The sequence below is a fragment of the Narcine bancroftii genome, unplaced genomic scaffold (genome assembly GCF_036971445.1).
Source record: "Narcine bancroftii isolate sNarBan1 unplaced genomic scaffold, sNarBan1.hap1 Scaffold_176, whole genome shotgun sequence".
Taxonomy (NCBI): Eukaryota; Metazoa; Chordata; class Chondrichthyes; order Torpediniformes; family Narcinidae; genus Narcine; species Narcine bancroftii.
Genome location: NW_027211911.1, coordinates 76,897 through 148,985, shown reverse-complemented (window position 1 = coordinate 148,985; position 72,089 = coordinate 76,897). Strand labels below are relative to the sequence as shown.

The 72,089-nt window shown below is 44.9% G+C and overlaps 1 non-coding gene across 1 annotated transcript; it reads left to right on the top strand.

Annotated features, from left to right (window-relative positions):
• Positions 1 to 34,241: 34,241 nt before the first annotated feature.
• LOC138750585 (U6 spliceosomal RNA) lies at positions 34,242 to 34,344 on the top strand. Its single transcript, XR_011349396.1, has one exon. It is a non-coding gene; the product is annotated as a U6 spliceosomal RNA (small nuclear RNA).
• Positions 34,345 to 72,089: the final 37,745 nt, after the last annotated feature.

Sequence of the window (72,089 nt, the reverse complement as noted above, 5' to 3'; positions counted from 1 at the left end):
GGAGAAGGAGAGAGGGCAGGGGAGAGGAGGAAGGGGAGAAGGGTGAGGGGAGATGAAGGGGAGAAGGAGAGGGGGAGGAAGGGGTGAGGGGAGAGGAAGGGGAGAGATTGAGAGGAGAGGAAGAGGGGAGGGTAGAGAGGGAGAGGAAGGTGGGACGGTGAGGGGAAGGGTGAGGGGAGAGGGAGAGGAAGGGGAGAGTATGAGAGGAAAAGAAGGGGAGAGGAGAGGGTGAGAGGAGAGGAAGGAGAGAAAGGTGAGAGGGAGGGGAGGAAGGGGAGTGGGGGAGGGGAGGGGTGAGGGAGAGGAAGGGGGAGACGATGAGAGGAGAGGAAGGGGAGAGGTTGAGAGGAGAAGGAGGGGAGGGAGTGAGGGGAAAGGGAGTGGGGAGGGGAGAAAGGTGAGGGAGAGGGGTGGAAGTGGAGAGGGGAGGGAAGAGGGTGAGGGGAGAGGAAGGGGAAAGGGGATGAGGGGGAGGAGAGGGAGGGGAGTGAGGGGAGAAGGAGAGGGGAGAGGAGAGGAAGGGGAGAAGATGAGAGGGAGAGGAAGGGGAGGAGAGAGGAAGAGGAGAGGGAGGGGAGAGGAAGTATCTGGGGGTGGGAGAGGAGGGGAACGAACAGGGGAAGGTATCAAGGTTTCAGACTGGATGCTATTGAGAGGGGAAAGGCAGGATTGATGGGCTGAATAGGCTCCTGATCCGATCACCCATGTTTCCCCGAGGCATCCTCAGTATATTCATTGGGATTTCAGGAAGTAAAGGGAGTGAGTGGCCTTCTAAAGCTTGTGTACAGTAACTGATTTTTTTTTTAGGAGATCCAGAGCAAAAAAATATTACGAAAGTTTTCATTTAATATCAAAAATAAAATTGTAAAATATTAACTCCTGTCAAATAAATCCAAGATTAGGGTGTAAATTCAGTCTGTTTGTTCCGGGTTGGGACACCGAGTGAAGCCCCCTCTCCCCCCCATTCCATCACATGCTCCAGGGGTGGGATACAGAGTGAAGCCCCCCCTCTCCTCGTCCCGTGACATACTCCCTGGGTGGGTCATAGAGTGACGATCCCTCTGCCCCTGACCCGTCACCCACTTCTGGGGTGGGACGCAGAGGAAGCTTTTGCTTCACCACCCCCCCCCTCCCATCCCATCACATGCTCCCGGTGTGGGATATAGAATGAAGCTCCCTCTCCCACCGTCCAGTCACACACTCCCTGGGTAGGACACAGAATGAAGCCCCCCCCATCCCCTCGTCCCTTGTTGGAACACGGAGTGAAACTCCTTCTCCCCCCCCCCCCCCCATCCCGTCACACACTCCCGGGGTGGGACAGAGAGTAAAGCCCCCTCTACCCCCGTCGAGTCACATGACACTCCCTGGGTGGGACACATAATGAAGCCCCCTCTCCACCCGTCTTGTCTACAGTCTCAGGGTGGGTCACAGAGTGAATATCCCTCTCCCTCCGTCCCATCATCCACTTCCGGGGTGGGACACAGAGTGAAGCTCCCATTCCCCACGTCCCGTCACACATTCCCAGGGTGGGAGACCGAGTGAATCCCCTCTCCCTCTGTACCGTCACAAACTCCTAGGGTGGAACACAGAGTGAAGATCATCTCTCCCCATCCTGTCACACACTTCAGGGCTGGGACACAGAGGGAAGCCCACTCTCCCCCATTCTCGTCACACACTCCCGGTGTAGGACACAGAGTGAAGCCCCCTCGCCAATGTCCCGTCAAGAACTCCCAGACAGGGACACATAGTAAAGCCACCTCTCCCCTTGTCCTGTTATACACTCCCGGGGTGGGACACAGAGTGAAGCTCCCTCTCACCACGTCCCGTTACAGACTTCCGAGGTGGGACACAGAGTGAATATCCCTCCCCACCCCCACCCCCACGACCCGTCACACACTCCCGGGGTGGGACACACAGGGAAGCTTCCTCTCTCACCGTCCAGTCACACAATCCCTGTGTGGGACACAGAGGGAAGCCCCGTATCCTCCAGTTCTGTCACACACTCCCGGTGTGGGACACAGGGTGAAGCTCCCTTTCCCCTGTCTCATCAAGCACTCCCGGGTTGGATGACAGAGTGAAGCTCCCTCTCCCCCGTCCTGTCACACACTCCTGGGGAGGGACATAGGGTGAAGCTCCCTCTACCCTGTCCCATCAAGCACTCCTGGGTTGGGTGACAGTGAAGTTCCCTCTCCCACTCTCCCGTCACACACTCCCGGGTAGGTCACAGAGAGAAGCTCCCTCTCCCCCCGTCCTGTCACACACTCCTGGGATGGAAAACAGAGTGAAGCTCCCTCTCCAGCTGTCCCATCATGCTCTTCTGGGGTGGGACACAGAATGAAACTCCTTCTCCCCCGGTCTCGTCACATTCTCCCAGTGTGGGACACACAATGAAGGTCCCTCATTCCCGTACCGTCACAAACTGCCGAGGTGGGACACAGGGTGAAGACCTTTCTCCCTCCATCCCGTCACCCACTTCCGGGGTGGGACACAGAGTGAAGCTCCCACTCCCCTCGTCCCTTCACACATTTCCAGGGTGGGAGACCGAGTGAACCCCCTCTCCCCCTGTCCCGTCACAAACTCCTAGGGTGGGACAGAGTGAAACTCCTTCTCCCACCATTTCGTCACACACTCCCACGGTGGGACACAGAATGAAGGTCCCTCATCTCCGTCCCGTCACACACTGCCGTGGTGGGACACAGAGGGAAGCCCCGTCTCCCCCAGTCATGTCACACTTTCCCGGGGTGGGACACAGGGCGAAGCTCCCTCTTCTCTGTCCCATCAAGCACTCTCAGTTAGGGTCACAGAGTGAAGCTCTCTCTCCACTGTCCCGTCACACATTTCCGTGGTGGGACACAGAGAGAAGCATCCTTCCCCCCACCCCCCGTCCTATCACATAGTCCCGGGGTGGGACACAGGGCGAAGCTCCCTCTTCTCTGTCCCATCAAGCACTCTCAGTTAGGGTCACAGAGTGAAGCTCCCTCTCCACTGTCCCGTCACACATTCCCGTGGTGGGACACAGAGAGAAGCATCCTTCCCCCCCCCCCCCCCCCCGTCCTATCACACACTCCCGGGGTGGGACACAGAGCGAAGCTCCCTCTCCCTTGACCCATCAAGCACAGCCGGGTTGGGTGACAGAGTGAAGCTCCCTCTCCCACTGTCCTGAAACCCACTCTTGGGTGGGACACAGAGTGAAGCTCCCTCTCCCCGCGTCCCGTTAGACGCTCCTGGGGTTTAACACAGAGTGAAGCTCCCTCTCCCACCATTCCGTCACACACTCCCGGGGTTGGGACACAGAGTGGAGCTCCCTCTCATTCCGTCCCATCACACACTCGTGGGTTGGGAAACACAGTGAAGCTCCCTCTCCCCATGTCCTGTTACATACTCCCGGAGTGCGACACCGTGTGAAACACCTTCTTTCCCCCCTCCCCCCCCCACCCCCGTCCCGTCCCGTTACACACTCCCGGGGTGGGACACAGAGTGATGCTCGCTCTACACTCGTCCCATCACACCCTCCCAGCGTGGGACACAGAGTGAAGCCCTCTCTCCCCCCGTCCCGTTACACATTCCCAGGGTGGGTCACAGAGTGATGCTCGCTCTACACTCGTCCCATCACACCCTCCCGGCGTGGGACACAGAGTGAAGCCCTCTCTCCCCTCGTACCGTCACACACTCTCTGGGTGGGAGACAGAGCGAAGCTCCCTCTCCCCCCGGCCTGTCACAAGCTCCGGGGTGGGACACAGAGTGAAGCCCCCTCTCTCCCCATCCCGTCACACACTCCCAGGGTGGGTCACAGAGTGGTGTTCTCTCTACACTCGTCCCATCACCCACTCCCGGGGCGGTACAGAGAGTGAAGCACCCTCTCCCCCCTTCCTATCATACACTACCGGGGTCGAACACAGAGTGAAGCCCCCATTACCTCTTTCTGTCACACGCTCCAGGGGTGGGAAACAGAGTGAAACATCCTCTCTACCCGTCCTGTCACTCATTCCGAGGGTGGGACACAGAGTGAATCCCCTCTCCCCTTTATCGTCACACACTCCCTGGGTGGGACAGAGAGTGAAGCCACCTCCCTCCCCGCGCTGTCACACGCTCCCGTGTTGTGACACAGAGTGAAGCCCCCACTATCTCTTTCTGTCACACGCTCCCGGGGTGGGAAACAGAGTGAAACATCCTCTCTACCCGTCCTGTCACTCATTCCGAGGGTGGGACACAGAGTGAATCCCCTCTCCCCTTTATCGTCACACACTCCCTGGGTGGGACAGAGAGTGAAGCCACCTCCCTCCCCGCGCTGTCACACGCTCCCGTGTTGTGACACAGAGTGAAGCCCCCTCTCTCCCAGTCCCGTCACACACTCCCTGGGTGGGACACAGAGTGAAGCTCCCTCTCCCCCCGTCCCGTCACACACTCCCGGGAGAGACACACAGTGAAGCTCCCTCTCCCCACGTCATTTAGCTCAATCTGGATTTGTTAATAACCGGTATTCTGCAGACAATATTGCTGTTAATTAGTTTAATTCATATTTCCCAGATGAAAAATGATTTAGCAATGGTTTTATCACTGGACACTGAACTTTTAGCACAATTAATAAGACAAGATTTTAATATTAAGGGAATTAAAGTTAATTCAAATGAATTTAATATCAATTTATTTGCCGATGATTTTTTGATTTATATAACCGTTCCTGAAAATTCTTGTCGTTAATTGTATATGAGATTAAAGGAATATGGTGAAGTATCAGGTTATAAATTTAACTGGGATAAAAGTGAAATTATGCCTTTGGTTGAAGGAGACTATATTGAATGTAAAAAAAATTAGGTGGTTCAAATTAGGTGGTCAGATAATGGAATTAAATATTTGGGTATTAAAATTGATAAAAGTTTGAACAATTTATAAAAGTTGAATTATTTACCATTACAATAAAATTAAAGTGGATTTGAATAGATGCAACGATTTACCTATAACTTTAATGGATTGAGAGTATTGTATTAAAATGAATATTTTGCCAAGGATTCAATATCTTTTCCAATCCATTCCTTGTAATGACCTCAAAAATCTTTTACAGATTTAAATTCAATCACTAGGACATTTTTGTGGAAAGGGAAACTGGTCAGAGTACGTTTGGAGAAATTAACTTGGAAATTTGAACCCGGAGGTTCACAACGTTCACATTTTCAAAGCTGCTGAGTTGAAATTTATGAATGGAATATTTGATTTAGACAAATCTTAACGTGGGCTAAGATAGAATTAACTAAATTAAAGGAACAATCTACACAAGAATTTATTTAGAAATGGAATACTAAATTATTGATTGGTAATAAGGACCCACCTATACTGAAAGATTTAAGTAAATTATGGAATAAAATTGATTCTGAAAGAGAAGGGTAAGGTAAGATTTCACATAAAACACCTTTATATAAAAATAAACTCTTTCCATTTACTGTTAATAATCAATTTTTAAGGGTATGGAGTCAAATGGGCATTAGAATGATAGAAGACTGTTTTGAAGCAGGTTATTCTATTTCTTTTTCAACAATGAAAGAAAAATACAATGTTCCAAATAAGACCTTTGTCAAGTTAAAGTTTTTTTAATTGATAAATTAGGTCAAAGTTTAAGACAATCTGAGGTCGAAATTTTGCTTGCTAAAGAAGGTATTAATAAATTTATTTCAGAAATGTATAAATTACTTCAAAAGAAAATGCTCAAACCAGATATTGATAAATCAAGATGAAGTCTGATTTAGGTAAAACAATAGATCAAAATGATTGGAGAGCATAATGTAAAGATCATCCGGCTAAAATTATTAATGTAAGATACAGATTAGTCCAATATAATTTTTTGCAAACATTATATTAACACTTCAAAAATTAAAAATGTAACATCTTCAGAATTATGTTTTAGATGTGGTAACGAAATAGGATCTTTTTCCCATTCGACTTGACAATGTACTAAGATTAAGCCGTTCTGGATACAAATTAAAGTTTTTTTTTAGAAAATAGGTTAAACTTCCATTTGATCCAATGTTATTTTTGGTGGGAAATATTAGGATGTTTAGTTTAAAATTAAGGTTAACTATGTACCAAATGGAATTTTTATGATTGGCTTTAACTATTTCAATGAAATGTGTAGCTATGTCATGGAAGTCGGATATGGGTTTGGGTTTGCAGAGATGCATGTCGAAATGGGATCCGGTATTCCTCTCGAAAAAGTAACTTCTACTTTACACAATAAATACCACTTCTTTTTGAAAATATGGAGCCCATATATACAACATGTTGGTTTGAAAATTTAACCTCTTAATAGCTCGTCCTGGTGTTTATATATCCAGTTAATCATCACCTTTTTGTCTTTCTTTCTTAGGGGTACTTGGGAGGGAGGGGGTGATAGGGATGGAGGGGGAGTGCAGGGGGTTGAGAGGGGGGCTGGTGTGGGAAATGTTGGGGAGGGAGGGGGTGGTAAGGAGATACCACATTTATTTTCTTATACATAATTAATTTAATATTAATTGAAATGTAATTGAGGTTTTTAAAATTTTCAATACAATATTCATAAAGAAAAGGCTTTTGATGGAATAGAATGGAATTATTTATTTATGGTATTAGAAAAATTTGGGTTTAGATCAACATTTGTTTATTGGGTTAAAATTTTATATAAAAGCCCTTGTGCTAAAATTGTGACTAATGGACAAATTTCTTCAGCTTTTCCATTGACTTGATCGACTAGATGAGGATGTCTGATATCTCCAGCCTTATTTGTTTTAGCAATTGAACCTATAGCACAATTAATAAGACAAGATTTTAATATTAAAGGAATTAAAGTTAGTAGTGGGAAATATAGGATTAATTTATTTGCTGATGATGCTTTGATTTGTAGAACAGATCCTATGAATTTTTTGTGTTTTTTTTAGGTAACAGATTGAGAGAAGTGGCAAAATATCAGATTAGAAAATTAATAGGGATATAAATGAAATTCTGCCTTTGGATGATGGGGATTATAATCAATGCAAACAACTTGTTTAATTTAGGTGGTGAGATAATAGAATTTAATATATAGGGATTAAAACTGATAAAAATGTGGATGATTTATAAAATTTGAATTATTTACCATTATTCCATAAAATTAAAGAGGATTTAAATAGATGGAATGATTTACCTATAACTTTAATGGGTAGAGTAAATTGTATTAAGATGAATATTTTTTACAAGGATTCAATACTTTTTTCAATCCATCACTTGTGAGAAACCTTGGAATTTTTTTTTAGAATTTAAATTCAATTATTAGGAATTTTTTATGTTTAGAAAAAATAACTTGGAAGTTTCAATTAGGAGGTTTACCACATCCATGTTTTGAGAATTTCTCTAAAGCAGCTCAATTGAAATGTATTAATGTTTGATTTAGTGACATCTTTAACTTGGGTTAAAGTAGAATTAAGTAAAATAGATGAAAAATATATGCTGGAATTTATTTATAAATGGAATTTTAAAATTATTAATAGGAAATAAGGATGCATTTAATTGAATTATGGAGTAAAATAGATTATGAGGGAGATGGGAAAGGTTTGATTTCATGTAAAATGCCTTTATATCAAAATAAACTTTTTCCATTTTGAAGATTCGGAATCAAATGGAGATTAAAACAATAGAAAATTGTTTCAAAGCTGGTAAGTGTATTTCTTTTTTTTAATTTTTTTTATTTTTCACACTATAAACCACATTGATCAAGATACATACATTTTTCTTTGCAAATATATACAGTGTCATTTTCTCCCACCCCCTCCCTCTTCCCATCCCACCCTCCCTACCTCCCCTCCCATTCATTTAAAGTACAGAATCTAAGATACATTAAACCTGTCAAACAATATTTTCACTCAATAAAAATAAACAAGAAATTTCACTGAGTCAATTCTTTTCATTTCCTTCTCCTTCTGTCATTTTAGGTGGTAGATGTCCTCGGTAGGTTTTCTCTATTGTGTTTCATGTATGGCTCCCATATTTGTTCAAATATTGTAATATTATTTCTTAAATTATATGTTATTTTTTCTAGTGGAATACATTTATTCATTTCTATATACCATTGTTGTATTCTCAAGTTATCTTCTAATTTCCAGGCTGACATAATACATTTTTTTGCTACAGCTAGGGCTATCCTAACAAATCTTTTTTGTGCACCATTCAAATCAAGTCCAAATTCTTTGTTTTTTATGTTACTTAGGAGGAAGATCTCTGGGTTTTTTGGTATATTGCTTTCTGTGATTTTATTTAATATCTGGTTTAGATCTTCCCAAATTTTTTTCACTTTCTCACATGTCCAGATTGCATGAATTATTGTTCCCATTTCCTTTTTACAGCGAAAACATCTGTCAGATACTGTTGCGTCCCATTTATTTAACCTTTGAGGTGTAATGTATAGCCTGTGTGTCCAGTTATATTGTATCATACGTAACCTCATATTTATTGTATTTCTCATAGTTCCAGAGCATAAATTCTCCCATGTTTCCTTCTTTATCTTTATGTTTAAATCTTGTTCCCATTTTTGTTTAGTTTTACCATTTGTTTCCTCATTCTCCTTTTCTTGTAGTTTAATATACATGCTTGTTATAAATTTTTTGATTATCATTGTGTCTGTAATCACATATTCAAAACTACTTCCCTCTGGTAACCTCAGACTGCTTCCCAATTTGTCCTTCAAGTAGGATTTCAGTTGGTAGTATGCCAACACTGTATCATGAGTTATATTATATTTATCCTTCATTTGTTCAAAGGATAATAATTTATTTCCTGAAAAGCAATTTTCTATTCTTTTGACCCCTTTTTTCCCCCATTTTCTAAAGTAAAGGTTATCTATTGTAAAAGGGATTAGCTGATTTTGCGTCAGTATTAGTTTTGGTAATTGGTAATTTGTTTTATTCCTTTCTACATGAATCTTCTTCCAAATATTGAACAGATGATGTAATACTGGAGAATTCCTACGTTGTACCAATTTTTCATCCCATTTATATAATATGTGTTCAGGTATCTTCTCCTCTATTTTATAAAAATTACCTTATTATTTTCTTTAACTCCTTGAAAAATTTCTCTGTCAAGTGTATTGGCAATGCCTGAAATAGATATTGTATCCTTGGGAAAATGTTCATTTTAATACAGTTTATCCTTCCTATTAGTGTTAGTGGTAAGTCTTTCCAATGCTCTAAGTCATCCTGTAATTTTTTCATCAGTGGATAATAATTGAGTTTATATAGATGGCCGAGATTTTTATTTATTTGTATACCTAGGTATCGTATTGCTTGCATTTGACATTTGAATGGTGATTCTTTGTTAAATTTTGAGAAATCCGCATTATTCATTGGCATTGCTTCACTTTTATTTGCATTAATCTTGTAACCCGACACTTCTCCATATTCCTTCAATTTCTTATGTAATTCTTTTATTGATATTTTTGGTTCTGTTAAGTATACTATAACGTCATCTACAAATAAACTGATTTTATATTCCTTGTCTTTTATTTTTATCCCTTTTATTTTATTTTCTGTTCTTATCAATTCTGCTAGTGGTTCTATAGCTAACGCGAACAATAAGGGCGATAGTGGGCATCACTGCCGTGTTGACCTGCTTAAGTTAAATTGCTTTGATACATATCCATTTACTGTCACTTTCGCCAATGGCCCCTTATATAATGCTTTAATCCAATTAATATATTTCTCTGGTAAACTGAATTTTTGTAGTACTTTGAATAAATAATTCCATTCTACTCTGTCAAAAGCCTTCTCTGCGTCTAAAGCAACCGCTACTGTTGGAGCTTTATTTCCTTCTACTGCATGAATTAAGTTAATAAATTTACAAATATTGTCTGTTGTTCGTCTTTTTTTAATAAATCCAGTTTGGTCTAGATTTACTATTTTTGGTACATAGTCGGCTAATCTGTTTGCTAATAGTTTAGCTATTATATTATAATCTGTGTTAAGTAAAGATATTGGTCTATATGACACTGGTGCGAGTGGATCTTTCCCTGTCTTTGGTATTACTGTAATTATTGCTGTTTTGCATGTATCTGGTAAGCTTTGTGTATTATCAATCTGGTTGATTACTTCCAGGAGGGGAGGAATTAATAAATCTTTAAATGTTTTATAGAATTCTATTGGGAATCCATCCTCTCCTGATGTTTTATTATTTGGTAGTTTTTTTATTATCTCTTGTATTTCTACTATTTCAAATGGTTCTGTTAATTTATTTTGTTCCTCTATTTCTAATTTTGGTAGTTCAATTTTGTTAAAAATACATCTATCTTGTCTTCTTTCCCTTCGTTTTCAGTTTGGTTTAATTGTTCGTCAAATTCTCTGAAGTTTTCATTAATCTCCGTTGGATTACATGTGATTTGTTTGTCTTTTTTCCTTGATGCCAATACCATTCTCTTAGTTTTTCTGTCTTAAGCTGCCATGCTCGAATTTTGTGCGTTTTTTCCCCTAGTTCATAATATTTCTGTTTTGTCTTCATTATGTTCTTCTCCACCTTATATGTTTGTAGTGTTTCATATTTTATTTTTTTATCTGCCAATTCTCTTTTAGTTGTGTCTTCCTTCATTGCTAATTCTTTTTCTATATTAGCTATTTCCCTTTCCAACTGCTCTGTTTCCTGATTGTAGTCCTTCTTCATCTTGGTTACATAACTTATTATTTGACCTCTAATGAATGCTTTCATTGCGTCCCATAGTTTCAACTTATCTTTCACTGATTCCGTATTTATTTCAAAGTACATTTTAATTTGTCTTTCAATGAATTCTCTAAAATCCTGCCTTTTAAGTAGCATGGAGTTTAATCTCCAACTATACATTCTTGGAGGGATGTCCTCTAACTCTATTGTCAATATCAGGGGTGAGTGGTCCGATAATATTCTAGCTTTATATTCTGTTTTTCTAACTCTGTCTTGCATGCAAGCTGATAACAGGAATAGGTCTATTCTTGAGTATGTTTTATGTCTACCCGAATAATATAAAAAATCCTTTTCCTTTGGGTGTTGTTTCCTCCATATATCCAAAAGTTGCATTTCTTGCATCGATTTAATTGTAAATTTGGTTACTTTGTTCTTTCTGTTAATTTTTTTCCCAGTTTTATCCATGTTTAAATCCAAATTAAGGTTGAAATCCCCTCCTATTAGTATGTGTCTGCTATCTTCAAAAAAATATCTTGCATAAATTTTTGATCTTCTTCGTTAGGTGAATATACATTGAGTAAATTCCAAAACTCCGAATATATCTGACATTTTATCATTACATATCTCCCTGCTGGATCTATTATTTCCTCTTCTATTTTAATTGGTACATTTTTACTGATTAATATAGCTACTCCTCTAGCTTTTGAATTATATGATGCTGCTGTTACATGTTCTACCCAATCTCTCTTTAATTTCTTGTGCTCCATTTCAGTTAAATGTGATTCTTGCCCGAATGCTATATCAATTTTTTCTATTTTTAGTAAATTTAGCAGTTTCTTCCTTTTGATTTGGTTATGTTTTCTGTTAATATTTAAAGTCATATAGTTCAAAGTAGCCATTTCATACTTTGTTTATCTTTCCTTTCCGTTTCCTCATCATCACCTTTCCTTCTTATCCATTTCTGCTTTCTTTTTTTGAACACTTTATAACACAACATTTCTAAAACATCAAACTTTTCCCTTATTCTCCTATCTAAAATTTATTTAACCTCACTAACCCCTCCCTTTCTTGAGTTGCCCTTTATCCCTTGTCAGGAAACCACATCTCCCCTCTCCATTTGGATTTGCGAATTCACTCGCAAGCGTCAACTGATTTTGCAGTGACCGAAACTCCTCCCCGCCCACCCCCCCCAAGAAAAGATTTTAATTTTCATATATAACAAAGGTCATTCTCTTAATTCCCTCCTTACTTCCTCTCTTCCCTTTCTTTCCCTTATTAATTCTTATCTATACTCTATATATTTTCCTTTAAACACGGATACACTCATGTACACACATATATACATACACACATACATATAGTTCGTGGTCATTTTTGCTCTCGTTACATGTCTTCATCTCTCTGTCTGTTTTGTAGTTGTTCTGCAAATTTTCGTGCTTCCTCCTGATCCGAGAATAGTCTGTTTTGCTGCCATAGAATGATTATTTTAAGTACCGCTGGGTACTTTAGCATAAATTTATATCCTTTTTTCCATAGGATCACTTTTGCTGTATTAAACTCCTTTCTCTTCTTCAGGAGTTCAAAACTTATGTCTGGATAGAAAAAAATTTTTTGACCTTTGTATTCCAGTGGCTTTTTGTCTTCTCTTATTTTCTTCATTGCTTTCTCCAATATATTTTCTCTTGTTGTATATCTTAAGAATTTTACTGAAATGGATCTTGATTTTTGTTGTGGCTGTGGTTTCAGGGCTAATGTTCTATGTGCCCTTTCTATTTCCATTTCTTCCTGTAGTTCTGGGCTTCCTAGGACCCTGGGGATCCAATCTTTTATAAATTCTCTCATATTCTTGCCTTCTTCATCTTCCTTAAGGCCCACTATCTTTATATTATTTCTTCTATTATAATTTTCCATTATATCTATCTTCTGAGCTAACAGCTCTTGTGTCTCTTTAACTTTTTTATTAGATTCTTCTAATTTCTCTTTTAAGTCCTCTACTTCCATTTCTACGGCAGTTTCTCGTTCTTCCTCCTTGTCCACTCTTTTTCCTATATCTAACATGACCATCTCTAATCTATTCATTTTTGTAGTCCCGAGCTTGGGACTTCGACTGACCTGAGGGAGCAGGCTTCTCTCTCCACAGCGGGCCTCCTCGGACAGGTAAGACCTTCACCTTCTTCTTCCGACGTTCTTTCTTCTTCTCTTCTTCCCGTTGCTTTCGACTTTTCTTTCTTCGCTGCCATTTTCTTCTCACCTTTACTTTCACTTTATTTTAATTTTTATGTTTGTTCCTTTGTGTTTTCTGTGTTTTTTTTAAACTTTTCCGGAGAGGGCTGGAGTTCCCCGACCAGCCACTACTCCATCACGTGACTCCTTCTGCTGGTAAATGTATTTCAATGAATTTAGAAAAATTTTAATGTTCTGAGTGATACCTTTTTTTGTTACTACCAGGTTAAGGTTTTTTTAATTGATAAATTGTGTCAAATTTTAAGATAATCCATAAAGAGTGAATGAGAATTACTGATTACTAAGGGGGGATAGAAATCAATTAATTTCTGAAATGTATAAATCACTTCAAAGAAAAGCTCCCAAGTTAGGTATTCATACATCAAGATGAAGAGGGAAACTGGTTTAGATAGACTGATAGATGAGAATGATTGGAAGAAGCTCACTATGATGAAAATGATCAAAGTAAGATAGAGATGGGTAAAATATAATTCTCTACATCAATTATACTTAACCCCTCCAAAATTAAAATGATTTAATTCAACATTATGCTGTGGATGTGGCTAAGAAATAGGTTAATTTTTCCATTCCACTTGGCAATGCTCTGAGGTTAAAACTTTTTGCGTAGAGGTGAAAATATTTTTGGAAAAAAATATTCAAGGTAAAACTCCCGCTTGACCTGATTTTATTTTTGTTGGATAATGTTAAAATGATTATTCTTAAATTAAGATTAACTGCATATCAAATTGAATTTCTACAATTAGTTTTAGGCATTTCTAGGAAGTGTGTAGCCATTGGAAAGTGGATATAGGTTTAGGAATTCAGAGATTTCATGCTGAGTTATGATCTTGGATTCTACTTGAAGAAAATAACATCATTTACTCAATAAATAACATTGTGAAAATATGCAGTATGTATTTACAATACATTGGTTTGAAGGTTTCGAACTCTCAGGAACTCGTCCCAGTCATGATTTCTCAGCTCCACGGTAGTTGATTTGACAATTTCCTTTACGGGTTAGGGGTAGTTGGAGGGGGGAGGGAGGAGGAATTTGGGATATATGCATAAGCGGCCACAAGTACAGCTGGCCAAAGGGTGTGCCTGACCAGACAAATTCACATAACAGTGGTTTACCGCACTGTAGTCGTCCTTTCTTGGTTTGTCCTTCCAAAATGCAATCCTCACACTTGTCTGCATTAAATCCCATCAGCTATTGTTCAGACCAGTTTGCCAGCTGGTCCAGATCCCTCTGCAAACTTTGAAAACCTTCCTCCCTGTCCATAATCTTAGTGTCATCTTCAAACTTGCTGATCCAATTCACCACATGATCATCCAGATCATTGATATCGATGACTAACAATGATGACCCACTGGTCACTGGCCTCCAATCTGAGAAGCATTGTCCACCACTGCACTCTGGCATCTCCCGTCCAGCTGTTGTCAAAACCAGTTAACTACTTCACCATGAATACCCAGCAACTGAACCTTCCTGATTAATTTCCCATTCAGGACCTTGTCAAAGGCCTTACTAACATCCATGTAGACAATATCCACAGCCTTTCCTTTGACAACTTTCCTGGTAACCTCATCGAAGAGTTCTATCAGACTGGTTCAACATGACGGATCATGCACAAAGCCACATTGACTATCCCCAATCTGTCCCTGGTATCAAAGTAATTGTATATTCAATTTCTTAGCAGACCTTCCAATAATTTACCTACAACTGACATCAGGCTCACCAGCCTATCCTTTCTAGGGTTACTTTTGGAGCCTTTTTTAAACAACATGAGCACCTCACCCGGGGCTCAGGACATTTTAAATATTTCTGACAGAGCCTCTGCAATTTCTACACCAGCCTCCCTCAAGGTCGGAGGGAATATTTCATCAGGCAAACTTGCTGATCCAATTTACCACATTATCACCCAGCTCAATGTACTTCTGACAGGAGCACAATCGAGAGCATCCCATCTGGCTGCATCATTGCATGGGACAGTAGCAGCAAGGCATCGCACCAGAAGTCTACACCAGTGGTGGGGAGGTGTTGGGGAGATAGGTGGCAGGTGTTTGGAGGTTCACTGTGACTTGTTGTCTGTGACAGAATCAGAACCTATTGTCAGGAACAATCAGGTGTCCTGGTACTAGAGCAGGGGGAATGGGAGTTCACCACCAGGACAAATGGAATTGTCAAATACAGTGATTTTTATTATTCATTATTAATAACATGATACTTCTTATTTCCACCTAAACTTAACCACACTATGTGCAAATGTGTGTGTGTATGTATGAGCGTGTATGTGCATGTGGGTGTATGTTTGTGTGTGCATGTGCATGTGCGTGCACATGTGTGGGTTGATTCGAGAGGTCATTTGAATGTTCAGTCTCAGAAAGCTTTTGTGTTGAAACTCAGAGTCTTTACTGCTGTTCAAAAGTCATTTTGGAGTAAATGTGAGGCATCAGATTTCTTTGAATTGTTGCTTAATGAAGTATCTTGAAGCATCCGACCTCTTTAAAACTCACAACTTTCTTTTGTAGAATTGTTTTTGGAGCAATGTTTCTTCATACGAACCATTTTCTATCTCTCACATGGAGATCTTGTAATCTGTGTTCCACGCAATGAATCTGTCCTTTTTTTCAATGAGTCAGTGATGTGGCTATTTTTTTTCCAAAAAATGGTTATGTTTGAAATGTAAGATCAATTTTTGTTTCTTCTTTAAAAGTGACAAATTCCATGGATACTATGAAGCCACCCTCTTTGTGTGTATGTGCATGTGAGTGTGTGTGTGTGTGTGTGTGTGTGTGTGTGTGTGTGTGTGTGTGTGTGTGTGTGTGTGTGTGTGTGTGTGTGTGTGTGGGTTAAAACCCAAACCATTGAGGTTTAAGCTTGATTCGAGAGGTGATTTGAAAGTTCAGCCTCAGAAAGCTCGTGTTGAAACTCAGTCTTTACTGTTGTTCAAAACCACAAGACACGGCATAATTGATTTTGTTTCATCTCTCCAAAGCATAAATCATGGCAGATGGTCTCCTGCCTGTTCCTTCAAAGCCACTTCAAATCGGGGGAGTCACGTGATGGAGTAGTGGCCGGTCGGGGAACTCCAGCCCTCTCCAGAAAAGTTAAAAAAAGATAGAGAAAAAACAAAGGCACAAACTTAAAAACCAAAACAAAGTGAAAGTAAAAGTGTGAAGACAATGGCAGCGAAGAAAGAAAAACCAAAAACAACGGGAAGAAAAGAAGAAGGAAAGACGTCGGAAGAAGGTGAAGGCCTTACCTGTCCAAAGAGGCCCGCCGCGGAGAGAGAGGCCTGCTCCCACAGGTCAGTGGAGGTCCCGGGCTCGGGACTACAAAAATGGCTTGCAGAGCCGAGTAAAAGTGCGCAACCGCGCATGCGTGACTCCTCCCGCATGCGCGGATGCGCATGAAAAAAAACACACTGACGGGAGGGGGGAATAGCTGCGGAGTCGATCTCTGCGGAGTCAATCCAGAGGAAGAAGAAGAAGAAGAACAGAAAGAAGTGGAAGAAGAAGAGAAAGGCAAGACAATGGATGTATTTTTTTTAAAGAATATATGGAATCAGTGAAAGAATGGCAATTACAAGAATTTGGTTAGATAAAAAGAAGAATTAAGAATGCAGAAGAAAGAATGAATAAAATGGAAGTGGCCATATCAGAATTGGCAAAAAGAGTGGAAAATATGGAAAAACGAGAAACATTTGTAGATATGGAAGGAAAAGACTTAAAAGAGAAATTAGAAGAATCTAATAAAAAATCTAAAGAAGCACAGGAGCTGTTAGCTCAGAAGATAGATATGATAGAAAACTATAATAGAAGAAATAATATAAAGATAGTGGGCCTTAAGGAAGATGAAGAAGGCAAGAATATGAGAGAATTTATAAAAGATTGGATCCCCAGGGTCCTGGGAAGACCAGAATTACAGGAAGAAATGGAAATAGAGAGGGCACATAGTACTTTAGCCCCGAAACCACAACCGCAGCAAAAACCAAGATCCATTTTAGTAAAATTCTTAAGATATACAACAAGAGAAAATATATTGGAGAAAGCAATGAAGAAAGTAAGAGAGGACAAAAAGCCACTGGAATATAAAGGTCAAAAAAATTTTTTCTATCCAGACATAAGTTTTGAACTCCTGAAGAAGAGGAAGGAGTTCAATACAACGAAAACGATCTTATGGAAAAAAGGATATAAATTTATGTTAAGGTACCCAGCGGTACTTAAAATAATTATTCCAGGGCAACAAAACAGACTATTCTCGGATCCAGAGGAAGCAAGGAAATTTGCAGAACAACTACAAAACAAGCAGAGAGATGAAGACATGTAATAAGAGTAAAAATGACCATGATCTATATGTATGTGTGTAAAGGGGTATATGTGTGTATATATATAGTGTGCATACATGAATGTATCCGTATTTAGAGGAAAATATATAGAGTGTAGACAAGAATTAATAAGGGAGGGAAATGGAATAGAGGGAATAAGGAGGGAATTAAAAGAGTGACCTTTGTTACATATGAAAATTGAAATCTTTTCTGGGGGGGCTGGGTGGGGAGGAGTTATGGTCACTGCAAAATCAGCTGACGTTTGCGAGTGAATTCGCAAATCCAAATGGAGAGGGGAGATGTGGTTGTCCGACAAGGGATAAAGGACAACTCAGGAGGAGGAGGGGAGATTGGGGTTAAAGAAGTTTTAAATAGGAGAATAGGGAAAATGTTTGATGTTTTAGAAATGTTGTCTTATAAAGTGTTCAAAACAAGAAAGCAGAAATGGATAAGAAGGAAAGGTAATGATGGAGAAACGGAAAGGGAAGATAAACAAAGTATAAAATGGCTACGCTGAACTATATGACTTTAAATATTAACGGAATACATAACCAAATCAAAAGGAAGAAACTGCTAAATTTACTGAAAAAAGAAAAATTGATATAACATTCGTACAAGAAACACATTTAACTGAATTGGAGCACAAGAAATTAAAGAGAGATTGGGTAGGACACGTAACAGCAGCGTCGTATAATTGAAAAGCAAGAGGGGTAGCTATATTAATTAGTAAAAATGTGCCAATTAAAATAGAAGAGGAAATAATAGATCCAGCAGGGAGATATGTAATGATAAAATGTCAGATATATTTGGAGTTTTGGAATCTACTCAATGTATATTCACCTAACGAAGAAGATCAAAAGTTTATGCAAGATATTTTTTTGAAGATAGCAGATACGCAAGGGAACATATTAATAGGAGGGGATTTCAACCTGAATTTGGATTCAAATATGGACAAAACTGGGAAAAAAATTAACAGAAAGAACAAAGTAACCAAATTTATAATTAAATCGATGGAAGAAATGAAACTTTTGGATATATGGAGGAAACAACACCCAAAGGAAAAGGAATATTCATATTACTCGGCTAGACATAAAACATACTCAAGAATAGACCTATTTTTGTTATCAGCTTGTATGCAAGATAGAGTAAGAAAAACAGAATATAAAGCTAGAATATTATCGAACCATTCACCCTTAATATTGACAATAAAGTTAGAGGACATTCCTCCAAGAATGTATAGATGGAGATTAAACTCCATGTTACTCAAAAGGCAGGATTTTAGAGAATTCATTGAAAGACAAATTAAAATGTATTTTGAAATAAATACGGAATCAGTGAAAGATAAGTTTATACTATGGGATGCAATGAAAGCGTTCATTAGAGGGCAAATAATAAGTTATGTAACCAAGATGAAGAAGGACTATAATCAGGAAACAGAGCAGTTGGAAAGGGAAATAGTAAATATAGAAAAAGAATTAGCAATGAAGGAAGATACAACTAAAAGAAGAGAATTGGCAGATAAAAAAATAAAATATGAAACACCACAAACATATAAGGTGGAGAAGAATATAATGCAGACAAAACAGAAATATTATGAACTAGGGGAAAAAACGCACAAAATTCTAGCATAGCAGCTTAAGACAGAATAAGCTAAGAAAATGGTATTGGCATCAAGGAAAAAAGACAAACAAATCACATATAATCCAAAGGAGATCAAGGAAAACTTTAGAGAATTCCATGAACAATTAAACCAAACTGAAAACGAAGGGAAAGAAGGGAAAATAGTTGAATTTCTAACTAAAATTGAACTACCAAAACTACAAATAGAGGAACAAAATGAATTAACAGAACCATTTGGAATAGTAGAAATACAAGAGATAATAAAAAAATTACCAAATAATAAAACACCAGGAGAGGATGGATTCCCAATAGAATTCTATAAAACATTTAAAGATTTATTAATTCCTCCCCTCCTGGAAGTAATCAACCAGATTGATAAAACACAAAGCTTACCAGATTCATGTAAAACAGCAATAATTACAGTAATACTAAAGCAAGGGAAAGATCCACTCGCACCAGCGTCATATAGACCAATATCTTTACTTAACACAGACTATAAGATAATAGCTAAACTATTAGCAAACAGATTAGCAGAGTATGTACTGAAAATGGTAAATCTAGACCAAACTGGATTTATTAAAAAAAGACGCACCACAGACAATATTTGTAAATTTATTAACTTAATTCATGCAGTAGAAGGGAGTAAAGCGCCAACAGTAGCAGTTGCTTTAGATGCAGAGAAGGCCTTTGACAGAGTAGAATGGAATTATTTATTCAAAGTATTGCAAAAATTCAGTTTACCAGAGAAGTATATTAATTGGATTAAAGCATTATATAAGGGACCATTGACGAAAGTGACAGTAAATGGATATGTATCAAAGCAATTTAACTTAAGCAGGTCAACACGGCAGGGATGCCCACTATCACCTTTATTGTTCGCGTTAGCTATAGAACCACTAGCAGAATTGATAAGAACAGAAAATAATATAAAAGGGTTAAAAAAAAGACAAGGAATATAAAATCAGTTTATTTGCGGATGATGTTATAGTATACTTAACAGAACCAGAACTATCAATAAAAGAATTATATAAGAAATTGAAGGAATATGGAGAAGTGTCGGGTTACAAGATTAACGTAAATAAAAGTGAAGCAATGCCTATGAATAATGCGAATTTCTCAAAATTTAAGAAGGAATCACCATTCAGATGGCAAATGCAAGCAATAAGATACCTAGGTATACAAATAAATAAAAACCTCGGCCAACTATATAAACTCAATTATTATCCACTAATGAAAAAATTACAGGACAATTTAGAGCATTGGAAAGATTTACCACTAACACTAATAGGAAGGATAAACTGTATTAAAATGAACATTTTTCCAAGGATATTATACCTATTTCAGGCATTGCCAATACACCTGACAGGGAAATTCTTCAAGGAGTTAAAGAAAATAATAAGGAAATTTTTATGGAGGGGGGGAAACCGAGGATAGCACTAGATAAATTAACAGAATGGTATAAACAAGGAGGCTTACAACTGCCAAACTTTAAAAATTATTATAGAGTCGCACAATTAAGAAACCTATCAGATTTTTATCAAACAAGGGAAAAGCCAGATTGGACTAGATTAGAATTAGATAAAATAGGGGAAAAGATACCTGAACACATATTATATAAATGGGATGAAAAATTGGTACAATATAGAAGTTCTCCAGTATTACATCATCGACTCAATATTTGGAAGAAGATTCATGTAGAAAGAAATAAAACAAGTTATCAATTACCTAAACTAATATTGACGCAAAACAAGTTACTCCCTTTTACAATAGATAACCTTTTCTTTAGAGAATGGGAGAAAAAAGGGATCAAAAGAATGGAAAATTGTTTTTCAGGAAATAGATTATTATCCTTTGAACAAATGAAAGATAAATACAATATAACTCAAGATACAGTGCTGGCATATTACCAATTGAGATCCTACTTGAAGGACAAATTAGGAAGCAGTCTGAGTTTACCACAGGGAAGTAACTTTGAATATGTGATTACAGACACAATGATAATCAAAAGATTTATAACAAATATGTATATTAAACTGCAAGAAAAGGAGAATGAGGAAACAAATGGTAAAACTAAACAAAAATGGGAACAAGATTTAAATATAAAGATAAAAAAGGAAACATGGGAGAAGTTATGTTCTGGAACGATGAGAAATACAATAAATACGAGGTTACGTATGATACAATATAACTGGATACACAGGCTATACATTACACCTCAATAGTTAAATAAATGGGACCCAACAGTATCGGATAGATGTTTTCAATGTAAAAAAGAAATGGGAACAACAATTCATGCAATCTGGACATGTGAGAAAGTATAAAAATTTTGGGAAGATCTAAACCAAATATTAAATAAAATTACAGAAAACAATATACCAAAGAATCCAGAGATCTTCCTCCTAAGTAACATAAAAAACAAAGAATTTGGAATTGATTTGGAGGATGCACAAAAAAGATTTGTTAAGATAGCTCTAGCCGTAGCAAAAAAATGTATTATGTCAGCCTGGAAATTAGAAGATAACTTGAGAATACAACAATGGTATATAGAAATGAATAAATTTATTCCATTAGAAAAAATAACATATAGTTTAAGAAATAATATTGAAATATTTGAACAAATATGGGAGCCTTACATGAAACACAATAGCGAAAACCTACCGGGGACATTCACTACCTAAATTAACGAAAGGAGAAGGAAATGAAAAGAATTGACTCAGTGGAATTTCTTGTTTATTTTTATTGAATGACAACATTGTTTGACTGGTTTAATGTATCCTAGATTTTGAACTTTAAATGGACGGGAGGGGGGAGGTAGGGAGGGTGGGATGGGAGGAGGGGGGGGGAGAAAATGGCACTGTATATATTTGAAAAGGAAAAAGTATGTATCATGGTTAATATGGTTTATGGTGTGAAAAATGAAAAATAAAAAATAAAAAAATAAAAAAGCCACTTCACATCCATGTTCTAAAAGCATCTGACCTCATCTCCATCCAAAATTGTGTGGACATGACTCCAGATAGTCTGCGCCAGTCACTCAAGAAGACTGGGCTTGTTTAAACAGCTGCCAGCAGAATGCTGTGTGTACACACAAATGCTTGGAAGCAAACACCCATTGTTCTTGAACTTGGAGCCACATCAGGTTTTACAGCTCTGTTTTTCAAGACACACCGACTCCGAAAATTACCTCTCTCTCTCTCTCTTTCTCTCTCTGTGAGTGCAACCCTGTGAGTCTCTCTGTGACCCTGTTTCAGCCCACCATTCCCTCGCTAAAAATACATGTATGATTCTATAACTTGACTTTTAAGTTCAATAGATCTCATTCCCACAGAAGAAATTTTGAGCTTCTTAAATATCAACATTTTAAACAGCAATCATCCATTTATCTAGTGGAGTTTACATTCTTCAACAATATCATATAAAGAAACATTGCAGAAACAAATTGTAAATTCAACATCTGGAGAGGAAATCAGCAATGACAGTATCCTTGCCTTTTATATGGGTTATCATTAAATCATATTCTTGTAAAACTAAATTCCAATTTAAGATTCATTTTACTCAAAAATACGAATGGGTTATGATCAGTGTCGACAGTAATCAGTCCCATAGCATTACAAATGTAAACCTGGAAATGTTGAAAAGCCCATGCAAGGGACAGTGATTCTTTTCCAATAGAAGAATAACTCTTTTGATGTTGATTGACTTTCTTAGATACATAAACCACTGGATGTTCAATATGATCACAATAATCCTTTGGTAACAAAGCAGCTCCTGTCGCTTCATCACCACCATCAGCACTTTACAACAGTCATTCAACATCACGACAAGTTATTGGTGTTATTTAGACGTGTCTGGAAACAGGTTCCTGCATTTTACTAGCTGCTTCATTCATTCCTTTCTCTTCATTCTATATTTTTCAGGCCCCCCCATCACAACTCTTGAGCCATAAGCAAAAACACATTCTTTGCTGCCCCTTTAAATTGGCAAAGATTGGCACTGTTGAAAGTTATCAAAACCCATTGCTGCTGCTTTTCCGCAAACACAAGCCTTTTCATTGGCTTTCAAAAAAAATTCAACCAAATATATTGAAAATTTGTCAGTCAATTAGTTCCAAACATGTCAAATCACGAATGAGCCCCCAATTATGTTATATACCAGAGCAGCATCAGTGGGAACTAACCAGAGACCAATGGAATTTTCAAAAACAATGATTTTTTTATGATTAATAACTAATAACATGATAGTTCTTATTTCACTTTGAATTTAACCTCACTATGCGCAAATGCATGCATGTTTGTGTGTGCGTGTGTGTCTGTCTGTCTGTGTGCGAGTTGCCATCTTGCAGGCATTCACTGTTGCCAACGGGGAGGTTGGAGGTGTGTCTGTTGGGGAGTCTGCATCAACTCTCCTTTGGTCTATGGAGGAGCAGTGGGATGATGCGGAGGGTCGGCACTCAAGTGGAAGTACCAGATCCTGAAGTACCCACCCCATCGGGAGTTGGTGGAGGGGATAATGTTTAGTGTGGATGTCAGGGGTGGTGGGCTGCCATTAGGCCCACTCCTGCTGGAGCAAAGAGCCTATGTAGGTAGTTCATCTGAGAGTCATCCAGCGGGGTGGGGGTGAGTGGTAATGCTTGATCGGCGTGTGCTGGAGTTTGGGCACAGATCCAGCAGTCTGATTTGTTTGTGGTGGTGGTGAAATTGTAGGCAATGTGAAGAAACATGTTTGTCAGTGTGACATTGCCAATGGTTGCTGTGAGCAGCAGGGGTAGATGCAGGACTTGCATGTTTCTGTAGGGTGAAAGAAACAAGAGACGGGGGAAGGTGGAGGCGGGGGGGGGAAGGTTGGGGAGGGGGGGAAACTCATTGTCTCCAAGTGAGATGATGAATTTGGAGACAGGAGAGGTTGGTCTGGCCTGGAATTGTGTCCCAGCAGGTGTCTCCAGGACCGCATGTGGCAATCTCCCCCTTTTGTGGGGGGACCTAATGACTGTTGTATCCATGCTCTCCCTGAGTCCTTGGTCTTGGGGAGGGGGGAATTGGTGGGCTCTGGGGAGTGTGAGAGGTGGCGAGACATGGGGTGTCTCCTTGGCCAGAGGGCATGCGTTTAAATGGTCCACAGCCTATTGCAACATGTTCAGCCATCCTCTCAGTGTGTGGGAGGGTGTCAGAGTGCAGATACTCTCCTTGAGCAAGCCGTTCATTCTCTCAGCCAACCCCGATGCCTGTGGGTGGGAGGTTATGTGGATTAGCCATGAGATCCCCCCTCAGCAGCCCATTCCTGGTCTTTGGACCCCGTGAAGTGTGAGCCCTGATCGGATTGCACCTCCCATGGGACTCTGTAGATGGTGGGGAGGTGCTGCAATCCTTTAATGGTGTTATTTTGGTCAGCTTCCCACATGGTACTGCCACTGATACACCAGAACATGTGTCCACATGTTAGGATATACTGCTTACTGCTTTTTATTTTGGCGTGGGAGTGGTCTGATATAGTTGATCTGCCATATGTGACCTGCTCCCGTGCCACATCGAATGTGACCTATCAGCCCTGTTGGCCACCCCCTTGGCTTTACCCACTGACAGACGGGGCAGTCGACCAGAACTGTTCTGCTCATCGTCATGTGCTGTCAGCCCCTAAGTGGCCGCTTTTGCGGTGTGACCATGTGGCCAGTGCCCCATTGTCTGTGTCTGGTGGGGAGGTGGAGGTAGTGCATATTTGTGCGGCCTGGTCCACGGCCGCGTTGTGCACTGCCTCCTCTGTGGTGTTGCGGCTATTTGCATCTACGTGATGTACTGTGATGTTCCTGTGGGTAGCTTGGTCCCAGATCAGTTGCCAGTGATGCTGTCCCCAAAAGGGGCATCCGTGGATTTTCCACTCCATCGGGCTGTCCACATTGCCATGCTGTTGACCACTGCCTATGAATTGGCGTAGATGTGGATGGAGGATGAAGGGCTCAGTGCCTGTTTGGTGCTCAGTGGCTAGGAGGGCCAGGTAGCAGGGCAAGTAGCTGGCGCTCAAACAGGCTGCAGCTTCAGGCAGGGACTTTGTCCAGAAGCCCAACGGGACTCTGCGACCCCGGAGCTTCTGCCAGAGGCACCATTCGCCAGTGGTCTCCCTCACTGAAACCTGCATTTCAAAAAAATATCTGCCTGCCTGGGAGCGAGGAGCAATGCTTGTTCCACAGCCTGTTGCACTGTATGAAAGCAGCCTGTTGTTCGGGACCCCATTGGAAAGTGGCTTTGTTTTGTGAGACCCTGTAGTGGTCTCAGGGTCATGGTGAGGTGGGGTATATGTTGTCACCATAGCCCAGGAGACCCACAAAGCTCTGGCTACTAGTTTTACTGGGGGAGGGGAGGGGGGACTGCAGAGTTTAAAATTTTATTCCTGGCCGATTCTAGCATCTACCTGTGTCCCAGGTGCCATTGAATTTCCAGGAAATGGGCTTCATGGAAGGGCCCCTGAATCTTGTGCCTATTAATGGCCCACCCCCCATCTCTCAGGAAATGCACTGGCATCTGAAGAGCATTGGAGACAATGGTCTCAGACGGCCCCTGGATGAGGATGAGGATGTCATCGATATAATGAGCAATCGACACCTCGGGGGAGAGTCAATTGACTGCAGATTAAGGGCGATTAGGCTGTGGAGGTGGTCCCGAGGGAGTCGACAGAAGGTGCATTGTTGTTCGTACTGTCTGTAGCTCGAAAATGTGTAGCAAGTACATGGAAAGATAACATAGTGATTAATATAATGCGGTGGCAGAATGAGTTGAAGGCTTGTATTGTTATGGAAAAATTTACATATAATCTGCATGACAATTATTTTTGTTTGTTAATAAGTGGTTACCATATTTGGAATATATGCATTTAGATGTATTTTGATTTATTATATATTCTTAGTTTCTGTTTATCTATTTTTGGCTCTCCTTAAGAGAGCTGGCTGATGGGGTGGGAGGGTGGGTGGGGATTTAATTTTTTTTTCTTTTTTTTATATATACTCATATAAAATTCTCTTAATGGAATATATTCTGTATTACTACTAATGATCTTTCAAATAAATAAAGTTTAAAAAAAAGAAGGTGCATCGCTGTCCATCCCAGGGCTTCTGTCTCCCTGTCCTTTTGCTCAGAGAGAGACTGCACCTTGTCCACCAGCTGCTTGGTGATCCCTACCTGGCGTCTCAGCAGTGATGCCAGCAGCCAGTAGGCTCCCTGACTGCCTCTTGCCTCGGGAAACCCCGACTCCTTAAGGAAGGCATGTGGTGGCCCATTCACTTGCCACGAGGGTCTAGCTGGTTGGACCAGTTCACAGGCTTACTGAAGTCAGCCAGCAAGGGTCAGCTGAGGTGATTCACCTGGGCCAATGGGGTGAAGGTCAGGGTTGGGTCTGGGCAGGCTGCCTGGACTGCAGCACCTGGTGATTTAGGTGGGCCCATTGCAAGGGTCACCTTGATGGCTTGGGGTGAGTCTGACCTTGATTGGCAGGTAGTGTGTCCTCCAAACAGAAGTGCAGCAGGGCCACCAGGTGTTGGACACTGCCTCTCCATCACATATACGCACACACACAAACACACTCATACAATCACTCTTTTTCGCTCTTTCTTCACCCACCTGCACCGTTCTGACCCCTCAGACTCTCCTGTGTCTGTTCCAGACCCTCACATCCTCCAGAATACTGTCCCAGGTGCTCACACGCCCACCTGCATGGATCTGGAAACTTAAAAACCCACTGGAATTGTCCACGACCCTCTCCACTTCCCTGGGACTGTTCTGGAGCCCAACATACCAATCTGCATGGTTCTGGCCCCTCAGAGACCCACCTGCACCGTCAGGGACCCTGAAACACCTATCTGCATGGTTCTGGCCCCTCAAAGACCCACCTCCACTGTCAGGAACCCTGAAACACCTATCTGCACGGTTCTGGTCCCTCAGAGACCCACCTGCACTATCAGGAACCCTGAAGCACCTATCTGCATGGTTCTGGCCCCTCAAAGACTCACCTGCACCATCATGGACCCTCAAATGTCCACCTACTCTGTCCCAGCCCCTTGCACCCTCCCCAGGACCATCCCTGCCCCTCGCCCTCTCTGCAGGACCATCCCTGCCCCTCGCCCTCTCTGCAGGACCATCCCAGCTGAGGCTGCGCCTCAGGAACTCAGCGACTGGCCGCTCCAGCAGCTTCTCCAGCACCCGGACCACAACCCAAGTGGCCTCCACTTCCCCATATGTCCCCACCAACAGGCATGCCAGGTCGAGTGAGTTGGCTCCCTCCAGCCGGGCCCGTGGGATTCCCGACCCAGCACTGAATGGCCCGTCGGACAGATCCTCCTTTAGCTGCCGTAGCTGTACAGCATCCAGACAGCTCAGGGCGTCGGAGAGGCAGCGGTGGAGCAGGATATTGCAGAGGGGAGGACTGGATCACCCCAGGGCTGCACTCTACTCTCTTTACACTGCGCACTCGATACAATGATGAGACCTCGGTCATGAGTTGTAGAAAGGAAGGCAATGAGTCAGCAGACTGAAGGGCAATGGGAAACGTGACCAAATGGTGCACCAGTAACAACCTCACACCAAGGACGGCAGGGAGAAACAGACTTATACGATGCAGTGATTAATGGCGTCGGACTGCGAGTTGCTTTGAAAGTGAAGGTTCCAGAATAAGGGGTGTCAACTACTTCCAGTGGGCCTTGTGTGTAGCTTCAAGACCATGTTGTGTGTCGCCGAGGGGAAAAAAAACCAGAGGAAGGAAATGAGCCTCTGTATATATATTTAGATAGCTTTGCTGTCCCAATGTTTTGAGCTCTCAAAGCAGAAATGATCGCTATTGAGGAATTGTGGTTGATCACGTGTGACTGCACTCGACTGTACCGAATGTCTCGCCTCCAACCCTTTAACCAACCCATAAGGCCTCAGTGAAGGCCCGAGGCTCCTCGCTCCATCCCAGCCATAATTTCACTTTTATCCCAGTTAATTTTATAACCATGTTCTTTTCATCTCCTATTCAATGAATGCTAAGAATTTTCAGGATCTGTTATACAAATCAAAACATCACCAGCAAATGAATTAATCAGAATTAATTAATCAGAAATTTCCTTAATATTAAAATCTTGTCTTATTAATTGTGCTAAAGGTTCGCTTGCTAAAATAAATAAAACTGGGGACAAAGGACATCCTTGTCTAGTCGATTTAGTTAATGAAAAGGCACAAGGTATTTGTCCATGTCTCACCACTTTAGCGGAAAGGCTTTTATATAAAGTTTTAATCCAGCTAATAAACACCAATCCAAATCCAATTTTCTTTTAAATTAAAAACTCTATTCTAATCTATTTCTAATTCTAATCACTTTTTCAGCATCTAGTGATAAATCAGATTTCATCTCGGAAACTAATTAACAGCAATGTTATCTGCAGAATATCAGTTTTTAACAAATCCAGATTGAGCTAAATGAATTAAATTAATTAAATATTAACCTATTTGCTAAAACTTTATAATCGTCATTTAATAATGAAATTGGTCTATACGATTCAACCTTTAACAAATCTTTGTATTCTTAGGTATTACTGTTATAATTGCATTAGAAAAAGACACCAATAAAGAATGGACTTTCTTTGCCTGTTTCAATACCTCCATTAATGGGGGTATTAACAAATCTTTACATTTCTTATAAAATTCAGATGGAAAATGATCTTCACCTGGAGACAGATCATTAGTGACTTCTTTAACTGTAAATGGGGAATCTAAATCTTGGCATTTTAAAGAAAGATAACCTTCAGTTAAGAAACTATTAATATTCTCTTCAGCATTATTAAATTGAGATGTATATAATTTAACATAAAATTCTCTAAAAGAATCATTTATACCTTGAGGTTTATAATTTTTGAATTTCTTTTAATAGCATTAATTGTTCTTGAAGCTTGTTTTGTCTTCAATTGCCAGGCCAACACATTGTGAGCTCTCTCCCCCAATTCATAATATTTCTGTGGAATGTAATTTTCAATTGGTTAATACCTCTTCTTTATGTGCCCGTCACTCTATCCCTAGGGCTCACATGTCCAAAGTCAAACAATCTTGTTTTGATGCGGATGCATCTCCTTGTTGTGATAAATGGGGATGTTTCGTGAATTCATATGTTCCGGATGTGTTGGGAGTCTTGAGAAATATTGGACCAAAGTATTTCAAACTTTCTCTGCACTTTTTACAGTTACAGTAAATCCTTAACAGCTTTATTCGATACTGGTGGAGAGAGTGGTAGAATATCAACAACATCTGACTTTATTTCTTTCCTGGCTTGGCGGGCAGAGTTGTCCAGATGGAGGGGAGTGACCCCAACTAACCCTGCTTAATTGCTATGTGATGTCACGTCGTGTTTAAACTGAGAGAAGATGAGCTGCTCGATTTCTGATTTGAATGTAAAATTTCACACACAGTGAGGACCCTTTTTGAGTTCCTTTTATAATGGTTGATTTGTCACAAAGGTAGAAATGTTGTCTTGGGAGGTGATTTATCACTGAAAAGAATTCTGAATTCCTCTTTTTTGGCCAATCAGTTTCTTTCTTGGTTGTGGGTTTAGATTTTCCTTTTATGTAAAATAAAAATAAAATTTTAGATAGATGCAGACAAGTGTGAGATGTTGCATTTGGATAGATAAACTAAGAAAGGACGTCCACGGTGAATGGTCGGGTACTGAGGAGTGCGGAAGAACAGAGGGATCTGGGAATACAGAGACATTGTTCCCTGAAAGTGACGTCGCAGGTGGACAGGGTTGTAAAGAGAGCTTTTGGCACATTGGGCTTCATAAAACAAAGTATTGAGGACAGGAGCTGGGATGTTATAGTGAGGTTGTACAAGACATTGGTGAGGCCACATTTGGAAAATTGTGTGCAGTTTTGGTCACCGAACTACAGGAAAGATCTCAATAAGATAGAATGATGCAGAGAAGATTTACTAAGATGTTGCCCAGACTTCAGGAACTGAGTTACAGGGAAAAGTTAAACAGGTGAGGACTTTATTCCCTGGAGCGTAGAAGAATGAGGGGAGATTTGATCGAGGTGTTTAAAATGATGAGGGGGACAAAGTAAATGTAGGTCGGCTTTTCCCACTGAAGGGAGGTGAGTCATGAACCAGAGGATACGGGTTAAGGGTGAAAGGGAGAGGTTTACGGGGAACTTCTTCACACAGAGAGCGGTGGGGGTGTGGAATGAACTGAGGTGGTGAATGGGGGCTCAATTTTAACATTAAAGAGGAATTTTGGACAGGTACATGGATGGGAGGGGAATGAACTGGGTGCAGGTGAGTGGGACCAGGTAGAATAAATAGTTTGGCACAGTCTAGATGGGCCAAAGGGCCCAAACCTGTGCTGTCGTGTTCTATGGTCCTTCTATGGTCCTGTCAAAGTGTGCAGGACGTTGAGGCATGGATGAAAACCACCAGGTCCCTCCGTTCCTCCACTTAGAAAGATGAGGAAGAACTGCTTCTCCCATAGAGAAATGTATCTGAGGAATTCTCCGTTCGGAGAGGCTGCAACTCGGGGTGGGGGTGGGGGAAGAGGGCAACGAGCAGGGGAAGGGATCAAGGTTTCAGATGGGATGCTATTGAGAGGGGAAAGGCAAGATTGATGGGCTGAATAGACTCCTATTCTGATCACCCACAAAATGGAGGCATCCTCAGTATATTCATTGGGATTTCAGGAAGTAGAGGGAGCGAGTGGCCTTCAAAACCTTCTGTACAGAAACAGTGCTGTTTTTTTGAGGAGATCCAGAGCAAACAAAATATTACGAAAGTCTTCATTTAATATAATAAATAAACATTTAAAATTGTAAAATACTAACTCCTGTCAAAAAAAAATCCTAGATTAGGGTCTAAATTCCCTCTATTTCTCCTGGGGTGGGACACAGAGTGAAGCTCCCTTTTCCCCGTCACTTCACACACTCCCAGGGTAGGACACAGAGTGAAACTCCCTCTCCCCCCCATCCCATCACACACTCCCAGGGTGGGACGCAGAGTGAAGCTCCCTCTTCCCCCCCCCCATCATTTCACACACTCCTGGGGTGTGACACAGAGTGAGACTCCCTCTCCCCCTGTCCTGTCACACACTTCTGGGGTGAGACACAGAGTGAAGCTCCCTCTATTGCATCTCAGAGGTGAAGAGGGGACAGTGTTTTTGACCACCCCATAAGGGGTGAGGGGAGAGAGACTTTGGAAATCCACCCCATTGAAAGAAGAGGGTCCCACATGGTGTTACGGTGAATTGGAACATCCGAAAGGGTGACGTCTAATTCCAGGGAGCTGGGAATGTCCGTTTCTAAGTCCACAGACCGACATTGTGGAATAAATCTCAAACAACTTGGGACAAAACCTTTCAGGCACACGGAGATGAGAACAGGAACGTCTTGTAAACCTGGCGAGAGAAAGGAATTTAAGTCGGTTCAAAAACAAGATGTAAATCTCTCCCCAACCCCTCACCAAAAACCCGGCAGCCCTGTCACTGCTGTAAACCCGGGAGAGCAGGGAGCAGTGATGCTGCACTGCCCCGCAGGATCCAACTGCCTGGCATAGAGTTGGCTCCGAACAGGTGTTTAACGGCCTGTTTGAAGACATGACGGCGTCTTTCAGATGAAATCTGGCCACCGCTGAGATCCGTGCCTGTGATCAGCAGGGAGTGGGGGTCAGGGGGAGGGGTTGCAGACTAAAGGGGGAGCACACAGGTGAGGATTTGCGTGGGTGGGATAGTGTGGGAGAAGGGTAGAATGGCCACTTCCTTCCTTACCTGCATTGGACACAAGATGGCAGAGTTGGCAAAGGGACCAGAGGAGGTTACAGAGACAGGGAGGGGTTTCGGGGTCTGGAGGGGGTTACAGAGACAGGGAGGGGTGTAGGATGTTTAAGATACGGCGACCAGTCACCCACCACCCCCCCACACTCCACTCTTCTCCGGGACTGACACCCACCCTCAATCGGAGCCAAGCATCTGTTGATTCGCCGAGTCCCCGGTTCCGATCTCTTGCACGGGTTCTGCGGGAGAGAAGGGGAGATGTTGACAGATGTTTTGGATAGAGGGCTTCCCTCTGACATTGGTGGGAGACAGTTCGGTGGAGAGACTCCCTCGGTCACGGGACGGGAGGAGGGGGTATGGCTGGGTGGGGAGATCACACTCACTTGCCACTGTGGATGTGTGGAGGAATCGGGTTCTGTACCAGGCAATTCCAATCGGCAAAGAGACAACTAACACAACAACGACAATGAGCCAGGTCCACAGAGGAAAGGCTCGGACCTTCTCCGGCTGCGGGGTGGCGGCCACATCTGTTTGGAGAAAGCAAAGTTTTCAAAAAAACAATTCCAAATACTCCCTCCTTTCTCAACTGACCAGGGCCTCTCCATTCCTCTCTCTCGGGGATATCTGTACATTACCGGTATCTCTTCATCCCCCTCTCTCAGTGGGATAGCTGTACACTGACCGGTGTTTCGCTGTCCCACTCTCTCAGGGAGATATCTGTACACTCACTGATGTCTCTCCGTTCCCCTCTCTTCAGGGGGATATCTATACATTGACCAGGGTCTCTCCATCCCTCGCTCAGGGGGAATATCTGTACACTGACTGGTGTCTCTCCATCCCCCTCTTTCAGGGGGATATCTGTTATGTCAGAATTTGTGTTTTAAAATATATATTATTTGTAAAGTTATCTTAGAAAATAGAATTATCTAGGTTGAAACTGGAATATAATACTTTGCAATCTTATCAATTTGAGTGTATGATTAATAGGACTAAACAACAATATTATGAATGGGGAGAGAAAGCACATAAGGTATTGGCGTGGCAATTAAAGAAAGAACAGGTTTCGAGGATAGTTATGGTATTGATAAGAATTCTTTGTTTCTTTATTATCAAATTCGATCTTTGGTAAAACATGTGTTTGGTAGAGATATGATTTTACCTGAAATGACTAAATTTGAGACTTTTCTTATGAAGGTACCAGAGAAGGGTTATATTTCAGTTATGTATCAAATATTACAGGATGGTATGGATAAAAAGGGTTGGGATAAATCTAAAGGTAAATGGGAAGTGGAGATCGGCTTTATTTTTTCCGAGGATGATTGGTCAGATATTTGTTATGATAGTGTAACTAGATTGATAAATGCACATTATGTAATGATTAATTATAATTTTTTACATCAATTATACTTAACACCTGAAAAACTAAAAAAATATGGTTTTCATGACTCAGATTTGTGTTTTAGATGTGGTAACGTGGTTGGAACTTTTTTTCATGTGGTTTGGTCATGTATAAATATTCAATCTTTTTGGAAAAAAATTCAATTGTTTTTAGAATACCTGTATAAGATTAAAATACCTTTAGACCCGACGGTATTTTTATTGGGTAGTTTGGAGCCTTTGAAAGGTCTGGGATTAGATAAATTTCAACTTACTTTTGTATATTTAGCATTATCTGTAGTGAAAAAATGTATTGCTAGTACGTGGAAGGATACAAATATTATTGATGTTAATAGATGGCATAATGAGATGAGATCTTGTTTAATAATGGAAAATATTACATTTGTTTCGCGTAATAATTATAATTTTTTTCTTCATAAGTGGTTGTTATAGTCAGAATATTTACATTTTGATTTACATTGATTAGATTTTAATAAGTATGCTTCATTTTTCTTTATTTCTTTTTTTTTCTCTTTTTTTCATGGCTCTCCTTAGGAGAGTTGGCTGAAGGGGGGGGGGTTCTCTCTTTTTTCTTTTATATAAAATATAAAATGTAATGTTCATGTCTAGTTTATTGTTATATATGTTACTTATTACCTGTATCTTGAGCGAATAAATAAAGTTTGGAAAAAAAAAGTTATCTTTTTGGGTTTGAACACATGGACACATCCAGATTCCCAATTACACTCAGAGAGAAGCCATTTTTTGAGTTCCAAACTCTGCGAAAGAACTTCAATAAAAATTGAAATGTTTGCTCATTGAAATATCTTGGACTATTGGGTTGCTCAAGGATGGGACCTAATCACACAAAGGCCCTTTTGCTTGTTCACTTATGTTGTCAAAACGGAAACGCAGATCGCAGTTGTGTTTACAAGGAAGCCATTCTGCTGGCTGGTCATAAGATCAAGGAACAGAAGCAGGCCATTTGGCCCATCGTCTGCTCCACCACTCAACCCTGAGCTAAAATGTTCTCACATCTAGTTCCAAGTTCTAGCCTTTTCCCCATATCCCTCGATCCCCTGACTCATTAGATTCCGATCAATCTCCCCCAATGATCTGACCTCCACAACCGTATGTGGCAATGAATTCCACAAATCCACGACCCTCCGGCTCAAGAAATTTCTTGTCTCTGTTTTAAATGGGTCCCTTCTCATTCTAAGACCATGCCCTCTAGTCCTGGATTCACCCACCCATCTTATTCACATGAACTCTGTCCAATGTGCTCACTTTGGCAGCATATACTAAAATTGGAACGATACAGAGAAGATTAACATGGCCCCTGTGCAAGGATGACACGCAAACTCGTGAAGCATTCCATATTTAAAAAAAAACTCTGTCCAATCCTTTCAGCCTTCGAAACGTTTCTCTGAGATCCCCTCTCGTTCTTCTCTTTTTTTTTAATTAATGCGATTCATTTTAATATATGTATATAGATTATGTCTAAGTATTGTTTTTTTTTAAATTTTTTATTTTTCACACTATAGATCACATTATTCAAGATATACACATTTCTCCTTTCAAATATATACAGTGTCGTTTTCTCCCCCCCTCCCTCCTCCCCTCCCCCCCCACCTCCTCCTCCATCCATTCAAAACTCTGAGTCCAAGATACATCAAACCCATCAAACAATGTTGTCACTCAACATTAACGAACAAAAACTTCCACTGAGTCAATTCCTTCCATTCTCTTTTCCTTTTGTCATTTTAGGTGATAGATGTCCCGGTAGGTTTTCTCTATTATATTCCATGTACGGCTCCCATATTTGTTCAAATAATGTTATATTATTTCTTAAACTATATGTTATTTTTTCTAATGGAATACATTTATTCATTTCTATATATCATTGTTGTATTCTCAAGTTATCTTCTAATTTCCAGGTTGACATAATACATTTTTTTGCTACAGCTAGGGCTATCCTAACAAATCTTTTTTGTGCACCATCCAAATCAAGTCCAAATTCTTTGTTTCTTATGTTACTTAGGAGGAAGATCTCTGGGTTTTTTGGTATATTGCTTTTTGTGATTTTATTTAATATCTGGTTTAGATCTTCCCTACATTTTTTCACTTTCTCACATGTCCAGATTGCATGAACTGTTGTTCCCATTTCCTTTCTACAGCGAAAACATCTGTCAGATACTGTTGGGTCCCATTTATTTAACTTTTGAGGTGTAATATATAGCCTGTGTATCATACGTAACCTCGTATTTATTGTATTTCTCATAGTTCCAGAGCATAACTTCTCCCATGTTTCCTTCTTTATCTTTATGTTTAAAACTTGTTCCCATTTTTGTTTAGTTTTACCATTTGTTTCCTCATTCTCCTTTTCTTGTAGTTTAATATACATGTTTGTTATAAATTTTTTAATTATCATTGTGTCTAATCAGATATTCAAAATTGCTTCCTTCTGGTAACTTCAGACTACTTCCGAATTTATCCTTTAAATAGGATTTCAATTGGTAATATGCCAGCACTGTATCTTGAGTTATATTATATTTATCCTTCATTTGTTCAAAGGATAATAATTTATTCCCTGAAAAACAATTTTCTATTCTTTTAATCCCTTTTTTCTCCCATTCTCTAAAAGACAGGTTATCTACCGTAAAAGGGATTAGCTGATTTTGCGTCAGTATTAGTTTTGATAATTGGTAGTTTGTTTTATTTCTTTCTACATGAATCTTCTTCCAAATATTAAGCAAATGGCGCAATACTGGAGAATTCCTATGTTTTACCAATTTTTCATCCCATTTATATATGTTCAGGTATCTTCTCCCCTATTTTGTCTAGCTCTAATCTAGTCCAATCTGGCTTTTCTTTTGTTTGGTAAAAATCTGATAGATATCTTGATTGTGCGGCTCTATAATAATTTTTAAAATTTGGCAGTTGTAAGCCTCCTTGTCTATACCATTCTGTTAATTTATCTAGTGCTATCCTCGGTTTCCCCCCTTTCCATAAAAATTTCCTTATTATTTTCTTTAAGTCCTTAAAGAATTTTTCTGTCAAGTGTATTGGCAGTGCCTGAAATAGGTATTGTATCCTTGGAAAAATGTTCATTTTAATAGTTTATCCTTCCTATTAGTGTTAATGGTAAGTCTTTCCAATGCTCTAAATCTTCCTGTATTTTTTTCATTAGTGGATAATAATTAAGTTTATATAGATGGCTGAGGTTTTTATTTATTTGTATACCTAGGTATCGTATTGTTTGCATTTGCCATCTAAACGGTGAATCTTTCTTGAATTTTGAGAAATCCACATTATTCATTGGCATTGTTTCACTTTTATTTACGTTAATCTTGTATCCCGACACTTCTCCATACTCTTTCAATTTCTTATGTAATTCTTTTATTGATGTTTCTGGTTCCGTTAGGTATACTATAACATCATCTGCAAATAAACTGATTTTGTATTCCTTACCTTTTATTTTTATCCCTTTTATTTTATTTTCTGTTCTTATCAGTTCTGCTAGCGGTTCTATGGCTAACGTGAACAATAAGGGCGATAGTGGGCATCCCTGCCTTGTTGATCTGCTTAAGTTAAAATGTTTTGATACATATCCATTTACTGTCACTCTTGCCAATGGCCCCTTATATAATGCTTTAATCCAATTAATATATTTCTCTGGTAAACTAAATTTTTGTAGTACCTTGAATAAATAATTCCATTCTACTCTGTCGAAGGCCTTCTCTGCGTCTAAAGCAACTGCTACTGTTGGGAGTTTTATTTCCTTCTACTGCATGAATTAAGTTAATAAACTTACAAATATTATCTGTTGTTCGTCTTTTTTTAATGAATCCAGTTTGGTCTAGACTTACTATTTTTGGTACATAATCAGCTAATCTGTTTGCTAATAATTTAGCTATTATCTTGTAATCTGTGTTAAGTAGAGATATTGGTCGATATGATGCTGGTGCAAGTGGATCTTTCCCTGCCTTTGGTATTACTGTAATTATTGCTGTTTTGCACGAATCTGGTAAGCTTTGTGTTTTATCAATCTGGTTGATTACTTCCAGGAGAGGAGGAATTAATAAATCTTTAAATGTTTTATAGAATTCTATTGGGAGACCATCCTCTCCTGGTGTTTTATTATTCGGCAGATTTTTTATTGTCTCTTGTATTTCTACTATTTCAAATGGTTCTATTAATTTATTTTGTTCCTCTGTTTGTAATTTCGGTAGTTCAATTTTAGTTAAGAATTCATCTATTTTGCCTTCTTTCCCTTCGTTTTCAGTTTGGTATAATTGTTCGTAGAATTCTCTGAAATTTTCATTAATTTCCGTTGGATTATATGTGATCTGTTTGTCTTTTTTCCTTGATGCCAATACCATTCTTTTAGTTTGTTCTGTCTTAAGCTGCCACGCTAAAATTTTGTGCGTTTTTTCTCCTAGTTCGTAATATTTCTGCTTTGTCTTCATTATATTTTTCTCCACCTTATATGTTTGAAATGTTTCATATTTTATTTTTTTATCTACTAATTCCCTTCTTTTAGTAGTGTCTTCCTTCCTTGCCAATTCTCTCTATATCTGCTATTTCCTTTTCCAACTGTTCTGTTTCCTGATTGTAATCCTTCTTCATCTTAGTTACGTAACTTATTATTTGCCCTCTGATGAACGCTTTCATTGCGTCCCATAATATAAACTTATACTTCACTGATTCCGTATTTATTTCAAAATACATTTTAATTTGTCTTTCTATGAATTCTCTAAAATCCTGTCTTTTAAGTAGCATGGGGTTTAATCTCCATCTATACATTTTTGGAGGGATATCCTCTAACTCTATTGTCAATATCAAGGGTGAATGGTCCGATAATATTCTAGCTTTATATTCTGTTTTCCTAACTCTATCTTGTATACAAGATATACAATAAATCTATTCTTGAATATGTTTTATGTCTATCCGAATAATATGAATATTCCTTTTCCTTTGGGTGTTGTTTCCTCCATATATCCAAAAGTTGCATTTCTTCCATCGATTTAATTATAAATTTGGTTACTTTATTCTTTCTGTTAATTTTTTTCCCGGTTTTATCTATGTTTGAATCCAAATTGAGATTGAAATCCCCTCCTATTAATATATTCCCTTGCGTATCTGCTATCTTCAGAAAAATATCCTGCATAAATTTTTGATCTTCTTCATTAGGTGAATAAATATTAAGTAAATTCCAAAACTCCGAATATATCTGACATTTTATCATTACATATCTTCCTGCTGGATCTATTATTTCCTCTTCTATTTTAATTGGTACATTTTTACTGATTAATATAGCCACTCCTCTAGCTTTTGAGTTATATGACGCTGCTGTTACATGTCCTATCAAATCTCTCTTTAATTTCTTGTGCTCCACTTCAGTTAAGTGTGTTTCTTGCACAAATGCAATATCAATTTTTTCTTTTTTCAGTAAATTTAGCAGTTTCTTCCTTTTGATTTGGTTATGTATTCCATTAATATTTAAAGTCATATAGTTTAATGTAGCCATTTTATACTTTGTTTATCTTTCCCTTCCGTTTCCTCATCATCACCTTTCCTTCTCATCCATTTCTGCTTTCTTTCTTTGAACAGTTTATAAGACAACATTTTTAACACATCAAACATTCCCCTTATTCTCCTACCTAATATTTCTTTAACCCCATTGTCCCCTCCCCTTCCTGAGTTGCCCATTATCCCTTGTCGGGCAACCATATCTCCCCTCTCCATTTGGATTTGCGAATTCACTCGCAAGCATCAACTGATTTTGCAGTGACCGTAATTTCTCCCTACCCAGCACCCCCCAGAAAAGATTTCAATTTTTATATACAACAAAGGTCACTCTCTAAATTCCCTCTTTACTCCTCTCTTCCCCTTTTTTACCCTCATTAATTCTTCTCTATACACTATATATTTTCTTTTAAATGCACATACACTTATGTAATATATGTATTATACATGTATATAGTCCTATACACACGTCTTTTTAGTTCGCAGTCTTTTGTACTCTCGTTACACGTCTTCATCTCTCAGTCTATTTTGTAATTGTTCTGCAAATTTTCGTGCTTCCTCTGGATCCGAGAATAGTCTGTTTTGCTGTCCTGGAATAAATATTTTCAATACCGCTGGATGCTTTAGTATAAATTTATACCCTTTCTTCCATAAAATCGCCTTTGCTGTATTGAACTCCTTTCTCTTCTTCAGGAGTTCAAAACTTATATCTGGATAAATAAAATTTTTTTGCCCTTTGTACTCCAGTGGCTTGTTGTCCTCTCTTACTTTCTCCATTGTTTTCTCCAGTACCTTTTCTCTTGTAGTATATCTTAGGAATTTTACTAAAATGGATCTTGGCTTTTGTTGTGGTTGTGGTTTAAAGGCTAATGCTCTATGTGCCCTTTCTATTTCCATTTCTTGCTGCAGTTCTGGACATCCTAAGATCCTGGGGATCCAATCTTTTATAAACCCTCTCATATTCTTGCCTTCTTCATCTTCCTTAAGGCCCACTATCTTTATATTATTTCTTCTGTTATAATTTTTCATTATATCTATTTTCTGAGCTAACAGCTCGTGTCTCTTTAACTTTTTTATTAGATTCTTCTAATTTCTTTTTTAAGTCCTCTACCTCCATTTCTACTGCTGCTTCTCGTTCTTCCACCTTGTCCATTCTTTTTCCTATTTCTGATATGGTCATATCTATTTTATTCACTTTCTCTTCTGTACTGTTTATTCTTCTTCTTAAATCACTAAATTCTTGTGCTTGCCATTCTTTAAATGAATCCATGTATTCTTTAATAAGAGAAAATATATCCATTGTCTTGCCTTTCCCTTCTTCTTCCATTTCACTGTACCCTTCCTCTTCCTCTTCTTCTTCCTCTGGGTTGGCCATCTGTTGTTTCTTTGTTTTCTTTTTCTTCTCTTCTTTCTTGTTTTCATTGTCTTCTATGTTCTCCTCTTGCTGCTGCTGTTCTGTAGCTGTCATTGCCGGCTGTGGAGATCGACTCCCCAGCTGGTCGCCCCTCCCGTCGGTGTGTTTTTTTGCATGCGCACTTTTACTCGGCTCAGCGAGCCATTTTTGTAGTCCACTTTCTACCGACCTGAGGGAGCGGGCTTCTCTCTCCACCGCGGGCCTCTTCGAACAGGTAAGGCCTTCTCCTTCTTCTTCCGTTGTCTTCTCTTCCTCTCTTCTTGCCGTTGGTTTCGACTTTTCTTTTTTCATCGCCATCTTCTTTCCACCTTTATATTCACTTTACTTTAATTTTTATTTTTGTGCCTTTGTGCTTTCCTTTATTTTTTTCAACTTTTCTGGAGAGGGCTGGAGTTCACCATCCGGCCACTACTCCATCACGTGACTTCCCTCCCCTCTCGTTCTTCTCGACTCCAATGAATACAGTCCATGAGCTGATAAATGTTCCTCGTACGTTAGCCCTTGCATTCTAGGAATCATCCTGCTAAATCTTCTCTGGACACTCTCCAACATCATTACCCTTCTAAAATAAGGAGCCCAAAACTGCACCCAGTTCTCTGAATGAGGTCTCCCCAGTGCCCCATAGAGGCTCATCAACACCTCTTTACCCTACTACACTATTCCCCTTAAAATGAACGCCAACATAGCATTCGCTTTCTTTACTGCCGATCCAACCTGGTGGTTCATCTTTAGGTTATCCTGCACGAGGACCCCCAAGTCCCTCTGCCCTTCCCAAGTTTGAATTTTCTCCCCATCCAAATAATAATCTGCTTGTTATTTCCTCGTCCAGAATGTCCAACCGCACATTTCTCCACATTGTATCTCATCGGCCAGTTCTTTGCCCACTCTCCTAAGCCGTCCAAGTCTCTCTGTTTCTTCAACATTTCCTCCTCCACACCTCTCTTGGTGTCGTCAGCAAACTTCACCACAGAACTGCTCAATCCATAATCTAAATCATCGGTATCCATTGTAAAAAGAAGCAGCCCCAACATCGACCCCAGCCCCCTCTCCGCAAAACCCCACAAGTGTTATGAGTGAAGGTCCGTAAGGGTCCCACAGGTTAAGAACTGGGACTAAGATTGAGGTACAAAGCACAAGTCAATTGTCAAGAGAAACAGATGGGACAACGGGATCTAAATAGTGAATAAACTTAAACCCACAGTTCACCATGGGATGGATGTGCACTGTGGGGAACGAGGGGAACCAGCAGGACTTAGCAAATGACACAAACACACATAAACCAGCAGATCAACGAAAGGCTACGTGCCCCCCATCCCTTGATTTGTACAGATATGACTCTAACGAAGGGGCCTTGGGACTCACCCCAAAACAGTGTGAAAGGTGATGTTCGTGGGCCATGAGGAGTCAAAAAAGAGAGAGCAAAGGAAAGCATTTTCCTTCATAACCCCACATCAGGTATTTGGGGGGGTGGTAATAGGGCCCCACTGGCTCGAAGCCAAGTGCAGGGCTCATCAGGGGTCGGCCCAGGCGAAGGTCAGGGGCAAGGCCAGGCAGGCTACCCGGAGCCCAGACTTGGTCATTTGAACCGGAGTCACCTTGATGGCCTGGAGCAAGTCAGGCCTTGATTGGCATGCGACACGTCCTCCGAATAGGAGCCCGGAAGTGCCACCACGTGCGGCCACAATCTTTCCATTACAACGAGTCACCGCCCACCACCCCCCAGAATGGGATGCCTTAATTCAGCTGACAGAGCTGAGGCTGGTCCAACTTCTGGTCAAGGTAAAGATGTTCGACACAGAGTAACTTTGGAAGAGACTTCAAAAGACAGGAATGAAGTCACGTCACATGGCGGAGATGCACTGGGACAGAAAGCATTCTTCGAATATAAAGGAACTCATTTCAAACTGGGCCCAGCAGCTGCTAGATGACACAGGATTGAAGAAGGTGCTGGAACATCCTGCAAGTTCCTCTAGGCTGAGTGGCCATAACGCAGACTGATGGAGGATCCAGAAAGGACGGCCCCTTTGCCACCTGTCCCGTTCAAGGGCAAGAGAGCAGAGCCATGGTGACATTTTAAACAGCCACTTAAGTCTGACCCAACTCTGTGCAACAGAAAGCGAGAACATTCTTGGTTCGGAACTGTGACCTTCGCCTGACCCTGACCTGGGCTTGTGAAAGCCAACACAAGGACGGAAACATCCATGGAAGGTGGTGGCGGGGTAAACAATTCTCTGAAAACTACTCTGCAATAACCTCGTGAGTTTGGAGAAGTCTGACACCTCACACTCATTCCATTCCCAACAATTCAAAGAAACTGATGACAAAACAACACGGAGTGAACTGGAAAATCATTTCATCAGAATTAGATCCGAACCACAATGGTTTGGGCTTTAACCCACACACACACACACACACACACACACAGACTCTAAGACACAGAGAGAGACCCACACACAGACTCAAAGATACAGAGAGACTCACACACACACAGAGACCCACACACACACACTCACACAGAGACCCACACACACACAGACTTAAAGACACAGAGAGACCCACACACAGACTCAAAGATAGAGAGACCCACACACACACACACACACACACACAGAGACCCACACACACACAGACTCAAAGACACAGAGAGACCCACACACAGACTCAAAGATAGAGAGACCCACACACACACACTCACACAGAGACCCACACACACACACACTCACACAGAGACCCACACGCACACACAGACCCACACACACACACAGACCCACACGCACACACAGACGCACAAACACACTCACACACAGAGACCCACTCACAGACACACTCACACTTACACACACAGAGACCAGCACACACACTCACACACACAGACCCACTCACAGACACACTCTCTCACACACAGACACCCACACACACACAGACACCCACACACACACAGACACCCACACACACACAAAGACCCACACACCATATATCCATATACAGCACAGAACAGGCCAGTTTGGCCCTACTAGTCCATGCTGGAACAAATCCCCACCCTCCTAGTCCCACTGACCAGCACCTGGTCCATACCCCTCCAATCCTCTCCCCTCCATGTAATTATCCAGTCTTTCCTTAAATGTAAATTACGTCCTTGCTTCAACCACCTCTGCCGGAAGCTTATTCCTCATCCCAACCACCCTTTGCGTGAAGAAATTTCTCCTCATGTTCCCCTTATAATTTTCCCCGTTCAATCTCAAACAATGGCCTCTGGTTTGAATACCCCCCACTCTTAATTGAAAAAGCCTATCCACGTTGACTCTCTCTGGCCCTTTTAAAATCTTGAACACCTCCATCAACTCCCTCCTCAATCTTCTACGCTCCAGAGAAAAAAGCCCCAGGCTGCTCAACCTTTTTCTGTAACTCAAACCCTGACATCCTGTCAACATTCTCGTGAACCTTCTCTGCACTCTCTCTATTTTGTTTATATCTTTCCTATAATTCGGTGACCAAAACTGCACATAGTATTCCAGGGACCCACTTGGACACACACACTCACACAGACTCAAAGATACAGAGAGACACACACACACACACAGAGACCCACACACACACTCACATAGAGACCCACTCCCACTCACACTCACAGAGACCCATTTACACTCACACACACAGAGACCAGCACACACTCACACACACTCAGACCCACTTAAACAGACACAGACCCACTCACAGAGACCCACTCACAGAGACCCACACACACAGACACCCACACACATACACAGATCCTCACACACAGAGACCCACTCACACACACAGAGACCCACTCACACAGAGACCCACTCACACAGAGACCCACTCACACACACAGAGACCCACATGAACACACACAGACCCACACACACACAGATCCACTGACGCACACAGCCACTCACACTCGTACACACAGAGACCCACTCACACACACACACAGACTCACAGACTCACACACACCAGACCCACACACACACACAGACCCACTCACACACACACTCACACAGAGACCCACTCACACACTCAATCACACAGAGACCCACTCACACACTCAATCACACAGAGACCCACCCACACACACACAGATCCACTCACACTCACACACATACCCACTCACACACAGAGACCAATGCACACAGACACACAGGGACCCACTCACACACAGAGACCCAATCACACACTCAGAGACCTACTCACACACACACAGCGGCCCACTCACCCACACACAGACCCACTCACACACAGAGACCCACATACACACACACAGAGACCCATTCACACTCTCACACTCAAAGACCCACCAACACACACACAGTGACCCACTCACAAATACACAGACCCACCAACACACACAGACCCACCAACACACACAGACCCACTCACACCCAGGCACACACAACCATACATACACACACACACACACGCACACCCTCACACATGCAAACACACACAAACCCACTCACACACACATCCCACATACACACACTCGCACACACAGACACCCACAGCAACAAACACACACCCTCACATATATATCTGCACATAGTGAGGTGAAGTTAAAATCATATTAGAAATGTTATATTATTTATAGTTATTAATAAAAATCTGTTTTTAAAAATATCATAGTCTTCATAAATTACGATTGTTACTAATCTAGTACACTGACCTAGGTCTCTCCGTCCCCCTCACTCAGGGGGACATCTGTACACTGACAGGGGTCTCTCCATCCTTCACTCTCAGGGGGCTACCTGTACACTGACTGGGATCTCTCCGTCCACCTCTCTCAGGGGGATATTTGTACACTGACTGGGGTCTCTCATTCCCTCACTGTCAGGAGGATATCTGTACACTGACCGGGGTCTCTCCATCCCTCTCTCTCAGGGGGATATCTGTACACTGACCAGCGCATCTCCATCCCTCACTCTCAGGGGGATATTTGTACACTGACCAACGTCTCTCCATCCCTCACTCTCAGGGGGATATCTGTACACTGACCAGCATTTCTCCATCCCTCACTCTCAGGGAGATATCTGTACACTGACCAGCATCTCTCCATCCCTCACTCTCAGGGGGATATCTGTACACTGACCAGTGTCTCTCCATCCCTCACTCTCAGGGGGATATCTGTACACTAACAAGCGTCACTCCATACCTCACTCACAGGGGGATATCTGTACACTGGCCACAGTTTATCCATCCCTCATTCTCAGGGGGAATATCTGTACACTGACCAGAATTTTCCCATCCCTCACTCTCAGGGGGATATGTGTACACTGACCAGGTCTCCCCATCCCTCACTCTCAACGGGATATCTGTACACTGACTAGCATCTCTCCATACCATACTCTCAGTGGGATATCTGTACACTGACCAGCATCTCTCCATCCCTCACTCTCAGGGGGATATCTGTACACTGACCAGCGTCTCTCCATCCGTCACTCTGAGTGGGATATCTGTACACTGACCTGCATCTCTCCATCCCTCACTCTCAGGGGGATATCTGTACACTGACCAGGGTCTCTCTATCCATCACTCTCAGGGGGATATCTGTAGTCTGACTAGTGTCTCTCCATCACTCACTCTCAGGTGGATATCTGTACACTGACCAGCGTCTCTGCATCCCTCACTCTCAGGGGGATATCTGTACACAGACCAGCGTCTATCCATCCCTCACTCAGGGGGATATCTGTACACTGACCAGCGTCTCTCCATCCCTCACTCTCAGGGGGATATCTGGTCACTGACAAGCATCTTGCCATCCATCACTCTCTGGGAGATATCTGTACACTGACCAGCGTCTCTCCATCCCTCACTCAGGGGGATATCTGTACACTGACCAGCGTCTCTCCATCCCTCATTCTCAGGGGGATATCTGTACACTGACCAGTGTCTCTCCATCCCTCAATCTCAGGAGGATATTTGTGCACTGACCAGCGTCTCTCCATCCCTCACTCTCTGGGGGATATATGTACACTGACCAGCGTGTCTACATACCTCACTCTCAGTGGGATATCTGTACACTGACCAGCATCTCGCCATCCCTCACTCTCAGGGGGATATCTGTACACTGACCAGCATCTCTCCATCCCTCACTCTCAGGGGGATATATGTACAATGACCAGTGTCTCTCCATCCCTCACACTCAGGGGGATATCTGTACACTGATCAGCGTCTCTCTATCCCTCACTCTCAGGGGGATATCTGTACACTGACCAGCGTCTCTCCATCCCTCACTCTCAGGGGGATATATGTACAATGACCAGTGTCTCTCCATCCCTCACACTCAGGGGGATATCTGTACACTGATCAGCGTCTCTCTATCCCTCACTCTCAGGGGGATATCTGTACACTGACCTGCGTCTCTCCATCACTCACTCTCAGGGGGATATCTGTACACTGACCAGTGTCTCTCCATCCCTCACACTCAGGGGGATATCTGGGCACTGACCAGCGTCTCTTCATCCCTCACTCTCAGGGGGATATCTGTACACTGATCAGCGTCACTCTATCCCTCACTCTCAGGGGGATATCTGTACACTGACCTGCGTCCCTCCATCACTCACTCTCAGGGGGATATCTGTACACTGACCAGCATCTCTACATATCTCACTCTCTGTGGGATATCTGTACACTGACCAGCATATCGCCATCCCTCACTCTCAGGGAGATATCTGTATACTGACCAGAGTCTCTCCATCCCTCACCTTCAGGGGGATATCTGTATACTGACCAGCGTCTCTCCATCCCTCACTCTCAGGGGGATATCTGTACACTGACCAGTGTCTCCCCATCCCTCACTCTCAGCGGGATATCTGTACACTGACCAGCGTCTCTCTATCCCTCACTCGCAGGGGAATATCTGTAGATTGACTAGTGTCTCTCCATCACTCACTCTCAGGGGGATATCTATACACTGATTAGCATCTCCCTATCCCTCACTCTCAGGGGGATATCTGTACACTGATCAGTGTCTACTCATCCTTCACTCTCAGGGGGATATCTGTACACTGACCAGCATCTCTCATTCCTCACTCTCAGTGGGATATCTGTACACTGACCAGCATTTCTCCATCCCTCACGCTCAGGGGGATATCTGTACACTGACCAGCGTCTCTCCATTCCTCACTCTCAGGTGTATATCTGTACACTGACCAGCGTCTCTCCATACCTCACTCTCAGGGGGATATCTGTACACTGACCAGAATCTTCCCATCCCTCACTCTCAGGGGGATATCTGTACACTGACCAGTGTCACCCCATCACTCACTCTTAGGCTGATATCTGAACACTGACCAGTGTCTCTCCATCCCTCACTCTCAGGGGGATATCTGTGCTCTGACCAGCGTCTCTACATCCCTCACTCTCAGGGGAATATCTGTACACTGACCAGAGTCTCCGTATCCCTCACTCTCAGGGGGATATCTGTACACTGACCAGCATCTTCCTATCCCTCACTCTCAGGGGATATCTGTACACTGACCAGTGTCTCTCCATCCCTCGCTCTCATGGGGATATCTGTGCACTGACCAGCGTATCTCCATCCCTCACACTCAGGGGGATATCTGTACACTGACCAGCATCTCTCCATCCCTCACACTCAGGGGGATATCTGTACACTGATCAGTGTCTCCCCATCCCTCACTCTCAGGGGGATATCCGTACACTGACCAGCGTCTCTCCGTCCCTCACTCAGGGGGATATCTGTACACTGACCAGCATCTTCCCATTCCTCACTCTCAGGGGGATATTTCTACACTGACCAGCGTCTCCCCATTCCTCACTCTCAGGGGGATATCTATACACTGACCAGCGTCTCTCCATCCCTCACTCTCAGGGGGATATCTGTACACAGACCAGCGTCTATCCATCCCTCACTCAGGGGGATATCTGTACACTGACCAGCGTCTCTTCATCCCTCACTCTCAGGGGGATATCTGTTCACTGACAAGCATCTTGCCATCCCTCACTCTCAGGGAGATATCTGTACACTGACCAGCGTCTCTCCATCCCTCACTCAGGGGGATATCTGTACACTGACCAGCGTCTCTCCATCCCTCATTCTCAGGGGGATATCTGTACACTGACCAGTGTCTCTCCATCCCTCAATCTCAGGAGGATATTTGTGCACTGACCAGCGTCTCTCCATCCCTCACTCTCTGGGGGATATATGTACACTGACCAGCGTCTCTACATACCTCACTCTCAGGGGGATATCTGTACACTGACCCCAGCGTCTCTCCATCCCTCACCCTCAGGGGGATATATGTACAATGACCAGTGTCTCTCCATCCCTCACACTCAGGGGGATATCTGTGCACTGACCAGCGTCTCTTCATCCCTCACTCTCAGGGGGATATCTGTACACTGATCAGCGTCTCTCTATCCCCCACTCTCAGGGGGATATCTGTACACTGACCTGCGTCTCTCCATCACTCACTCTCAGGGGGATATCTGTACACTGACCAGCATCTCTACATATCTCACTCTCTGTGGGATATCTGTACACTGACCAGCATCTCGCCATCCCTCACTCTCAGGGGGATATCTGTATACTGACCAGAGTCTCTCCATCCCTCACCTTCAGGGGGATATCTGTATACTGACCAGCGTCTCTCCATCCCTCACTCTCAGGGGGATATCTGTACACTGACCAGTGTCTCCCCATCCCTCACTCTCAGGGGGATATCTGTACACTGACCTGCGTCTCTCTATCCCTCACTCGCAGGGGTATATCTGTAGATTGACTAGTGTCTCTCCATCACTCACTCTCAGGGGGATATCTAAACACTGACTAGCGTCTCTCTATCCCTCACTCTCAGGGGGATATCTGTACACTGATCAGTGTCTACTCATCCTTCACTCTCAGGGGGATATCTGTACACTGACCAGCATCTCTCATCCCTCACTCTCAGTGGGATATCTGTACACTGACCAGCATTTATCCATCCCTCACTCTCAGGGGGATATCTGTACACTGACCAGCGTCTCTCCATTCCTCACTCTCAGGGGGATATGTGTACACTGACCAGAATCTTCCCATCCCTCACTCTCAGGGGGATATCTGTACACTGACCAGTGTCTCCCCATCACTCACTCTTAGGCTGATATCTGAACACTGACCAGTGTCTCTCCATCCCTCACTCTCAGGGGGATATCTCTGCTCTGACCAGCGTCTCTCCATCCCTCACTCTCAGGGGAATATCTGTACACTGACCAGAGTCTCCGTATCCCTCACTCTCAGGGGGATATCTGTACACTAACCAGCATCTTCCTATCCCTCACTCTCAGGGGATATCTGTAAACTGACCAGTGTCTCTCCATCCCTCGCTCACATGGGGATATCTGTGCACTGACCAGCGTATCTCCATCCCTCACTCTCAGGGGGAAATGTGTACACTGACCAGCATCTCTCCATCCCTCACACTCAGGGGGATATCTGTACACTGACCAGTGTCTCCCCATCCCTCACTCTCAGGGGGATATCCGTACACTGACCAGCGTCTCTCCGTCCCTCACTCAGGGGGATATCTGTACACTGACAAGCATCTTCCCATTCCTCACTCTCAGGGGGATATTTCTACACTGACCAGTGTCTGCCCATCCCTCACTCTCAGGGGGATATCTGTACACTGACCAGTGTCTCCACATCCCTCACTCTCAGGGGGATATCTGTACACTGACTGGGGTCTCTCTGTCCCCCTCTCTCAGGGGGATATTTGTACACTGACTGGGGTCTCTTATTTTTCACTCTCAGGGGAATATCTGTACACTGACTAGTGTCTCTCCATCCCTCAGTCTCAGGTGGATATCTGTACACTAACCAGCGTCTCTCCATCCCTCACTCTCAGGGGGATATACGTACACTGACCAGCATCTCTCCATCCCTCACTCGCAGGGGGTATCTGTAAACTTACCAGCGTCTCTCCATCCCTCACTCTCAGGGGGATATCTGTACACTGACTAGCATCTCTCCATACCATATTGTCAGTGGGATATCTGTACACTGACCAGCATCTCTCCATTCCTCACTCTCAGGGGGTATCTGTACACTTACCAGCGTCTCTCCATCCCTCACTCTCAGGGGAATATCTGTACACTGACCAGCGTCTCTCCATCCCTCACTCTCAGGGGGATATCTGTAAACTGACCAGCGTCTCTCCATCCCTCTTTATCAGGGGGATAACTGTAAACTGACCAGAATCTTCCCATCCATCACTCACAGGGGGATATCTGTACACTGACCAGTGTCTCCCCATCCCTCACTCTCAGGGAGATATCTGTACACTGACTAGCGTCTCACAATACCAAACTCTCAGTGGGATATCTGTAAACTGACCAGCATCTCTCCATGCCTCACTCTCAGAGGGATATCTGTACACTGACCAGAATCTTCCCATCCCTCACTCTCAGGGGGATATCTGTACACTGACCAGTGTCTCTCAATCCCTCACTCTCAGGAGGATATTTGTGCACTGACCAGCGTCTCTCAATCCCTCACTCTCAGGAGGATATTTGTGCACTGACCAGCGTCTCTCCATCCCTCACTCTGAGGGGGATATACGTACACTGACCAGCGTCTCTACATACCTCACTCTCAGTGGGATATCTGTACACTGACCAGCATCTCGCCATCCCTCACTCTCAGGGGGATATCTGTACACTGACCAGCGTCTCTCCATCCCTCACTCTCAGGGGGATATATGTACAATGACCAGTGTCTCTCCATCCCTCACACTCAGGGGGATATCTGTACACTGATCAGCGTCTCTCTATCCCTCACTCTCAGGGGGATATCTGTACACTGACCAGCGTCTCTCCATCCCTCACTCTCAGGGGGATATCTGTACACTGACCAGTGTCTCTCAATCCCTCACTCTCAGGAGGATATTTGTGCACTGACCAGCGTCTCTCCATCCCTCACACTCAGGGGGATATCTGTACACTGATCAGCGTCTCTCTATCCCTCACTCTCAGGGGGATATCTGTGCACTGACCAGCGTCTCTTCATCCCTCACTCTCAGGGGGATATCTGTACACTGATCAGCGTCACTCTATCCCTCACTCTCAGGGGGATATCTGTACACTGACCTGCGTCCCTCCATCACTCACTCTCAGGGGGATATCTGTACACTGACCAGCATCTCTACATATCTCACTCTCTGTGGGATATCTGTACACTGACCAGCATATCGCCATCCCTCACTCTCAGGGAGATATCTGTATACTGACCAGAGTCTCTCCCTCCCTCACCTTCAGGGGGATATCTGTATACTGACCAGCGTCTCTCCATCCCTCACTCTCAGGGGGATATCTGTACACTGACCAGTGTCTCCCCATCCCTCACTCTCAGCGGGATATCTGTACACTGACCAGCGTCTCTCTATCCCTCACTCGCAGGGGAATATCTGTAGATTGACTAGTGTCTCTCCATCACTCACTCTCAGGGGGATATCTATACACTGATTAGCGTCTCCCTATCCCTCACTCTCAGGGGGATATCTGTACACTGATCAGTGTCTACTCATCCTTCACTCTCAGGGGGATATCTGTACACTGACCAGCATCTCTCATCCCTCACTCTCAGTGGGATATCTGTACACTGACCAGCATTTCTCCATCCCCCACGCTCAGGGGGATATCTGTACACTGACCAGCGTCTCTCCATTCCTCACTCTCAGGTGTATATCTGTACACTGACCAGCGTCTCTCCATACCTCACTCTCAGGGGGATATCTGTACTCTGACCAGAATCTTCCCATCCCTCACTCTCAGGGGGATATCTGTACACTGACCAGTGTCACCCCATCACTCACTCTTAGGCTGATATCTGAACACTGACCAGGGTCTCTCCATCCCTCACTCTCAGGGGGATATCTGTGCTCTGACCAGCGTCTCTCCATCCCTCACTCTCAGGGGAATATCTGTACACTGACCAGAGTCTCCGTATCCCTCACTCTCTGTGGGATATCTGTACACTGACCAGCATCTCGCCATCCCTCACTCTCAGGGGGATATCTGTATACTGACCAGAGTCTCTCCATCCCTCACCTTCAGGGGGATATCTGTATACTGACCAGCGTCTCTCCATCCCTCACTCTCAGGGGGATATCTGTACACTGACCAGTGTCTCCCCATCCCTCACTCTCAGGGGGATATCTGTACACTGACCTGCGTCTCTCTATCCCTCACTCGCAGGGGTATATCTGTAGATTGACTAGTGTCTCTCCATCACTCACTCTCAGGGGGATATCTAAACACTGACTAGCGTCTCTCTATCCCTCACTCTCAGGGGGATATCTGTACACTGATCAGTGTCTACTCATCCTTCACTCTCAGGGGGATATCTGTACACTGACCAGCATCTCTCATCCCTCACTCTCAGTGGGATATCTGTACACTGACCAGCATTTATCCATCCCTCACTCTCAGGGGGATATCTGTACACTGACCAGCGTCTCTCCATTCCTCACTCTCAGGGGGATATCTGTACACTGACCAGAATCTTCCCATCCCTCACTCTCAGGTGGATATCTGTACACTGACCAGTGTCTCCCCATCACTCACTCTTAGGCTGATATCTGAACACTGACCAGTGTCTCTCCATCCCTCACTCTCAGGGGGATATCTCTGCTCTGACCAGCGTCTCTCCATCCCTCACTCTCAGGGGAATATCTCTACACTGACCAGAGTCTCCGTATCCCTCACTCTCAGGGGGATATCTGTACACTAACCAGCATCTTCCTATCCCTCACTCTCAGGGGATATCTGTAAACTGACCAGTGTCTCTCCATCCCTCGCTCACATGGGGATATCTGTGCACTGACCAGCGTATCTCCATCCCTCACTCTCAGGGGGATATGTGTACACTGACCAGCATCTCTCCATCCCTCACACTCAGGGGGATATCTGTACACTGACCAGTGTCTCCCCATCCCTCACTCTCAGGGGGATATCCGTACACTGACCAGCGTCTCTCCGTCCCTCACTCAGGGGGATATCTGTACACTGACAAGCATCTTCCCATTCCTCACTCTCAGGGGGATATTTCTACACTGACCAGTGTCTGCCCATCCCTCACTCTCAGGGGGATATCTGTACACTGACCAGTGTCTCCACATCCCTCACTCTCAGGGGGATATCTGTACACTGACTGGGGTCTCTCTGTCCCCCTCTCTCAGGGGGATATTTGTACACTGACTGGGGTCTCTTATTTTTCACTCTCAGGGGAATATCTGTACACTGACTAGTGTCTCTCCATCCCTCAGTCTCAGGTGGATATCTGTACACTAACCAGCGTCTCTCCATCCCTCACTCTCAGGGGGATATACGTACACTGACCAGCATCTCTCCATCCCTCACTCGCAGGGGGTATCTGTAAACTTACCAGCGTCTCTCCATCCCTCACTCTCAGGGGGATATCTGTACACTGACTAGCATCTCTCCATACCATATTGTCAGTGGGATATCTGTACACTGACCAGCATCTCTCCATTCCTCACTCTCAGGGGGTATCTGTACACTTACCAGCGTCTCTCCATCCCTCACTCTCAGGGGAATATCTGTACACTGACCAGCGTCTCTCCATCCCTCACTCTCAGGGGGATATCTGTAAACTGACCAGCGTCTCTCCATCCCTCTTTATCAGGGGGATAACTGTAAACTGACCAGAATCTTCCCATCCATCACTCACAGGGGGATATCTGTACACTGACCAGTGTCTCCCCATCCCTCACTCTCAGGGAGATATCTGTACACTGACTAGCGTCTCACAATACCAAACTCTCAGTGGGATATCTGTAAACTGACCAGCATCTCTCCATGCCTCACTCTCAGAGGGATATCTGTACACTGACCAGAATCTTCCCATCCCTCACTCTCAGGGGGATATCTGTACACTGACCAGTGTCTCTCAATCCCTCACTCTCAGGAGGATATTTGTGCACTGACCAGCGTCTCTCAATCCCTCACTCTCAGGAGGATATTTGTGCACTGACCAGCGTCTCTCCATCCCTCACTCTGAGGGGGATATACGTACACTGACCAGCGTCTCTACATACCTCACTCTCAGTGGGATATCTGTACACTGACCAGCATCTCGCCATCCCTCACTCTCAGGGGGATATCTGTACACTGACCAGCGTCTCTCCATCCCTCACTCTCAGGGGGATATATGTACAATGACCAGTGTCTCTCCATCCCTCACACTCAGGGGGATATCTGTACACTGATCAGCGTCTCTCTATCCCTCACTCTCAGGGGGATATCTGTACACTGACCAGCGTCTCTCCATCCCTCACTCTCAGGGGGATATCTGTACACTGACCAGTGTCTCTCAATCCCTCACTCTCAGGAGGATATTTGTGCACTGACCAGCGTCTCTCCATCCCTCACACTCAGGGGGATATCTGTACACTGATCAGCGTCTCTCTATCCCTCACTCTCAGGGGGATATCTGTGCACTGACCAGCGTCTCTTCATCCCTCACTCTCAGGGGGATATCTGTACACTGATCAGCGTCACTCTATCCCTCACTCTCAGGGGGATATCTGTACACTGACCTGCGTCCCTCCATCACTCACTCTCAGGGGGATATCTGTACACTGACCAGCATCTCTACATATCTCACTCTCTGTGGGATATCTGTACACTGACCAGCATATCGCCATCCCTCACTCTCAGGGAGATATCTGTATACTGACCAGAGTCTCTCCATCCCTCACCTTCAGGGGGATATCTGTATACTGACCAGCGTCTCTCCATCCCTCACTCTCAGGGGGATATCTGTACACTGACCAGTGTCTCCCCATCCCTCACTCTCAGCGGGATATCTGTACACTGACCAGCGTCTCTCTATCCCTCACTCGCAGGGGAATATCTGTAGATTGACTAGTGTCTCTCCATCACTCACTCTCAGGGGGATATCTATACACTGATTAGCGTCTCCCTATCCCTCACTCTCAGGGGGATATCTGTACACTGATCAGTGTCTACTCATCCTTCACTCTCAGGGGGATATCTGTACACTGACCAGCATCTCTCATCCCTCACTCTCAGTGGGATATCTGTACACTGACCAGCATTTCTCCATCCCCCACGCTCAGGGGGATATCTGTACACTGACCAGCGTCTCTCCATTCCTCACTCTCAGGTGTATATCTGTACACTGACCAGCGTCTCTCCATACCTCACTCTCAGGGGGATATCTGTACTCTGACCAGAATCTTCCCATCCCTCACTCTCAGGGGGATATCTGTACACTGACCAGTGTCACCCCATCACTCACTCTTAGGCTGATATCTGAACACTGACCAGGGTCTCTCCATCCCTCACTCTCAGGGGGATATCTGTGCTCTGACCAGCGTCTCTCCATCCCTCACTATCAGGGGAATATCTGTACACTGACCAGAGTCTCCGTATCCCTCACTCTCAGGGGGATATCTGTACACTGACCAGCATCTTCCTATCCCTCACTCTCAGGGGATATCTGTACACTGACCAGTGTCTCTCCATCCCTCGCTCTCATGGGGATATCTGTGCACTGACCAGCGTATCTCCATCCCTCACTCTCAGGGGGATATCTGTACACTGACCAGCATCTCTCCATCCCTCACACTCAGGGGGATATCTGTACACTGATCAGTGTCTCCCCATCCCTCACTCTCAGGGGGATATCCGTACACTGACCAGCGTCTCTCCGTCCCTCACTCAGGGGGATATCTGTACACTGACCAGCATCTTCCCATTCCTCACACTCAGGGGGATATTTCTACACTGACCAGCGTCTCCCCATCCCTCACTCTCAGGGGGATATCTGTACACTGACCAGTGTCTCCACATCCCTCACTCTCAGGGGGATATCTGTACACTGACCAGCGTCTCTCCATCCCTCACTCTCAGGGGGATATCTGTACACAGACCAGCGTCTATCCATCCCTCACTCAGGGGGATATCTGTACACTGACCAGCGCCTCTCCATCCCTCACTCTCAGGGGGATATCTGTTCACTGACAAGCATCTTGCCATCCCTCACTCTCAGGGAGATATCTGTACAGTGACCAGCGTCTCTCCATCCCTCACTCAGGGGGATATCTGTACACTGACCAGCGCCTCTCCATCCCTCATTCTCAGGGGGATATCTGTACACTGACCAGTGTCTCTCCATCCCTCAATCTCAGGAGGATATTTGTGCACTGACCAGCGTCTCTCCATCCCTCACTCTCTGGGGGATATATCTACACTGACCAGCGTCTCTACATACCTCACTCTCAGGGGGATATCTGTACACTGACCCCAGCGTCTCTCCATCCCTCACTCTCAGGGGGATATATGTACAATGACCAGTGTCTCTCCATCCCTCACACTCAGGGGGATATCTGTGCACTGACCAGCGTCTCTTCATCCCTCACTCTCAGGGGGATATCTGTACACTGATCAGCGTCTCTCTATCCCCCACTCTCAGGGGGATATCTGTATACTGACCTGCATCTCTCCATCACTCACTCTCAGGGGGATATCTGTACACTGACCAGCATCTCTACATATCTCACTCTCTGTGGGATATCTGTACACTGACCAGCATCTCGCCATCCCTCACTCTCAGGGGGATATCTGTATACTGACCAGAGTCTCTCCATCCCTCACCTTCAGGGGGTTATCTGTATACTGACCAGCGTCTCTCCATCCCTCACTCTCAGGGGGATATCTGTACACTGACCAGTGTCTCCCCATCCCTCACTCTCAGAGGGATATCTGTACACTGACCTGCGTCTCTCCATCACTCACTCTCAGGGGGATATCTGTACACTGACCAGCATCTCTACATATCTCACTCTCTGTGGGATATCTGTACACTGACCAGCATCTCGCCATCCCTCACTCTCAGGGGGATATCTGTATACTGACCAGAGTCTCTCCATCCCTCACCTTCAGGGGGATATCTGTATACTGACCAGCGTCTCTCCATCCCTCACTCTCAGGGGGATATCTGTACACTGACCAGTGTCTCCCCATCCCTCACTCTCAGGGGGATATCTGTACACTGACCTGCGTCTCTCTATCCCTCACTCGCAGGGGAATATCTGTAGATTGACTAGTGTCTCTCCATCACTCACTCTCAGGGGGATATCTATACACTGACTAGCGTCTCTCTATCCCTCACTCTCAGGGGGATATCTGTACACTGATCAGTGTCTACTCATCCTTCACTCTCAGGGGGATATCTGTACACTGACCAGCATCTCTCATCCCTCACTCTCAGTGGGATATCTGTACACTGACCAGCATTTCTCCATCCCTCACTCTCAGGGGGATATCTGTACACTGACCAGCGTCTCTCCATTCCTCACTCTCAGGTGTATATCTGTACACTGACCAGCATCTCTCCATACCTCACTCTCAGGGGGATATCTGTACACTGACCAGAATCTTCCCATCCCTCACTCTCAGGGGGATATCTGTACACTGACCAGTGTCTCCCCATCACTCACTCTTAGGCTGATATCTGAACACTGACCAGTGTCTCTCCATCCCTCACTCTCAGGGGGATATCTCTGCTCTGACCAGCATCTCTCCATCCCTCACTCTCAGGGGAATATCTGTACACTGACCAGAGTCTCCGTATCCCTCACTCTCAGGGGGATATCTGTACACTAACCAGCATCTTCCTATCCCTCACTCTCAGGGGATATCTGTACACTGACCAGTGTCTCTCCATCCCTCGCTCACATGGGGATATCTGTGCACTGACCAGCGTATCTCCATCCCTCACTCTCAGGGGGATATCTGTACACTGACCAGCATCTCTCCATCCCTCACACTCAGGGGGATATCTGTACACTGACCAGTGTCTCCCCATCCCTCACTCTCAGGGGATATCCGTACACTGACCAGCGTCTCTCCGTCCCTCACTCAGGGGGATATCTGTACACTGACAAGCATCTTCCCATTCCTCACTCTCAGGGGGATATTTCTACACTGACCAGTGTCTGCCCATCCCTCACTCTCAGGGGGATATCTGTACACTGACCAGTGTCTCCACATCCCTCACTCTCAGGGGGATATCTGTACACTGACTGGGGTCTCTCTGTCCCCCTCTCTCAGGGGGATATTTGTACACTGACTGGGGTCTCTTATTTTTCACTCTCAGGGGAATATCTGTACACTGACTAGTGTCTCTCCATCCCTCAGTCTCAGGTGGATATCTGTACACTAACCAGCGTCTCTCCATCCCTCACTCTCAGGGGGATATACGTACACTGACCAGCATCTCTCCATCCCTCACTCGCAGGGGGTATCTGTAAACTTACCAGCGTCTCTCCATCCCTCACTCTCAGGGGGATATCTGTACACTGACTAGCATCTCTCCATACCATATTGTCAGTGGGATATCTGTACACTGACCAGCATCTCTCCATTCCTCACTCTCAGGGGGTATCTGTACACTTACCAGCGTCTCTCCATCCCTCACTCTCAGGGGAATATCTGTACACTGACCAGCGTCTATCCATACCTCATTCTCAGGGGATATCTGTACACTCACCAGCGTCTCTCCATCCATCACTCTCAGGGGGATATCTGTAAACTGACCAGCGTCTCTCCATGCCTCACTCTCAGAGGGATATCTGTACACTGACCAGAATCTTCCCATCCCTCACTCTCAGGGGGATATCTGTACACTGACCAGTGTCTCTCAATCCCTCACTCTCAGGAGGATATTTGTGCACTGACCAGCGTCTCTCAATCCCTCACTCTCAGGAGGATATTTGTGCACTGACCAGCGTCTCTCCATCCCTCACTCTGAGGGGGATATCTGTACACTGACCAGCATCTCGCCATCCCTCACTCTCAGGGGGATATCTGTACACTGACCAGCGTCTCTCCATCCCTCACTCTCAGGGGGATATATGTACAATGACCAGTGTCTCTCCATCCCTCACACTCAGGGGGATATCTGTACACTGATCAGCGTCTCTCCATCCCTCACTCTCAGGGGGATATCTGTACACACACCAGCGTCTCTCCATCCCTCACTCTCAGGGGGATATCTGTACACTGACCAGTGTCTCTCAATCCCTCACTCTCAGGAGGATATTTGTGCACTGACCAGCGTCTCTCCATCCCTCACTCTGAGGGGGATATACGTACACTGACCAGCGTCTCTACATACCTCACTCTCAGTGGGATATCTGTACACTGACCAGCATCTCGCCATATCTCACTCTCAGGGGGATATCTGTACACTGACCAGCGTCTCTCCATCCCTCACTCTCAGGGGGATATTTGTACACTGACCAACGTCTCTCCATCCCTCACTCTCAGGGGGATATCTGTACACTGACCAGCATTTCTCCATCCCTCACTCTCAGGGAGATATCTGCACACTGACCAGCGTCTCTCCATCCCTCACTCTCAGGGGGATATCTGTACACTGTCCAGTGTCTCTCCATCCCTCACTCTCAGGGGGATATCTGTACACTAACAAGCGTTTCTCCATACCTCACTCACAGGGGGATATCTGTACACTGGCCAGCGTTTATCCATCCCTAATTCTCAGGGGGAATATCTGTACACTGACTAGAATTTTCCCATCCCTCACTCTCAGGGGGATATGTGTACACTGACCAGGTCTCCCCATCCGTCACTCTCAACGGGATATCTGTACACTGACTAGCATCTCTCCATACCATACTCTCAGTGGGATATCTGTACACTGACCAACATCTCTCCATCCCTCACTCTCAGGGGGTATCTGTACACTTACCAGCGTCTCTCCATCCCTCACTCTCAGGGGAATATCTGTACATTGACCAGCGTCTCTCCATACCTCACTCTCAGGGGGATACCTGTAAACTGACCAGCGTCTCTCCATCCCTCATTCTCAGGGGGATAACTATAAACTGACCAGAATCTTCCCATCCCTCACTCTCAGGGGGATATCTGTACACTGACCAGTGTCTCCCCATCCCTCACTCTCAGGGGGATATCTGTACACTGACCAGCATCTCTCCATCCCTCACTCTCAGGGGGATATCTGTACACTGACCAGCGTCTCTCCATCCGTCACTCTGAGTGGGATAGCTGTACACTGACCTGCATCTCTCCATCCCTCACTCTCAGGGGGATATCTGTACACTGACCAGGGTCTCTCTATCCATCACTCTCAGGGGGATATCTGTAGTCTGACTAGTGTCTCTCCATCACTCACTCTCAGGTGGATATCTGTAAACTGACCAGCGTCTCTCCATCCCTCACTCTCAGGGGGATATCTGTACACAGACCAGCGTCTATCCATCCCTCACTCAGGGGGATATCTGTACACTGACCAGCGTCTCTCCATCCCTCACTCTCAGGGGGATATCTGGTCACTGACAAGCATCTTGCCATCCCTCACTCTCAGGGAGATATCTGTACACTGACCAGCGTCTCTCCATCCCTCACTCAGGGGGATATCTGTACACTGACCAGCGTCTCTCCATCCCTCGTTCTCAGGGGGATATCTGTACACTGACCAGTGTCTCTCCATCCCTCAATCTCAGGAGGATATTTGTGCACTGACCAGCGTCTCTCCATCCCTCACTCTCTGGGGGATATATGTACACTGACCAGTGTGTCTACATACCTCACTCTCAGTGGGATATCTGTACACTGACCAGCGTCTCTCCATCCCTCACACTCAGGGGGATATCTGTACACTGATCAGCGTCTCTCTATCCCTCACTCTCAGGGGGATATCTGTACACTGACCAGCGTCTCTCCATCCCTCACTCTCAGGGGGATATATGTACAATCACCAGTGTCTCTCCATCCCTCACACTCAGGGGGATATCTGTACACTGATCAGCGTCTCTCTATCCCTCACTCTCAGGGGGATATCTGTACACTGACCTGCGTCTCTCCATCACTCACTCTCAGGGGGATATCTGTACACTGACCAGTGTCTCTCCATCCCTCACACTCAGGGGGATATCTGTGCACTGACCAGCGCCTCTTCATCCCTCACTCTCAGGGGGATATCTGTACACTGATCAGCGTCACTCTATCCCTCACTCTCAGGGGGATATCTGTACACTGACCTGCGTCTTTCCATCACTCACTCTCAGGGGGATATCTGTACACTGACCAGCATCTCTACATATCTCACTCTCTGTGGGATATCTGTACACTGACCAGCATCTCGCCATCCCTCACTCTCAGGGGGATATCTGTATACTGACCAGAGTCTCTCCATCCCTAACCTTCAGGGGGATATCTGTATACTGACCAGCGTCTCTCCATCCCTCACTCTCAGGGGGATATACGTACACTGACCAGCATCTCTCCATCCCTCACTCTCAGGGGGTATCTGTACACTTACCAGCGTCTCTCCGTCCCTCACTCTCAGGGGGATATCTGTACACTGACTAGCATCTCTCCATACCATATTGTCAGTGGGATATCTGTACGCTGACCAGCATCTCTCCATTCCTCACTCTCAACGGTTTCTGTACACTTACCAGCGTCTCTCCATCCCTCACTCTCAGGGGAATATCTGTACACTGACCAGCGTCTATCCATACCTCATTCTCAGGGGATATCTGTACACTCACCAGCGTCTCTCCATCCATCACTCTCAGGGGGATATATGTAAAATGACCAGCGTCTCTCCATCCCTCTTTATCAGGGGGATAACTGTAAACTGACCAGAATCTTCCCATCCCTCACTCACAGGGGGATATAGGTATACTGACCAGTGTCTCCCCATCCCTCACTCTCAGGGAGATATCTGTACACTGACTAGCGTCTCTCAATACCAAACTCTCAGTGGGATATCTGTAAACTGACCAGCATCTTTCCATGCCTCACTCTCAGAGGGATATCTGTAAACTGACCAGAATCTTCCCATCCCTCACTCTCAGGGGGATATCTGTACACTGACCAGCGTCTCTCCTTCCTTCACTCTCAGGGGGATATATGTACAATGACCAGTGCCTCTCCATCCCTTACACTCAGGGGGATATCTGTGCACTGACCAGCGTCTCTCCATCCCTCACTCTCAGGGGGATATCTGTACACTGACCAGCATCTCTCTATCCCTCACTCTCAGGGGGATATCTGTACACTGACCAGCGTCTCTCCATCACTCACTCTCAGGGGGATATCTGTACACTGACCAGCGTCTCTACATACCTCACTCTCAGTGCGATATCTGTACACTGACCAGCATCTGACCATCCCTCACTCTCAGGGGGATATCTGTATACTAACCAGAGTCTCTCCATCCCTCACCTTCAGGGGGATATCTGTATACTGACCAGCGTCTCTCCATCCCTCACTCTCAGGGGGATATCTGTACACTGACCAGCGTCTCCCCATCCCTCACTCTCTGGGGGATATCTGTACACTGACTAGTGTCTCTCCATCACTCACTCTCAGGGGGATATCTGTACACTGACTAGCGTCTCTCTATCCCTCACTCTCAGGGGGATATCTGTATACTGACCAGTGTCTCCCCATCCTTCACTCTCAGGGGGATATCTGTACACTGACCAGCGTCTCTCCATCCCTCACTCAGGGGGATATCTGTGCACTGACCAGCGTCTCTTCATCCCTCACTCTCAGGGGGATATCTGTACACTGATCAGCGTCTCTCTATCCCTCACTCTCAGGGGGATATCTGTACACTGACCTGCGTCTCTCCATCACTCACTCTCAGGGGGATATCTGTACACTGACCAGTGTCTCTCCATCCCTCACACTCAGGGGGATATCTGTGCACTGACCAGCGTCTCTTCATCCCTCACTCTCAGGGGGATATCTGTACACTGATCAGCGTCACTCTATCCCTCACTCTCAGGGGGATATCTGTACACTGACCTGCGTCTCTCCATCACTCACTCTCAGGGGGATATCTGTAAACTGACCAGCATCTCTACATATCTCACTTTCTGTGGGATATCTGTACACTGACCAGCATCTCGCCATCCCTCACTCTCAGGGGGATATCTGTATACTGACCAGAGTCTCTCCATCCCTCACCTTCAGGGGGATATCTGTATACTGACCAGCGTCTCTCCATCCCTCACTCTCAGGGGGATATCTGTACACTGACCAGTGTCTCCCCATCCGTCACTCTCAGGGGGATATCTGTACACTGACCAGCGTCTCTCTATCCCTCACTCGCAGTGGAATATCTGTAGATTGACTAGTGTCTCTCCATCACTCACTCTCAGGGGGATATCTATACACTGACTAGCGTCTCTCTATCCCTCACTCTCAGGGGGATATCTGTACACTGATCAGTGTCTACTCATCCTTCACTCTCAGGGGGATATCTGTACACTGACCAGCATCTCTCATCCCTCACTCTCAGTGGGATATCTGTACACTGACCAGTGTCTCCCCATCCCTCACTCTCAGCGGGATATCTGTACACTGACCAGTGTCTCCCCATCCCTCACTCTCAGTGGGATATCTGTACACTGACCAGTGTCTCCCCATCCCTCACTCTCAGGGGGATATCTATACACTGACTAGCGTCTCTCTATCCCTCACTCTCAGGGGGATATCTGTACACTGATCAGTGTCTACTCATCCTTCACTCTCAGGGGGATATCTGTACACTGACCAGCATCTCTAATCCCTCACTCTCAGTGGGATATCTGTACACTGACCAGCATTTCTCCATCCCTCACTCTCAGGGGGATATCTGTACACTGACCAGCGTCTCTCCATTCCTCACTCTCAGGTGCATATCTGTACACTGACCAGCGTCTCTCCATACCTCACTCTCAGGGGGATATCTGTACACTGACCAGAATCTTCCCATCCCTCACTCTCAGGGGGATATCTGTACACTGACCAGTGTCTCCCCATCACTCACTCTTAGGCTGATATCTGAACACTGACCAGTGTCTCTCCATCCCTCACTCTCAGGGGGATATCTGTGCTCTGACCAGCGTCTCTCCATCCCTCACTCTCAGGGGAATATCTGTACACTGACCAGAGTCTCCGTATCCCTCACTCTCAGGGGGATATCTGTACACTGACCAGCATCTTCCTATCCCTCACTCTCAGGGGATATCTGTACACTGACCAGTGTCTCTCCATCCCTCGCTCTCATGGGGATATCTGTGCACTGACCAGCGTATCTCCATCCCTCACTCTCAGGGGGATATCTGTACACTGACCAGCATCTCTCAATCCCTCACACTCAGGGGGATATCTGTACACTGACCAGTATCTTCCCATTCCTCACTCTCAGGGGGATATTTCTACACTGACCAGTGTCTCCCCATCCCTCACTCTCATGGGGATATCTGTACACTGACCAGTGTCTCCACATCCCTCACTCTCAGGGGGATATCTGTACACTGACCAGCGTCTCTCCATCCCTAACTCTCTGGGGGATATCTGTACACAGACCAGCTTCTATCCATCCCTCACTCAGGGGGATATCTGTACACTGACCAGCGTCTCTCCATCCCTCACTCTCAGGGGGATATCTGTTCACTGACAAGCATCTTGCCATCCCTCACTCTCAGGGAGATATCTGTACACTGACAAGCATCTCTCCATCCCTCATTCAGGGGGATATCTGTACACTGACCAGCGTCTCTCCATCTCTCATTCTCAGGGGGATATCTGTACACTGACCAGTGTCTCTCCATCCCTTAATCTCAGGAGGATATTTGTGCACTGACCAGCGTCTCTCCATCCCTCACTCTCTGGGGGATATATGTACACTGACCAGCGTCTCTACATACCTCACTCTCAGTGGGATATCTGTACACTGACCAGCATCTCGCCATCCCTCACACTCAGGGGGATATCTGTACACTGACCAGCGTCTCTCCATCCCTCACTCTCAGGGGGATATATGTACAATGACCAGTGTCTCTCCATCCCTCACACTCAGGGGGATATCTGTGCACTGACCAGCGTCTCTTCATCCCTCACTCTCAGGGGGATATCTGTAGACTGATCAGCGTCTCTCTATCCCTCACTCTCAGGGGGATATCTGTACACTGACCTGCGTCTCTCCATCACTCACTCTCAGGGGGATATCTGTACACTGACCAGCATCTCTACATATCTCACATTCTGTGCGATATCTGTACACTGACCAGCATCTCGCCATCCCTCACTCTCAGGGGGATATCTGTATACTGACCAGAGTCTCTCCATCCCTCACTCTCTGTGCGATATCTGTACACTGACCAGCATCTCGCCATCCCTCACTCTCAGGGGGATATCTGTATACTGACCAGAGTCTCTCCATCCCACACCTTCAGGGGGATATCTGTATACTGACCAGCGTCTCTCCATCCCTCACTCTCAGGGGGATATCTGTACACTGACCAGTGTCTCCCCATCCCTCACTCTCAGGGGGATATCTGTACACTGACCTGCGTCTCTCCATCACTCACTCTCAGTGGGATATCTGTACACTGACCAGCATCTCGCCATATCTCACTCTCAGGGGGATATCTGTACACTGACCAGCGTCTCTCCTTCCCTCACTCTCAGGGGGATATATGTACAATGACCAGTGCCTCTCCATCCCTTACACTCAGGGGGATATCTGTGCACTGACCAGCGTCTCTCCATCCCTCACTCTCAGGGGGATATCTGTACACTGACCAGCATCTCTCTATCCCTCACTCTCAGGGGGATATCTGTACACTGACCAGCGTCTCTCCATCACTCACTCTCAGGGGGATATCTGTACACTGACCAGCGTCTCTACATACCTCACTCTCAGTGCGATATCTGTACACTGACCAGCATCTGACCATCACTCACTCTCAGGGGGATATCTATACACTGACTAGCGTCTCTCATCCCTCACTCTCAGTAGGATATCTGTACACTGACCAGTGTCTCCCCATCCCTCACTCTCAGCGGGATATCTGTACACTGACCAGCGTCTGTCTATCCCTCACTCGCAGGGGAATATCTGTTGATTGACTAGTGTCTCTCCATCACTCACTCTCAGGGGGATATCTATACACTGACTAGCGTCTCTCTATCCCTCACTCTCAGGGTGATATCTGTACACTGACCAGTGTCTCCCCATCCTTCACTCTCAGGGGGATATCTGTACACTGACCAGCGTCTCTCCATCCCTCACTCAGGAGAATATCTGTGCACTGACCAGCGTCTCTTCATCCCTCACTCTCAGGGGGATATCTGTACACTGATCAGCGTCTCTCTATCCCTCACTCTCAGGGGGATATCTGTACACTGACCTGCGTCTCTCCATCACTCACTCTCAGAGGGATATCTGTACACTGACCAGTGTCTCTCCATCCCTCACACTCAGGGGGATATCTGTGCACTGACCAGCGTCTCTTCATCCCTCACTCTCAGGGGGATATCTGTACACTGATCAGCGTCACTCTATCCCTCACTCTCAGGGGGATATCTGTACACTGACCTGCGTCTCTCCATCACTCACTCTCAGGGGGATATCTGTAAACTGACCAGCATCTCTACATATCTCACTCTCTGTGGGATATCTGTACACTGACCAGCATCTCGCCATCCCTCACTCTCAGGGGGATATCTGTATACTGACCAGAGTCTCTCCATCCCTCACCTTCAGGGGGATATCTGTATACTGACCAGCGTCTCTCCATCCCTCACTCTCAGGGGGATATCTGTACACTGACCAGTGTCTCCCCATCCGTCACTCTCAGGGGGATATCTGTACACTGACCAGCGTCTCTCTATCCCTCACTCGCAGGGGAATATCTGTAGATTGACTAGTGTCTCTCCATCACTCACTCTCAGGGGGATATCTATACACTGACTAGCGTCTCTCTATCCCTCACTCTCAGGGGGATATCTGTACACTGATCAGTGTCTACTCATCCTTCACTCTCAGGGGGATATCTGTACACTGACCAGCATCTCTCATCCCTCACTCTCAGTGGGATATCTGTACACTGACCAGTGTCTCCCCATCCCTCACGCTCAGCGGGATATCTGTACACTGACCAGCGTCTCTCTATCCCTCACTCGCAGGGGAATATCTGTTGATTGACTAGAGTCTCTCCATCACTCACTCTCAGGGGGATATCTATACACTGACCAGTGTCTCTCCATCCCTCACTCTCAGGGGGATATCTGTGCTCTGACCAGCGTCTCTCCATCCCTCACTCTCAGGGGAATATCTGTACACTGACCAGAGTCTCCGTATCCCTCACTCTCAGGGGGATATCTGTACACTGACCAGCATCTTCCTATCCCTCACTCTCAGGGGATATCTGTACACTGACCAGTGTCTCTCCATCCCTCGCTCTCATGGGGATATCTGTGCACTGACCAGCGTATCTCCATCCCTCACTCTCAGGGGGATATCTGTACACTGACCAGCATCTCTCCATCCCTCACACTCAGGGGGATATCTGTACACTGACCAGTGTCTCCCCATCCCTCACTCTCAGGGGGATATCCGTACACTGACCAGCGTCTCTCCGTCCCTCACTCAGGGGGATATCTGTACACTGACCAGTATCTTCCCATTCCTCACTCCCAGGGGGATATTTCTACACTGACCAGTGTCTCCCCATCCCTCACTCTCAGGGGGATATCTGTACACTGACCAGTGTCTCCACATCCCTCACTCTCAGGGGGATATCTGTACACTGACCAGCGTCTCTCCATCCCTCACTCTCTGGGGGATATCTGTACACAGACCAGCGTCTATCCATCCCTCACTCAGGGGGATATCTGTACACTGACCAGCGTCCCTCCATCCCTCACTCGCAGGGGGATATCTGTTGATTGACTAGTGTCTCTCCATCACTCACTCTCAGGGGGATATCTATACACTGACTAGCGTCTCTCTATCCCTCACTCTCAGGGGGATATATGTACACTGATCAGTGTCTACTCATCCTTCACTCTCAGGGGGATATCTGTACACTGACCAGCATCTCTAATCCCTCACTCTCAGTGGGATATCTGTACACTGACCAGCATTTCTCCATCCCTCACTCTCAGGGGGATATCTGTACACTGACCAGCGTCTCTCCATTCCTCACTCTCAGGTGTATATCTGTAGACTGACCAGCGTCTCTCCATACCTCACTCTCAGGGGGATATCTGTACACTGACCAGAATCTTCCCATCCCTCACTCTCAGGGGGATATCTGTACACTGACCAGTGTCTCCCCATCACTCACTCTTAGGCTGATATCTGAACACTGATCAGTGTCTCTCCATCCCTCACTCTCAGGGGGATATCTGTGCTCTGACCAGCGTCTCTCCATCCCTCACTCTCAGGGGAATATCCGTACACTGACCAGAGTCTCCGTATCCCTCACTCTCAGGGGGATATCTGTACACTGACCAGCATCTTCCTATCCCTCACTCTCAGGGGATATCTGTACACTGACCAGTGTCTCTCCATCCCTCGCTCTCATGGGGATTTCTGTGCACTGACCAGCGTATATCCATCCCTCACTCTCAGGGGGATATCTGTACACTGACCAGTGTCTCTCCATCCCTCATTCTCAGGGGGATATCTGTACACTGACCAGTGTCTCTCCATCCCTCAATCTCAGGAGGATATTTGTGCACTGACCAGCGTCTCTTCATCCCTCACTCTCAGGGGGATATCTGTACACTGATCAGCGTCTCTCTATCCCTCACTCTCAGGGGGATATCTGTACACTGACCTGCGTCTCTCCATCACTCACTCTCAGAGGGATATCTGTACACTGACCAGTGTCTCTCCATCCCTCACACTCAGGGGGATATCTGTGCACTGACCAGCGTCTCTTCATCCCTCACTCTCAGGGGGATATCTGTACACTGATCAGCGTCACTCTATCCCTCACTCTCAGGGGGATATCTGTACACTGACCTGCGTCTCTCCATCACTCACTCTCAGGGGGATATCTGTAAACTGACCAGCATCTCTACATATCTCACTCTCTGTGGGATATCTGTACACTGACCAGCATCTCGCCATCCCTCACTCTCAGGGGGATATCTGTATACTGACCAGAGTCTCTCCATCCCTCACCTTCAGGGGGATATCTGTATACTGACCAGCGTCTCTCCATCCCTCACTCTCAGGGGGATATCTGTACACTGACCAGTGTCTCCCCATCCGTCACTCTCAGGGGGATATCTGTACACTGACCAGCGTCTCTCTATCCCTCACTCGCAGGGGAATATCTGTAGATTGACTAGTGTCTCTCCATCACTCACTCTCAGGGGGATATCTATACACTGACTAGCGTCTCTCTATCCCTCACTCTCAGGGGGATATCTGTACACTGATCAGTGTCTACTCATCCTTCACTCTCAGGGGGATATCTGTACACTGACCAGCATCTCTCATCCCTCACTCTCAGTGGGATATCTGTACACTGACCAGTGTCTCCCCATCCCTCACGCTCAGCGGGATATCTGTACACTGACCAGCGTCTCTCTATCCCTCACTCGCAGGGGAATATCTGTTGATTGACTAGAGTCTCTCCATCACTCACTCTCAGGGGGATATCTATACACTGACCAGTGTCTCTCCATCCCTCACTCTCAGGGGGATATCTGTGCTCTGACCAGCGTCTCTCCATCCCTCACTCTCAGGGGAATATCTGTACACTGACCAGAGTCTCCGTATCCCTCACTCTCAGGGGGATATCTGTACACTGACCAGCATCTTCCTATCCCTCACTCTCAGGGGATATCTGTACACTGACCAGTGTCTCTCCATCCCTCGCTCTCATGGGGATATCTGTGCACTGACCAGCGTATCTCCATCCCTCACTCTCAGGGGGATATCTGTACACTGACCAGCATCTCTCCATCCCTCACACTCAGGGGGATATCTGTACACTAACCAGTGTCTCCCCATCCCTCACTCTCAGGGGGATATCCGTACACTGACCAGCGTCTCTCCGTCCCTCACTCAGGGGGATATCTGTACACTGACCAGTATCTTCCCATTCCTCACTCTCAGGGGGATATTTCTACACTGACCAGTGTCTCCCCATCCCTCACTCTCAGGGGGATATCTGTACACTTACCAGTGTCTCCACATCCCTCACTCTCAGGGGGATATCTGTACACTGACCAGCGTCTCTCCATCCCTCACTCTCTGGGGGATATCTGTACACAGACCAGCGTCTATCCATCCCTCACTCAGGGGGATATCTGTACACTGACCAGCGTCCCTCCATCCCTCACTCGCAGGGGGATATCTGTTGATTGACTAGTGTCTCTCCATCACTCACTCTCAGGGGGATATCTATACACTGACTAGCGTCTCTCTATCCCTCACTCTCAGGGGGATATATGTACACTGATCAGTGTCTACTCATCCTTCACTCTCAGGGGGATATCTGTACACTGACCAGCATCTCTAATCCCTCACTCTCAGTGGGATATCTGTACACTGACCAGCATTTCTCCATCCCTCACTCTCAGGGGGATATCTGTACACTGACCAGCGTCTCTCCATTCCTCACTCTCAGGTGTATATCTGTAGACTGACCAGCGTCTCTCCATACCTCACTCTCAGGGGGATATCTGTACACTGACCAGAATCTTCCCATCCCTCACTCTCAGGGGGATATCTGTACACTGACCAGTGTCTCCCCATCACTAACTCTTAGGCTGATATCTGAACACTGATCAGTGTCTCTCCATCCCTCACTCTCAGGGGGATATCTGTGCTCTGACCAGCGTCTCTCCATCCCTCACTCTCAGGGGAATATCCGTACACTGACCAGAGTCTCCGTATCCCTCACTCTCAGGGGGATATCTGTACACTGACCAGCATCTTCCTATCCCTCACTCTCAGGGGATATCTGTACACTGACCAGTGTCTCTCCATCCCTCGCTCTCATGGGGATTTCTGTGCACTGACCAGCGTATCTCCATCCCTCACTCTCAGGGGGATATCTGTACACTGACCAGCGTCTCTCCATCCCTCATTCTCAGGGGGATATCTGTACACTGACCAGTGTCTCTCCATCCCTCAATCTCAGGAGGATATTTGTGCACTGACCAGCGTCTCTCCATCCCTCACTCTCTGGGGGATATATCTACACTGACCAGCGTCTCTACATACCTCACTCTCAGGGGGATATCTGTACACTGACCCCAGCGTCTCTCCATCCCTCACTCTCAGGGGGATATATGTACAATGACCAGTGTCTCTCGATCCCTCACACTCAGGGGGATATCTGTGCACTGACCAGCGTCTCTTCATCCCTCACTCTCAGGGGGATATCTGTACACTGATCAGCGTCTCTCTATCCCCCACTCTCAGGGGGATATCTGTATACTGACCTGCGTCTCTCCATCACTCACTCTCAGGGGGATATCTGTACACTGACCAGCATCTCTACATATCTCACTCTCTGTGGGATATCTGTACACTGACCAGCATCTCGCCATCCCTCACTCTCAGGGGGATATCTGTATACTGACCAGCGTCTCTCCATCCCTCACCTTCAGGGGGTTATCAGTATACTGACCAGCGTCTCTCCATCCCTCACTCTCAGGGGGATATCTGTACACTGACCAGTGTCTCCCCATCCCTCACTCTCAGGGGGATATCTGTACACTGACCTGCGTCTCTCCATCACTCACTCTCAGGGGGATATCTGTACACTGACCAGCATCTCTACATATCTCACTCTCTGTGGGATATCTGTACACTGACCAGCATCTCGCCATCCCTCACTCTCAGGGGGATATCTGTATACTGACCAGAGTCTCTCCATCCCTAACCTTCAGGGGGATATCTGTATACTGACCAGCGTCTCTCCATCCCTCACTCTCAGGGGGATATACGTACACTGACCAGCATCTCTCCATCCCTCACTCTCAGGGGGTATCTGTACACTTACCAGCGTCTCTCCGTCCCTCACTCTCAGGGGGATATCTGTACACTGACTAGCATCTCTCCATACCATATTGTCAGTGGGATATCTGTACGCTGACCAGCATCTCTCCATTCCTCACTCTCAACGGTTTCTGTACACTTACCAGCGTCTCTCCATCTCTCACTCTCAGGGGAATATCTGTACACTGACCAGCGTCTATCCATACCTCATTCTCAGGGGATATCTGTACACTCACCAGCGTCTCTCCATCCATCACTCTCAGGGGGATATATGTAAAATGACCAGCGTCTCTCCATCCCTCTTTATCAGGGGGATAACTGTAAA